The sequence below is a fragment of the Pelmatolapia mariae genome, linkage group LG12, assembly GCF_036321145.2.
Source record: "Pelmatolapia mariae isolate MD_Pm_ZW linkage group LG12, Pm_UMD_F_2, whole genome shotgun sequence".
NCBI lineage: Eukaryota > Metazoa > Chordata > Actinopteri > Cichliformes > Cichlidae > Pelmatolapia > Pelmatolapia mariae.
The window spans coordinates 36,687,981-36,759,501 of record NC_086237.1 but is presented as its reverse complement, the minus strand read 5'-3'; the positions used below and the strand labels follow the sequence as shown (position 1 = coordinate 36,759,501).

General features: G+C 40.7%; 7 protein-coding genes across 7 annotated transcripts in view; 5 read left to right on the top strand and 2 right to left on the bottom strand.

Annotated features, from left to right (window-relative positions):
* Positions 1–7,496: 7,496 nt before the first annotated feature.
* Positions 7,497–8,918, bottom strand: LOC134638362 (zinc-binding protein A33-like). Its single transcript, XM_063488869.1, has one exon. It carries the CDS (start codon positions 8,916–8,918, stop codon positions 7,497–7,499), a length of 1,422 nt encoding a protein of 473 aa, XP_063344939.1.
* A 2,964-nt stretch (positions 8,919–11,882) lies between these two features.
* On the top strand, positions 11,883–13,058 carry LOC135933692 (nuclear factor 7, brain-like). The gene has a single exon (XM_065471817.1). It carries the CDS (start codon positions 11,883–11,885, stop codon positions 13,056–13,058), a length of 1,176 nt encoding a protein of 391 aa, XP_065327889.1.
* Positions 13,059–23,685: 10,627 nt separating this feature from the next.
* LOC135933691 (E3 ubiquitin-protein ligase TRIM35-like) lies at positions 23,686–36,941 on the top strand. Its single transcript, XM_065471816.1, has 5 exons — positions 23,686–23,691; positions 24,036–24,205; positions 24,253–24,331; positions 35,895–36,623; positions 36,735–36,941. Exons 1-5 carry the CDS (start codon positions 23,686–23,688, stop codon positions 36,939–36,941), a joined length of 1,191 nt encoding a protein of 396 aa, XP_065327888.1.
* Positions 36,942–42,342: 5,401 nt separating this feature from the next.
* LOC134639101 (nuclear factor 7, brain-like) lies at positions 42,343–44,045 on the top strand. Its single transcript, XM_063490148.1, has one exon. It carries the CDS (start codon positions 42,443–42,445, stop codon positions 43,862–43,864), a length of 1,422 nt encoding a protein of 473 aa, XP_063346218.1. The 5' UTR covers positions 42,343–42,442; the 3' UTR covers positions 43,865–44,045.
* Positions 44,046–50,509: 6,464 nt separating this feature from the next.
* Positions 50,510–52,287, top strand: LOC134639020 (nuclear factor 7, brain-like). The gene has a single exon (XM_063490024.1). It carries the CDS (start codon positions 50,618–50,620, stop codon positions 52,034–52,036), a length of 1,419 nt encoding a protein of 472 aa, XP_063346094.1. The 5' UTR covers positions 50,510–50,617; the 3' UTR covers positions 52,037–52,287.
* Positions 52,288–55,528: 3,241 nt separating this feature from the next.
* Positions 55,529–59,565, bottom strand: LOC134639075 (uncharacterized). Its single transcript, XM_063490113.1, has 6 exons — positions 59,493–59,565; positions 58,375–58,431; positions 57,366–57,603; positions 57,076–57,243; positions 56,749–56,844; positions 55,529–56,300 (listed from the first exon to the last, which is right to left on the bottom strand). Exons 3-6 carry the CDS (start codon positions 57,465–57,467, stop codon positions 56,058–56,060), a joined length of 609 nt encoding a protein of 202 aa, XP_063346183.1. The 5' UTR covers positions 57,468–57,603; positions 58,375–58,431; positions 59,493–59,565; the 3' UTR covers positions 55,529–56,057.
* A 10,222-nt stretch (positions 59,566–69,787) lies between these two features.
* LOC134639082 (nuclear factor 7, ovary-like) overlaps positions 69,788–71,521 on the top strand; it is a 2,111-nt gene continuing 377 nt past the window's right edge. The window contains exon 1 of the mRNA XM_063490120.1: positions 69,788–71,521. This exon is cut by the window's right edge and continues 377 nt beyond it. Within this exon, the coding sequence (XP_063346190.1) occupies positions 69,885–71,306 (1,422 nt within the window). The 5' untranslated portion in view covers positions 69,788–69,884 and the 3' untranslated portion in view covers positions 71,307–71,521.

Sequence of the window (71,521 nt, the reverse complement as noted above, 5' to 3'; positions counted from 1 at the left end):
AAGTCTCTTGGAGCAATATCCCAAATCCAACAGGAAGTCAGCGATTTTAAAATGAATGTGTAATTTTGGCGACATTTTCCCTTCTTTTCAGGCCCCGTTCTTTGACGAACTCCTCCAAGGGATTTCATCATATTGACCCAATCTCCAGTGTGTGGAATCTAAAGACCTTTGTGATGTTAAATTGCGAAGCTTTTTACGTTCAGGGAAACGGGGTGGTCATGGCGGCACGTGGAGTTTCAATCACTCGCCAAAAAGCAGTAATCTGCTGTCACTCAAAAACACAATGTTCAATCTTTCCCAAAGGTCGCAGGTGTGATGAGACCAGAGCTCGGAAATGTTTGTTATGCCATTTGTCATTAATGGTTAGAGCGCCACCTAGTGGTACGACTATAATCATGACTGAATGAGATGAAATGTTAGCTGGTGGTTAAATGCATGAATTTCATCAATGTGACATCAGATCGGACGTGCTTGTTTTAGGTGTTGGGCGTGGCTCGACGCGCTGGGGGTGCGAGGGCCCTCATAACGCTGCTTGCAGCTTTAATTATTATTATTATTATTATTCAGGCAAAACAAGGGCCTTTTTGAGGGCCTGAACATGCTCAAAAACTCATGAAATTTTGCACACATGCCAGGTCTGGTGAAAAATTTTGTATTTTATTGGTTTTACACATGAGCACTTGGAAATGGCTCTGTAGCGCCACCTATGTGTTGTTAAATGCAGCCCTATGAACACATCGTTGGAGCTACATATATGAAATTTGGCACACATGTGTATCATGCCAAGACGAACAAAAAAGCCTGTGGGCCCATTGATGCAAACCCAACAGGAAGTCTGCCATTTTGGATTGAAGGTGACATTTTGGCTCTAATTTTGCCATTTCCATGCCTCGAACTTTTTCGAACTCCTCCTTGGGATTTGGTTGTATAAGCTTCATATTTGGTCAGTGTCAACTACACACCTGGGCCATGTTAAATTGCGGAGCTTTTGAGTTTTCGCGATACGGTGAGGCCGTGGCGCCACGGCGAATTTCGATGACTCGCCATGAAAATCTTAATGCTTCTCATTCTGTCATACATGGTCCGACGTGGACCAAAGAGCACACATATGATAAGGCTCCACCCCTGAACATATTTCAACTGCCACATTTGACCTCAGGGACAGCGCCACCTAGTGGGAAGAGGAAATGTCATGTTTTACACTTTGGTGTACAGTATTGTGATCGGTGACATCTGCAGCCTCAAATTTCTCCAGGAAAGCCTTAAGGAGTTGGTCTTGGGTTACAGTGAAAACTGTGAGTTTTCGCGAAAGGGGGTAACCCCAACAGCATGGCGAACATTGATGTCTCGCCATGAAGAAACAAATTAGTGTAACTCAATGAAATCCAATCTGATCAGAACCAGACTTTACAGGCATGATGTCAGACCCGCCCTGAACAGATTGATGTGCCCATTGTCAGGAATACGTAGAGCGCCACCTAGTGGCCCAGGAAATGTCATGTCTTTCATTTTGTTGTACTGATTTTCACAGGTTCATCGTGGCCACCTGAAAAGCGGTGAATATCACCATCAGTCCCTCGTGATGCTTCAGTGAGAAAATTGTGACTTTAAACTGAACGGCGCACCCTGGTGGTAACCCAGTTCACCATGGCCATTGAAGTGGCTTTTGAGGGGCTTGGAAAGTGTGAAAAGTCTTAAAATTTGCCGCACACCTCCAATGTGATGAGGGCTTTGTTGTTTTGTGATCACTTTCCTTGAATAGCGCAAAATGGCTCCAGAGCGCCCCCTACAAAATTTCAAAACAACAGCCCCTGCTCTGTGTTTTATCTATGAGTCTGAAACCTGGTGAGCTTATGGGAGATGTCAAGATGTACAAAAAAGTCTCTTGGAGCAATATCCCAAATCCAACAGGAAGTCAGCCATTTTAAAATGAATGTGTAATTTTGTCGACATTTTCACCTCTTTTCAGGCACCGTTCTTTGACGAACTCCTCCAAGGGATTTCATCACATTGGCGCGATCTCCTGTGTGTGGAATCTAAAGACCTTTGTGATGTTAAATTGCGAAGCTTTTTACGTTCAGGGAAACGGGGTGGTCATGGCGGTACATGGAGTTTCAATCACTCGCCAAAAAGCAGTAATCTGCTGTCAGTCAAAAACACAATGTCCAATCTCTCCCAAAGGTCGCAAGCGTGATGAGACTCGAGCTCGGAAATGTTTGTTATGCCATTTGTCAGTAATGGTTAGAGTGCCACCTAGTGGGATGACTATAATAATGGTTGAATGAGATGAAATTTTAGCTGGTGGTTAAATGCATGAATTCCATCAATGTGACATCAGATCGGAAGCGCTGGTTTTAGGTGTTGGGCTTGGCTCGACGTGCTGGGGTGCGAGGGCCCTCATATCGCTGCTTGCAGGTTTAATTATTATTATTAGGGCCCGAGCACCGAGAGTGCGAAGGCCCTATTGTATCTGCTCCGTTTCTTCTTCTTCTTCTTCTTCTTATTATTATTATTATTATTATTATTATTATTATTATTCAGGCAAAACAAGGGCCTTTTTGAGGGCCTAAACATGCTCAAAAACTCATGAAATTTTGCACACATGCCAGGTCTGGTGAAAAATTTTGTATTTTAATGGTTTTACACATGAGCACTGGGAAATGGCTTTGTAGCGCCACCTATGTGTTGTTAAATGCAGCCCTACGAACACATCGTTGGAGCTACATGTATGAAATTTGGCACACATGTGTATCATGCCAAGACGAACAAAAAAGTCTGTGGGCCCATTGACGCAAACCCAACAGGAAGTCCGCAATTTAGAGGTGAAGGTGACATTTTGACTCTAATTTTGCCATTTCCATGCCTCGAACTTTTTCGAACTCCTCCTTGGGATTTGGTCGTATAAGCTTCATATTTGGTCAGTGTCAACTACACACCTGGGCCATGTTAAATTGCGGAGCTTTTGAGTTTTCGCGATACGGTGAGGCCGTGGCGCCACGGCGAATTTCGATGACTCGCCATGAAAATCTTAATGCTTCTCATTCTGTCATACATGGTCCGACGTGGACCAAAGAGCACACATATGATAAGGCTCCACCCCTGAACATATTTCAACTGCCACATTTGACCTCAGGGACAGCGCCACCTAGTGGGAAGAGGAAATGTCATGTTTTACACTTTGGGGTACAGTATTGTGATCGGTGACATCTGCAGCCTCAAATTTCTCCAGGAAAGCCTTAAGGAGTTGGTCTTGGGTTACAGTGAAAACTGTGAGTTTTCGCGAAAGGGGGTAACCCCAGCAGCATGGCGAACATTGATGTCTCGCCATGAAGAAACAAATTAGTGTAACTCAATGAAATCCAATCTGATCAGAACCAGACTTTACAGGCATGATGTCAGACCCGCCCTGAACAGATTGATGTGCCCATTGTCAGGAATACGTAGAGCGCCACCTAGTGGCCCAGGAAATGTCATGTCTTTCATTTTGTTGTACTGATTTTCACAGGTTCATCGTGGCCACCTGAAAAGCGGTGAATATCACCATCAGTCCCTCGTGATGCTTCAGTGAGAAAATTGTGACTTTAAACTGAACGGCGCACCCTGGTGGCAACGCAGTTCACCATGAACAATGAAGTGGCTTTTGAGGGGCTTGGAAAGTTTAAAAAGTCCTGAAATTTGGCGTACACCTCCAATGTGATGAGGGCTTTCAGGTTCTCTCATCACGTTCATTGAATAGCGCAAAATGGCTCCACAGCGCCCCCTACAATATTTCAAAACATCAGCCCTCGCTCTGTGTTTCATCTATGAGTCTGAAACCTGGTAAGCTTATGGAAGATATCAAGATGTACAAAAAAGTCTCTTGGAGCAATATCCCAAATCCAACAGGAAGTCAGCCATTTTAAAATTAATGTGTAATTTTGGCGACATTTTTACCTCTTTTAAGGCACCGTTCTTTGACGAACTCCTCCAAGGGATTTCATCATATTGCCGCAATCTCCAGTGTGTGGAATCTAAAGACCTTTGTGATGTTAAATTGCGAAGCTTTTTACGTTCAGGGAAACGGGGTGGTCATGGCGGCACGTGGAGTTTCAATCACTCGCCAAAAAGCAGTAATCTGCTATCACTCAAAAACACAATGTCCAATCTCTCCCAAAGGTCGCAGGCGTGATGAGACTCGAGCTCGGAAATGTTTGTTATGCCATTTGTCAGTAATGGTTAGAGCGCGACCTAGTGGGACGACTATAATAATGGTTGAATTAGATGAAATGTTAGCTGGTGGTTAAATGCATGAATTCCATCAATGTGACATCAGATCGGACGCACTGGTTTTAGGTGTTGGGCTTGGCTCGACGTGCTGGGGTGCGAGGGCCCTCATATCGCTGCTTGCAGCTTTAATTATTATTATTATTATTACGGCAAATGAATCGGCCTTTTGAGGGCCTAAACATGCTCAAAAACTCATGAAATTTTGCACACGCGTCAGGTCTGGTGAAAATTTACGTATTTTAATGTCCGTAGACATGTCCAGGGAAAATTGGCTCAGTAGCGCCACCTAGAAAAATGAAAAACGCGAGCCCCCGAGATGGGTATGACCTACATGTATGAAAGTTGGCACACATATCTAACGTTAGGAGACGCACAAAAAAGTCTATTATGGCCATGTCCTAAACCCAACAGGAAGTCCGCCATTTGGAAGTGAACGTGACATTTTGGCTCTAATTTTGCCATTTCCATGCCTCGAACTTTTTCGAACTCCTCCTTGGGATTTGGTCGTATAAGCTTCATCTTTGGTCAGTGTCAACTACACACCTGGGCCATGTTAAATTGCGGAGCTTTTGAGTTTTCACGATACTGTGAGGCCGTGGCGCCACGGCGAATTCCGATGACTCGCCATGAAAATCTTAGTGCCTCTCATTCTGTCATACATTGTCCGATCTGGACCAAAGAGCACACATATGATAAGGCTCCAGCGTTGAACAAATTTCAACTGCTATATTTGACACCAAGGAGAGCGCCACCTAGTGGGAACAGGAAATGTCATGTTTTACACTTTGGGGTACAGTATTGTGATGGGTGACATCTGCAGCCTCAAATTTCTCCAGGAAAGCCTTAAGGAGTTGGTCTTGGGTTACAGTGAAAACTGTGACTTTTCGCGAAAGGGTGTGACCCCAGCAGCATGGCGAACAATGATGTCTCGCCATGAAGAAACAAATTAGTATAACTCAATGAAATCCAGTCTGATCAGTACCAGCCTTTACAGGCATGATGTCAGACCCGCTCTGAACAGATTGATGTGCCTATTGTCAGGAATACCTAGAGCGCCACCTAGTGGCAACAGAAATGTCATGTCTTATATTTTGTTGCACTGATTTTCACAGGTTCATCGTGGCCACTTCAAAAGCGGTGAATATCACCATCAGTCCCTCTTGATGCTTCAGTGAGAAAATTGTGACTTTAAACTGAACGGCGCACCCTGGTGGCAACGCGGTTCACCATGAACAATGAAGTGGCTTTTGAGGGGCTTGGAAAGTTTAAAATGTCGTGAAATTTGACGCACCCCTCCAATGTGATGAGCGCGTTCTTGTTATTTTACCATTTTCATTGAATAGCGCAAAATGGCTCCACAGCGCCCCCTACAAAATTTCAAAACAACAGCCCCTGCTCTGTGTTTTATGTATGAGTCTGAAACCTGGTAAGCTTATGGGAGATATCAAGATGTACAAAAAAGTCTCTTGGAGCAATATCCCAAATCCAACAGGAAGTCAGCCATTTTGAAATTAATGTCTAATTTTGGCGACATTTTCCCCTCTTTTCAGGCCTCATACTTTGACGAACTCCTCCAAGGGGTTTCATTAGATTTACGCGATCTCCAGTGCGTGGAATCCAAAGACCTTTGTGATGTTAAATTGCGAAGCTTTTTACGTTCAGGGAAAAGGGGTGGTCATGGCGGCACGTGGAGTTTCAATCGCTCGCCAAAAAGCAGTAATCTGCTGTCACTCAAAAACACAATGTCCAATCTCTCCCAAAGGTCGCAGGCGTGATGAGACTCGACCTCGGAAATGTTTGTTATGCCATTTGCCATTAATGGTTAGAGCGCCACCTAGTGGGACGACTATAATAATGGTTGAATTAGATGAAATGTTAGCTGGTGGTTAAATGCATGAATTCCATCAATGTGACATCAGATCGGACGCACTGGTTTTAAGTGTTGGGCTTGGCTCGACGTGCTGGGGTGCGAGGGCCCTCATATCGCTGCTTGCAGCTTTAATTTATATAATGTATTTCCCACTTTGATGCACTAAACACCAGATTCAGTTTTTTGGTAAAGCAGAACACTCCTGCTTCCTGTCAACTGATGCTTTAATTAAATCCACAATGAAAGAGTTTCCATGTTAAATAAATCTGAACTAAATACAACTAATGACTGAATGTGTCTGAAATGCTGATTTTCAGTCAAACATTACAACAACAGGGTCACCTAATTTGATTTATTTCACTTCATAGAAACATTTTGTGATGCTCAATAATCGAATAGACCAGTTAAAGAATAACATTGAAAAACTTTATTAGAGGTAGAATCCTTTGTGATTCACTGAAACACTGAGACTCTGAAAGTGACATTTAAAATTCAAAATTTAAAACCTGATTATAAAACATCAGAAGATCCAAAAATCTCTCAAAGTATAAGTGACATCTGCTGCTAATTAAAGTAAAAATAAAAAAAAAACATGAGAAAGAACATTTTCAATCAGATCAATCTAGTGTAGTTACACTGATATCTGACTGAAATGAAGATCCTGCTGAAGTAAACATGTTATAATTTTATCTGTTTAAACATCTGTAACCTGCTGATGTGATACAGTTTCATAACTTTTATGTAATTTCTTAATATTTAAAGAACTTTAAAGCTCACACATGTTACAATAAAATGTTATTTAACGGAAAGCAAGATGCTGATAATCAGGAAAATTTAGATCTTTTAGTTGTAAAGTTGGTCTTGCTGATGTGACACAAGTTTAATCATTAATCCTTCTTGAAGTGTCACAGCTTTACTGAACACACTAACATCTTTCAGTATCCTGCTCCGTTTGCACACTATGTGTACGCTTATTTAAATAACTGTACAGTACTCTGCTCTGGTAACTATTGTCCATGATGTAAATATGTAAAAATTGTGCTTCTGTTCTGTGTCCTGTTCTGTTTGTATATGTGTGTTTTTGCTGCTGATACAACCAAATTTCCCCTTGTGGGACAATTAAAGGATTATTCTATTCTATTCTATTCTAACTTTGGGAAGCAAATAAATAAGCATCATTCACATTTTGACACGATCAAACTATTTGTATGAACAACATTGCATGCATTTAAAAGGAACAAGAATATGAAAAGCAAAAATTTTCATACAGAAGGCAAATTAGGCATTGGTGACTTGCAAGATTTCTATATGAAAAAGTTGCTTTTCCATATAGAAACAAACATTTTAACACCCTTCACAATCAAATCTCAGTCTGACAGATTTTGATATCAGAAGTTTTGGCGTCTCCTGCCTTTCCAACACTGAAATATGGGAAGAGTTTCTCAGTGAAGGTGTCTCTGTGAGTGTAGATGTGAGTCATGTCTTCAGGGTCATAGAAGGACACCTCCCCCCTGTCATAGTCCAGCTGGACTCTGATCCTCTGGAGACTCTTCTTCACTGTCACAGTTTGACCAGCACCATCAATGTATTTTCCATTTTTATGCAATAAACACCAGGTTCCATATTTTGGTGAAACAAAAAGCTCTCCTTTCTTGTCAACTGACTCTTTACTTAACCCCACATTCCAGGTCGGATGGTTTCCCACCTCCACCTCCCAGCTGTGTTTCCCGGACCTGAAACCCTCGGAGCCAAGAATATTAGCATATTTTGTGTTTCTCTCTGGATTATCAGGAAGCTGCTGCCATGTGTCTCCATGTCTCACACTGGTCAGATCATCAGACAGATAGAGATAGGGGTTTGCAGTGTTTGGGTCCAGAATGACAGGACTGAAGTGGACCTTCTCCTTCATCTTCTCCCACACTCTGAAGGACAGGTTGCCCAGGTGTTTGGCCACATCTATCAGTGCTCCTGAGACCAGCTGTGGATCTGACACTGAGCTCTGGGCTCTGGCTCTGCTCTGAGTGTCTTTATAACTGCTGAGGAATGGCACGCTGTGTTTCTGCAGCTCTTCTTCAACAGCAGAGATGCTGTCTGACAGAGAGGAGATCTGCTCCTCAATCATCTTCATCTCTCTGCTGATAGTCCTCCCCTTCTGCTCCTCTTCCTCCCTCAGAACTGCCAGTCTGGACTCCTCTTCCTCTTTCAGGAACTGGTGGAGCTTGTTGAACTCTGCTCTGATCTGCCTCTCTGTGGACAACAGCTGCTTCTTGGAGTACTGAATCACTTCATTGTATGTTTTCACCAATTGTTTGTATTTGTTCCTCTTGTCCTGCAGAGACTTTAAGTCAGATTTTAGATGTTTCTTTAGGACACTGACTGCTTCTTCTACAGGAACCACTTTGTGACTCTGCTGGTGAGGAAAGTCACACACAGGACACACAGCTCTCTGCTCGTCCACACAGAACAGTTTTGGCTCTTCTTCATGTTTTCTGCACACCACTGTTAATTTTTTCTCTTGCTTTTCTGTCTCAGTAAGTCCAGATTTTCTTCTTACCTCAAAGGAATCAGCCAGTTCCTTCAGAGCAAAGTTCACTCTAGGATCTCCTTTAGAGGATTTTCTTTTACAAATGGGACAGTTTGTGTTTTTTGCTTGTTCCCAGAATTGTTGCAGGCAGTTTAAACAGAAGTTGTGGTTGCAGATCAGAGTTACAGGATCTTTGAAAGTCTCTGAACACACATGGCAGCTCAGGTAGCTTTCAAGAAATGTGTCTTTCTCAGACATTTTCTCTGTTTTCAAATTTCTCTTCAAGAAAAAGAAAACTCACCAAATTGTATTTCTTTCAGCTTCTCCCTTTCAGTCCTCCAAGTAAAAGTTATAGTACTCCATTCCTGTGTCTCAGCTTCAGCAATGTTCAGTGAGATTCATAATCTGCAGTGAATTTCATCTACGTCTTTCACTAGTTAAATTTTAATTCCTAACACTCTGCTATTTACTTTTATAACCTTTAGTCATTATAGGATGTCACCTGAAACCCGTATAGTGTTACCTTTAGACTTTGAAGTTTATGGTAGACTATAATGTGATGACCTGATCAGTGTGAGAACTGTAGAAAATGTCCTTTTTCATGGTAAATGGACTTTTTCTTATATAGCGCTTATCTACTCTTCTGAGCACTCAAAGCGCTTTACACAACTTGTGCATTCACCCATTCACACCCATTCGCACAAGCACATTGTTCTAAGTGCTTTCTAAGTGGATGCATCGGAGAGCAATCTGGGGTTAGTATCTTGCTCAAGGATATTTGACATAGTGGAAGCCAGGAATCGAACCACCAACCTTCCAATCAGTAGATGACCTGCGCTACTGCCTGAGCTACAGCTACCCTACTCACAGAGTAGAAAGAAACAGTTGGAGATACTAATACAGAAAACCTGATAACATTATTAATGTTAATAGTATATTTAGTATTTTATCATCATTGATGACAGCTTTATGTGTTATAATACACTTTAATGCTCAGTGAAGTTTAGTTTTTTTTCTAAAATTATTTTTATATCATAACACATTTGTATTTATCTACACGAAATCTGCTCCTACACAAGCTGATTTTTCTTCTCTTTCTTTTCATTGGACTTTGCTTTACAGCTTTTAATATCCAGCTCATTTACATTTGACTGTCACACGATGCAATGTCATACTCACAAACTCTTTCTTCAGGCAAAGTTACTCAAATTCCAGGATCTGGTTATTTACAATACATCCATAATCTTATACAAAGCTTTTAATAAACATCTACCTGCAAATTTACAAACTATATTTGAAATTCGAGATGGGGTTTATAATGTGAGAGGCTTCAGAGAATTCAAATTACCCAGAACTCGAACAACTCGTAAAGGTTTTTGTGTGTCTGTATGTGGTGTGAAAATCTGGAACAGTCTGAGTTTACAACTGAAACAATGTAAAAATATTCATAGATTTAAATTCCTCTACAAACAGTTGGTCTGGTCACAGTATACTCAATGATGGTTTTAGTGTGCTCTGTAATGTCTGTTCTCTTACCATTGCTGGTATGGATTCCAAAAAAAAAAAAAAAAAAGTGTGTGCGTATGTATGTACATATATGTACATGTGTGTGTAGATATATATGTATGTATGTATATGTATGTGTGTTTGTTACTATGTAATTGCCTGTTACCTGTGGTAACGCAATTTATAATTAATATATTCTGTATTCAGTTATGAAGGTTCTATTTGCTGTTTGCGAGCTGCCGTTGAGATGCTTGCATGTGCCCGGGGCTGTTAATGGGTTTGTTTGGTTTGCAACGATGGGCGTAGCTGCGGGAAGTTTATTGTTTTTTGTTGATGAGTGAGTATAGGGGTGGGATTTAATAAGTTTTCTTCGTCCCACTCCTTTTCAGGCAAATTTTGTTTTTTGTTTTGTGCACTTTATGTTCAATATATGTATTTTTTGTTGTGCCTGAAATGAACAAATAAAATAAAAAATAATAAACACTAAAGTTCCTATGAACTTTCAAATAGTTGTTTGTGCTGTTAATTTACTCAGCAGTACTTTTGCAAACGATCAACAAATCCATTATTTAATATGAGTTATTGGTTTTAACCAGACATAGATGATATATAATCTACTGTAGGTAGGCATTTTTTTAACAAAGGCAGTGCATCTTAATTGTGCTTGAAGAGCTAAAAAACTTAATTAAGGCTTTCATGAATATATCCAAACTACTCATATAGAGTTTATGTATCTAAAATATTACCTTAAACATAGTTTTTTTAAAAAGAAGAAAAAAAACTTTTAGAAAGAACAAGTAAAAATGTAGGTTTTGAACAAACTGAGCACTTGGAGCAGATTTAATTTAAAATACTTTTCTTTACATACAAAGCCCTAAATGATCAGGTCTCATGTCTTACAGACCTTTTTAGTGTTTGAAAACTATGAGGAAGTTCCTTGTTTATCACAATTCACCATGTAGCATAAAAAGTGAAAGTAAAAGCATGACAAGAAAGTGGTGTAATTAAAAAAAAAAAAGTATATATTTTTTACATATATTTCCAAAACACGATTAAGTCATGTTGGACCAGACTACTTTTGGAAAATACAAATACTTTGATCTTAGATGATACTGTTAAACAATAAGACTGGACTTAATTGAGCATTATGATGTAATACAATCATACAACTATCATTAACGATGATCGAATGGAGGCTTCCCACTAATCACTTGCTAATCGCATTTTAATCTACCATAAACTTTTAATTCAGTCTAAAGGTGGCATTATACAGGTTTCAGGTCACAGCCCATTCTGTATAAAAGTTATAAAAGTAAATAGGTCGATGTTAGCTGTTAAAAATTAACCAGGGGATGATCTGGATGAAATTTAGTGCAGATTGTGAATCATCTCATTACAGCAGGTCAGAACTCAAACATAACTGATCTTACTCGGAGGACTGAGAGGGACAAGTTGCAAGAAACCAAATCTGGTGAGTTTTTTATGAGAATTTTAAGAACAAAGAAAATGGCTGGGAAACACACTTTTATCAAAAGCCACCTGAGTTGCTATGTGTGTTCAGAGACTTTCAGAGATCCTGTAACTCTGACCTGCAACCACAGCTTCTGTTCAAGCTGCCTGAAGACATTCTGGGAAAAAACAAAGAAGAGAAATTGTCCACTTTGTAAAAGAAAAGGTTCTAAAAAATGTCCTGAAGTAAACTTCCCTCTGAAGGAGATGGCTGAATCATTCGCTGAGAGACAAAAAGCTTGGACTGTATGTGGTAAACATCAAAAAGAGTCCGAACTGTTCTGTGTGGATGAAGACAGAGCTGTGTGTCCTGTCTGTGATTTTCCTCACCAGCAGAGTCACAGATTGATTCCTGTACATGCTGCCGTTTATGTTCTGAAGGAGCAGCTGAAATCTGAAATCAAGTCTCTGCAGGACAAGAGGAACAAATATAAACAAGTAGAGGAAACATACAATGAAGTGAGGGAACACATGAAGAAGCAGCTGTTGTCCACAGAGAGGCAGATCAGAGCAGAGTTCAACAAGCTCCACCAGATCCTGAAAGAGGAAGAGGAGTCCAGACTGGCAGCTCTGAGGGAGGAAGAGGAGCAGAAGGGGAAGACTATCAGCAGAGAGATGAAGATGATTGAGGAGCAGATCTCCTCTCTGTCAGACAGCATCTCTGCTGTTGAAGAAGAGCTGCAACAACACGGCGTGCCATTCCTCAGCAGTTATAAAGACACTCAGAGCAGAGCCAGAGCCCAGAGCTCAGTGTCAGATCCACAGCTGGTCTCAGGAGCACTGATAGATGTGGCCAAACACCTGGGCAACCTGTCCTTCAGAGTGTGGGAGAAGATGAAGGAGAAGGTCCACTTCAGTCCTGTCATTCTGGACCCAAACACTGCAAACCGCTGGCTCTATCTGTCTGATGAGCTGACCAGTGTGAGACGTGGAGACACAAAGCAGCAGCTTCCTGATAATCCAGAGAGATATATTAAGCACACCAATGTCCTGGGTTCTGAGGGCTTCAGGTCCGGGAAACACAGCTGGGAGGTGGAGGTGGGAGACCATCCTCGTTGGAATGTGGGTTTGGTTAAAGAGTCAGATGACAGGAAGGGAGAGCATTCTGATTCACCAAAATATGGAATCTTCTGTTTAAGAAATCGCAGTGGAAAATACACTAATGGTGTTGGTGAAACTGTGACAGTGAGGAAGAGTCTCCAGAGGATCAGAGTCCACCTGGACTATGACAGGGGGGAGGTGTCCTTCTATGACTCTGAAGACATGACTCACATCTACAGTCACAGAGACACTTTCACTGAGAAACTTTTCCCATATTTCAGTATCGGAAACAATGAAGATACTAATACCTTTGATATCAGTGTCTGCCAGACTAAGATTTAATTGTAAAGTGATTATTTTCTAACACTCTAAAAACAACCAAAAATCATCACCACATAAAATTTTGTTGTTTTGGATTTAGTAGTAAAGTATTTTATTTATTTTTAAATGTTTTGGTTGATAGTTTTAATAAAATACAAAATATTCATGTGTAGAATCGACCTAACTATTGATGTCGATATAGCAAATGACCTTGTAATTGTGTAACAACTCAATTACAATTACATTTATTCAGTTGTATTAATAAAACCTATTTTTGAAGAGTGTATTATCCACTCTTCAAAAATAATTCTGTGGGAACTGTTTAATAATATCAGACACAATTAATTATTTGTAAGTGTGAGAAAATTGAGGACTGTTTTTTTTTCTTTTATTGTTTTTTTGTTTGTTTGTTTATAATTCTGATATTTGCTTGAAAGCAACAGCAGAGTCAACTTTTTATGAATTATTTTACTTTGTGTTGTTGCTTTCTTGACACTCATAGCAATTAAAATAGAAATCAAAGCAACCTTTTCATATGGAAATGGTTTTAAAGACTCAATAAGATTCATCTTTATTGTCTTTCTCTATTATTTTTAATTTTTTTCGTGACGTCTAGATTATTTGTCATGGTGTTCCTTTATATACTCTGACCAAAAAAATGATGTTGATCTTTTAGGTTTAAAATATTTGTTAATAAAGTAAGCTTTCTGTGTGGTCCTCTAGTGGTCAGTACATACAGCACTTCAGTTCCAAAGCAGATGGTGACAGACCTTCAACAATGGGCAACAGAATTTAGATTTAATCACAGTTAATCTTGGTAGTGTTGCAAACAGACTGTAAGTGCCAATTTGACTCCATTTTAATCCTTTGCTTTAAGACAGAAGATCAAAAAATGGAGACTGTGTACAGTAAGAAGAGCCTCAGTTGTTTTGTGTGAAGAGAGTGTTGTCTGCATTTTTAAAAAAAATAAATAAAGCCATAGGATTGGGATGTTCTTTTTATGCTTTATTTGAAAGTGTTCTACTTTATATACAAAGATGCAGTCTGTTCATTTCAACAAATCAGTGGCTCATAAATGAGCACACATAATGAGGAAGTGTAAAAGAGCCCGTCCCTGTCATGATTACACCTTTACTGAACCCAAGGAGCAAACTAAGGCAGCAAAGTAAATAATCCAAGTATTTATTTATAAGGCGCAGGATCAACAAGAGGGAAATGCATTATAGAGCTAGGTGAGGTGAGAGGTCAGGGAGGGTTTGTAAAAAGGAAACAGCGTTAGCTCTGGTTAACATAGGAGTCTGAGGCTATACTGATTATGGTGTCTGGGTGACCTTATCTTACTTGAGATCCAGAGTGCAGAAGTAAAGAGAAGATACATCAAAGGCAGGGTGGATTCCAGAACTGAAACGAGACGCACAGTGGGAAGTGGGCAGGCAGGTGTGTTTTCAGAAGGTACAGAGTTTCACGGGAGTGAGAAAGACAGAGGAGACCTCCTGATGGATAATGGTTTGCAGGTTACAAAAAACAAAACAATATTTTTGTCAACTTACAGAAATTGGTTGATAATGACCACAAGTGCAGCCATACAGCTTTTTGACGTAGTTAATTTTTCTTTTTCTCTCAGATCTGTGAAATACAATATTAAAATTTTTGTCAAAATTATACAGTTAATGGGACTCAGAAAGGTCAGAAGTGTCTTAGATTAATTTCTGAAGTGTACACTATGTAATGTTGGCTTCTCACCCTATCTCTAACGGTGCGTTCACACTGAACGCGATAGAAGCGACCAAAAAGCGCCACACGCCCCTAGCTTGTCGCTTGCACATTCACACCTCAAAGCGTGTCCAAAGCGAACTGGTCGTGCTGCAATTTTCACGCGCGTGAAGCGGAAATGTGGGAGGAAGTAGTGCCAGACGGTATGTTTGCAAGATGGCAGCTGTCGATCTAGCGTTTGAAGAGAGAGTCTCCCTTCTCTATTTACTGTGGATAGCAGAGCAGCGGCGTAAAGGTGGTCCTCGCCGTACCTGGGTCCATCAGGTCCTCCAGAGGCGTGAGCAGTTTGGTGAGTTTCACCACTTGCTCCAGGAGCTGCGTCTCGATGACGGCCGCTTTCAGCGGTACCACCGTCTGTCCCTCGCCCAGTTTGAGGAGCTGCTGTCCCGTGTCGGACCAAGCATCGCCTGCCTAAACACCAACTACAGGCGCTCAATCCCAACTGCAGAGCACCTGTCCATCTGTCTGCAGTTAGTAAAAGTTTATAATATGTGAGCGGTGCGGCACATGCTGTGGTGGAGCCATCAGGCCTGGGTGTCCAGGTGAGGAAGCTGTTCATGGCTCACTTCTCGACAGAGAGAGCGGGGTCTTTTCAGTCACAACGGCTCTTTTAAGAGCCACCCACAAACCTCTTAAGAGCTTTCCTGTCTAAATAGTTTAACCTCTTTATAATGTTTATTCTTTTTATTCCTGTCTCTGTATAGAAAACAGCTGGTGTCATGTAGCTCTGGGTGATTAGCCACGGTTTTTATCAGTATCCATGTCCTGCTGATGCTGTGACTCCATTCACTCAGTCACAGCATCACTGACACCCGTCACCTGATTGGTTGTCGTGGCGCAACTTGATGCTGGAGTTCAGATTTTTCCAACTTGAGCGGCAGATGCAATAAGCGCGAATGCACAAAATGCACCACATAAAATGCAGCGCGTATTTTACTTCGCGCTTCAAACGCATCAGTCGCGCTAATTGTTCATGCGAATCAGGCAGAAAAGCGTTTTTGTGACGCCAATTTGCTTCTGAAGTTTCACAGGACCCCCAGTCGCGCTTCATCGCGCTCCCTCCATTGACTTTACATGTAAACCTGAAGCTCTGGTCGCTTCTATCGCGTTCGGTGTGTATGCACCGTAAGGGAGAGGCCAACCACCCTTCGGAGGAAGCCCATCCATCCATCTTCTTCCGCTTTATCCGGGGCCGGGTCGCGGGGGCAGCAGCCTAAGCAGAGAAGCCCAGACCTCTCTCTCCCCAGCCACCTCCTCCAGCTTATCCGGGGGAACAACAAGGCGTTCCCAGGCCAGCCGAGAGATATAATCTCTCCAGCATGTCCTGGGTCTGCCCCGGGGCCTCCTCCCAGTGGGACATGCCCAGAACACCTCACCCAGGAGGCGCCCAGGAGGCATCCTTGTCAGATGCCCGAACCACCTCAGCTGGCTCCTTTCGATGTGGAGGAGCAGCGGCTCTACTCTGAGCCCCTCCCGGATGGCTGAACTTCTCACCTTATCTCTAAGGGAGAGGCCAGCCACCCTTCGGAGGAAGCTCATTTCCGCCGCTTGTATCCGTGATCTCGTTCTCTGCGTTCCATGGTGTTCTGTTCCTCTGTCTGCGTCTCTCTGCCCCGCACCCCGTTTCTTATGTTCTCAGGTTTGTCATTTAGTTTTCCCAGTTTAGGTTTTTCCAGTCATTTGTCATTCCTCACTGCCTGTTCCGTCATTACTTGTAAATAAACGTCACTTGCATTATCAGTCAACTGCCTGCATTTTGGGTCCTTTTCCTTCCAACACCACACGGCTCGCCTCGACAGCCGTGACAGTACGAACCGGCCACTATGGACCCAGCGGCATTCAACCCATCCGAGGAGCTCCGAGAGGATGGAGGATGTGTGGCCTGCACCACCGGATGTGGAGTTACCTGGCCCGTTGGAGCTGACTTCGAGCAGGAAGCGACGACTGCGCTGCCGGCGCGTCACCCCACAGCCGGATGTTGGGACTTCAGATATGCCGGCTGTGGTGAGTGGAAAAGACGCTTTTTCTGTTTCCTCGGACTTAGTGACAGTTTATTCAGGGGCCGTTTTCTGTGCAGCCAATGAGGATAATGGTGTTTTCCCTGGCTCACCTACAATGGCTGATAATAAGAATGTGATTTCTGAGACCTTAGCCGCCCTGCCTGAAGCTCAGTTAGCCGCCCGGCCTGAAGCTTAGTTAGCCGTCCGGCCTCAAGATCAGTTAGCCGCCCGGCCTCAAGCTTAGTTAGCCGCCCGGCCTCAAGCTCAGTCTCCAACTCCACCACCGTTGTCATTTCAACCTTTACTTCAGTTGCCCTCAGTTCAGCCTCCTGTTCAGCAGCCACTCGCCCTGTGTCCTGTGTCACCTGCTCCTCCAGTACAACAAGCTAAATCAATTCAATCCGAAGGGAATTGTTTTTCATCCGTCCATTCTAAGCAGAGAGACAAACCAATAAATAATGTAATCGTTCCTCAAAAGCTGGCCCGTTTTGAGACAGTTACTCTCTCCAGGGCCTCCCCAGAGTCTGAGTTTCAACCCACAGTCGATTCTGGACCCCTGGAGGCTAAGAAGTCAGCCGAGGACTTAGAGCTGGGCGATAAAACGATAACGATATTTATTGCGAAATAACTTCTTCTCGATAGAAAAATGAAACTATTGCGATAGACCTCATCTCTCTCTCTTCCTCTCTTAAAAAAAACAAAACAAAAAACCAACCAATCCAAATTAAGTAGCGCAGAGCCGAACCACGTCACGTGACTTGTTACGTACAGCACAAGTGCCAAGCCGCACGTGCGTATTTGTTTGGAAGCAGCCGACCGGGTAATGGAGAAAATGAGTGTGCCAACTACAGAAACATCAACCGAGAGCTTGGGTGACCAGGTTACCGAAGGGAAAACAGATGACAGTTCGAATGCCGAAGAGATTGTCGAAAAGAAGGGCCAGAAAAGTTCCGTAGTGTGGAGGTATTTCGGATATTTGAAGTCTGATAAAAAACAAGGTAGCGCGCACTGTAAATTGTGCCGAAAGCATGTCCCCACAAAGTCTGGAAATACAACAAACCTTTTTCATCACCTGAAGCAGTGCCACCCACTGGAGCACGCTCAATCTCTGACTGAAAGCGCTAATTTATCATCGAAAACAACCAGGGGAATCCCTGCGAAGCAGCAACAGTCAATTGAGTCGGCTTTCTCCAGCGTTTTACCATATGACAAAAAAGCCAAGAGACATAGCGACATAACAAATGCCATAGCTTACTGTCTTGCTAAAGACATGCTACCAATAAACACGGTCGAAAATGAAGGATTCAAGCAGCTAATTATGGTAATGGATCCTCGTTACCAACTCCCTGGACGTAAACATTTCTCTCAGACAGCGTTTCCAAAGCTATATAGTGAGTGCCGTGAGGCTGTTGAGAAGGAGCTACAAACTGTGTCGTTCTTCACTACTACATCCGACATGTGGTCAAGTCGCACGTCAGAACCTTACCTTAGCCTTACTGTCCACTATATCGACCAAGACTGGAATCTGAAAAGCAAATGTCTTCAAACTGCCTACCTTCCCGACGACCATACGGGTGAAGTAATTGCATTAGGACTGTCAGAAGCGCTTGCATCCTGGGGACTGAGTGAAGACAAACAAGCCTGCATCACAACCGATAGTGGGACAAATATAGTGAAGGCCACATCCCTGAACAACTGGACCCGGCTGCAGTGCTTCGGACATCGACTTCACTCAGCTATCGGTAAGTTGGGGAGCAGAATAAAATTAAAAATGCCCCTTTAATTGTGTTTTTGAGCCCATGTAAATATATTAAAAGCTAGAGATCTAAATCACTTCCATTGTTATTGTTAAAAAATAAACATCAGAAAGAATATTCTTCATGTCAGCCTATTTATTTGAGGTAATAGTTGCTGTTGGCTTGCATAATAGGCAAATATTCAGTCACTCCTCAGTGTAAATCAAGTTGACAAAATATGCCAAATAAAATTTAGAATTTTTGGGTTCTATCAGGATCCCAATTGGCTAATAAAGAACCTCAGCTCTTTTTACTATAAAGAACATTAAATCATGATTCCACCCAATGGGGCAATTCAAGACAAAAAGAACAAGTGATGAAAATAGCAAATATAACAATGATGTTGATAACACCAGCCTCTGTCACGTTTTTAAATATAAGAAAAAGAATTTTGATCAGTCTGTCAGCTTTAGAAAAGTACAATCAAAAAAGTACAATCATAGCAAGTAAGTGGGTTTTCAGGGCTGTGAATTTTATTTGTGACTGAAAAAAAAATCAAAGATCTTAAATTAATTTCTGAGGTTAATATGTGCTATTATTTACCTTTTTATCCACAGAAAAAGCCGGCAAAGACAAGAGGGTGGAGCGAGCTGTGGCCATGTGTAAGAGAGTGGTGGCCGCCTTCAGTTTCTCTTGGAAGAAGAAAAGGGAATTGGCTGCTGCTCAGGAGGAGCTTCACCTACCCCAGCACAAGTTAGTGACAGAGTCACCCACCAGGTGGGGCTCACGCCAAAAAATGGTTGGGAGGGTTCTGGAGCAACATAAAGCTATCTCTCAGGTCATCAGTGCAGATAAGAAGAACAGGCACTTGGTTCCCTCCTGGCAAGATCTAGATGTTCTGGAGTCTGTGCATGTGGCCCTGAACCCACTACTGGAATTCACAGATTCACTTTCTGGAGAGTGTTACGTGAGTGTGTCCTACCTCAAGCCGATGCTTCACCTTTTCAGAACACAGATTCTGAAACCATCTGAGGATGAAACACAACTTACAAAAGACCTTAAGATGACAGTCATGGCATACCTTGATGAAAAGTACAATGACCAGATTACAAATGAACTGCTTGATGTTGCAACCCTGGTAGATCTGCGCTTCAAAGTACAATACATTAATGCAGAACATGTTGATGCCATCAAAATGAGAGCAATGTGTCTGAGATGTTGGGGCAAATTGAGCACCCGTCCACTTCAGCAGGAACGGAGGAAACAGAAGATGGTGGAGCTGCTGCAGTAGTACCAACCCAGAAGAAACAGAGAAAGTCACTGGGCAGTTTCTTTAAGAAATCCCACCCCACCAGCACAGGGCTCACTGAGAAAGAGACAGTTGAAAAGGAGCTTGAAAAGTACTTGCTGGCACCTGATGCAGACAGTGAAATGGACCCACTTGAGTGGTGGAAAATCAACCACAGAAGCTTCCCAAGAGTTAGCTGCCTGGCAAAGCGCTACCTGTGCATCCCTGCAACCAGCAGCCCCTCTGAGAGGGTATTTAGTACAGGGGGTAATATTGTGACTTGCCACAGGGCCGCTTTAAAGCCTGAAGCAGTGGATAGACTTGTCTTCCTGTCCCACAACCTGTAGGCTTTTGTCAGACTAAAGCTTTTTATATATATATACATATATATAGTTGCACCAAGAATTTAATGTTCTGTTAGCATCTTTATTTTAAAACTGTTTGAAAAGCTAAGTTAATTTCCTTTTAGTTCTCAGTTTATTTGATATTGACATCTGCCCTGTTGTTGTGAAGTTATTATGGGAAATAAATATTTAAATCAAAACAAGCTGCTGATTATTTCACATTTTACTTGTGAGCAACAGCACATTTAAATCTACAAATATAGTTATTTGGCTTATATCGTGATATATATCGTCATCGCCTGAAATGAAAAAAACATATCGTGATATGAAAAAATCTTATATCGCCCAGCTCTACGAGGACTGCACCCTACTGTTGTTTCCTGACCCAAACCAATGTGCTGCTCAACGCCAGTCAGCATCAACCCTGCCAGAAGACCGCGCACCTGCTGGTTCTGTTTTGTCCCTGCCAGAGGTCTGCGCACCTGCTGGTTCTGTTTTGTCCCTGCCAGAGGCCCGCGTGCCTGCTGGTTCGGTTCTGTGTCTGCCAGAGGCTACCGTGCCTGCTGGTCCTGTGCGTGTCTCTGTTGGAGGTTCCGAGGGCCCGTTCAGCAGTCTGCCTCGGCTGGAGGGTCCGAGGGGCCCGTTCAGCCATCATCAGCGCCTGCAGCCTTCGCTGGGGGGTCCGAGGAGCCCATCCAGCCATCACCAGTGCCTGCAGCCTTTGCTGGAGGGTCCGAGGAGCCTGTCCAGCCATCACCAGCGCCTGCAGCCTTCGCTGGGGGGTCCGAGGAGCCCGTCCAGCCATCACCAGCGCCTGCAGCCTTCGCTTGGGGGTCCGAGGAGCCCGTCCAGCCATCACCAGCGCCTGCAGCCTTTGCTGGGGGGTCCGAGGAGCCCGTCCAGCCATCACCAGCGCCTGCAGTTTTCGCTGGGGGGTCCGAGGAGTCCGTCCAGCCATCACCGTCGCCTGCAGCCTTAACTGGGGGGTCCGAGGAGCCCGTCCAGCCATCACCGTCACCTGCAGCGCCACCACCTGCGGCTTCTACACCGTTGCCTATTGTTTCTACATCCTCATCTGACCCAGCCTCCGTGTCTTCATCCTTGCCTGCAGCAGCAGCTTCACTCTCGCCTGCAGCCGCAGCTTCACCCACGCCTGCAGTGTCAGCATCGACATCATCCACGCCTGCAGCGTCAGCATTGGCATCATCCACGCCTGCAGCAGCAGCTTCATCCACGCCTGCAGCAGCAGCTTCATCCACACCTACAGCAGCAGCTTCATCCACGCCTGCAGTAGCAGCTTCATCCACACCTACAGCAGCACTTCATCCACACCTACAGCAGCAGCTTCATCACCTTCGCCTGCAGCAGCTTCATCATCCTCGCCTGGTCCAGCAGCAGCCTCCTCTGCATCTGCTTCAGCTTCGCCTGGTCAAGCCTCCGCATCTGCATCAGCTTCGCCTGGTCCAGCCTCCGCATCAGCTTCAGCATCGCCTGGTCCAGCCTCCGCATCAGCATCAGCTTCGCCTGCAGCAGCCTCATCAGCCTCGTCTGCAGCAGCCTCATCATCCTCGTCTGCAGCAGCTTCAGCTTCGCCTGGTCCAGCCTCTGCTTCAGCTTCGCCTGGTTCAGCCTCTGCAGCAGCTTCAGCCTCGCCTGGTCCAGCCTCTGCAGCAGCCTCTGCCTCGTATGGCCCAGCCTCTGCTTCAGCCTCTGCCTCGTCTGGTCCAGCCTCTGCCTCGTCTGGTCCAGCCTCTGCCTCACCTGGTGCTGCGGGGGCCACGCTGCCTTCAGTTCCCCAACTGACGCCTCAACATCATCGGTCATCTGCCAGGCCGCTTGTTGGGCATCGTCGCCACTGTGGACGACCTCCTGAACTCTGCTGCCCTCCGCGTGGCCGGCCTCTGGACCTGCTCTGTCCCACCACTGCCTTCCATGTGGCCGGCCTCCGGACCTGCTCTGTCGCCGCCACTGCCTTCCGCGTGGCTGGCCTCCGGATCTGCTCTGTCGCCGCCACTGTGTTCCGCGTGGCCGGCCTCCAGATCTCCTTCGACTGCATCGCTGCCACTGTCTTCTGCGTGGTTGGCCTCCGGAGATGAACTGTTCTGGACAGCTGTGCTGCCATCCTCTGGGTCGGCCTCCCGAGCTGTTTTGGATCTGCTCCTTGTGCTTCGGTTTTTTTTGGTTGTTTTTGGACTCGGTTTTCTGTATTCATTTATGTCAGAAGTGATAGCAGAGCTGTATGTTTTAATTTGTTTCCGAAATCTCTCAGTCAGGACCTGCTATATTGTATTTAGATGGAAGCTAGCGAGCTAACTCCCTGCCAACTTCTTCTAATATCTTCATAAATTCAGTTTTCATGGATGCCAGCATGTTAAAGTTCATTGTTGCACCTGGTAGAGCAGCCATACTGACCATTTTATTACAGATGAAGGAATTTAGACAGTTTTTCAACTCTCAGTGATGCCACAGTGATCGTTTGACTTAGGGGCCTGCAGCGGAGTTTGGGCCCAGACAAGGTTAATGGCGTCAGACTTAAAGACCGGATTGCTGGCTATGCGGACCAAGCTCTTGCAACGGTTGTATAAGGACTGAATGGCCCGTAGTAATGGGCCATTCACCCCATACTCCCTGAGCACCCCCAAAGGACCCCCCAAGGGACACGGTCGAATGCCTTCTTCAAGTCCACAAAACACATGTAGACTGGTTCGGCAAACTCCCATGCGCCCTCAAGTATCCTCGAGAGGATAAAGAGCTGATCCAGTGTTCCACGACCAGGACAAAAACTGCATTGTTCCTCCTGTATCCGAGGTTCGACTAACGGATGGACTCTCGTTTCCAGCACCCTGGCATAGACTTTCCCAGGGAGTTGGAATACACCCTCTGGTCCTCTTTCTTAAAGATGGGGACCACCAATCTGCCAGTCCAGGGGTATTGCCCCTGATCTCCACGCAACATTGTAGAGACGTGTCAACCAAGAAAGCCCTACAACATCCAGAGCCTTCAGGAACTCGGGGCGGACCTTGTCCACCCCACGGGCTTTGCCACCAAAGAGTTGTTTAACTGCCTCAGTGACCTCGCCCCCAGAGATTTGCGGGTCATCCCTTTTGTCCCCAGACTCTGCTTCCGCCACAGAAGACGTGCCAGTGGGATTGAGGAGGTCCTCGAAGTATTCCTTCCACCGCCTGACAATTTTCTCAGTCGAAGTCAGCAGCACTCCACCCGCACTATGCACAGTGCAGGTAGAACACCGCTTTCCCCTCCTGAGTTGCCTAACGGTTTGCCAGAATCTCTCTCTTCGAAAGTCTTTTTCCATGGCCTCTCCTAACTCCTCCCACACCCGAGTTTTTGCTTCAGCCACGGCCCTCGCCGCATTCCGCTTGGCCTGTCGGTACCTATCAGCTGCCTCCGGAGTCCCACAGGCTAACCAAGCCCGGTAGGACTCCTTCTTCAGCTTGGTGACAGGCACCAACTACCTTGCAGCCACAGCTCAGTGCAGCGGCTTCGGCAATGGAGGTGCAGACCTGTGGCCTAGAGTGTCCTGTTGCCACATGCACTTATGGACACTCTTATGTTCGAACATGGTGTTCGTTATGGCCAAACTGTGGTTTGCATAGAAGCCCAATAACAAAACACCACTTGGGTTCAGATCTGGGAGGCTGTTCCACCCAATCACGCCCTTCCAGGTCTTGCTGTCGTTGCCCACGTGAGCATTGAAGTCTCCCAGTAGGACAACAGAGTCCCCAGGGGGAGCACCCTTTCAGTGCCCCACCCAGTGACTCCAAGAAGGCTGGGTACTCTGAACTGCCGCTCGGCACATAAGCACAGACGACGGTCAGGACTTGTTCCCTGACCCAAAGGTGAAGGGAACAAACCCTCTCGTCCACTGGGAGATTCTGGGAGAGCAAGCCGAGGGGATACCAAGATACCCACCCAAGCCCGCTGCCTCTCACCAGGGGCAACGTCAGACTGAGACAGAGTCCAGCCCCTCTCCAGGAGGCTGGTTCCAGAGCCCAGGCCATGCGTTGAGGTGAGCCGGACTATATCTAGCTGGTACCTCTCAACCTCACGCACTAGCTCAGGCTCCTTCCCCACCAGAGAGGTGACATTCCATGTCCCAATTGCCAATCTTGGCGGAGGTCCTAATTACCGGGAGGTAATTACCGGGAGGTAATTAGTTATAGTGTTTAACTACAGGCACACCCTATGTGACGGTTCTCTGTCCTTATTTAGTGAGGATGTTTTACATCCTGCTCTTTATGTCCTATATATGCTTTCTTCATGGGTGATAAGTATCTGAACTAGCGGGCCTGCTGAAGCGCAGACCCTACAGTGGTAGACAAACAGAAGAAGATGGCCAAGTGATAAATATATTATTATTATATTATGAGCTCCAGTAGATTTTCTTAATGGAAAAACTGTGATCAGCTAACTTGTTGCTCTTTGTTGATTAACACAACTGAATTCATTAATACATAAGACAATGTTTCACAGTTATCTCAGCTGAGTTCCATTTCCTAGTATAATGATTGAATTCAGTGAATGAATCTAAGCATCATCAGCTGAAATGTAAATTAATCTCCGCTACACTTGATGTAACCCAACACTGACCATAAGAACCACAGCCACTGTGTATCGGTTTATCTTGCATGTCAGTTTATCTTGCACATAACTACTCAGTGCTCTCTTTGCAGGACATTTCACAATATGAAATTAAATAATCAATCAAAATTATGTTTGTTGAGCTGAAGTAGAAACGTTATGTCATGAAGAAATGTTACTCCCTTTATTTGCATTCGTCTTCTGTAGCGCTAGCTAGATGGTGACTACAACATGTAGACAACTTCACTTGTTCTGGTCAACTTTAACCCCTGACTATAAACGCTATAAATGATACAGTTGAAACTAAAGTAGCAAGCCTGTACAAATAATTTGTTACTTCCCACCTCTGCACTAGAATTTTCACATAGTACAATGAAGTACAAATGCTTCATTATGAAGAATGAACACAAAGTTCCAACAGTAAACAAACTTGGAGGAAACTTTGCAAGGATGTTTTCCTTTGCTTGGGTGAGTTGTCTGTCAGACAAAATTTTCACCCACTTATTCACATCCTCGGTGTGGCATGTGGTAGAACTTGACCTAAGCGGCTAAAGAAGGGCAGGAGACAGATGCTGTCCAGTGTAGCGAGTGATTTAGTCACCATTTTTGTGACCAAACAATATTTACAAAAATAAATAAGAAACTAAACTCCATAGTTAACTCAGTTCAAATAAACATAACTGAACTTAAATCAACGGAAATTAAGGTCACATGCACACAGCTACACTGACCTGGTCCCTTTCTCTTCAAAAACCCGCGTTCTTCTGCTTAAATAGTTCAATTAACCAAACAATCTCAGCCTGGACTATTCCATTAGGTAGGTAAGGCAAACATTTCTATACTCAAATGTATTCTTCTACTCTTTCCTAGCAATAAAAACTCTGCGGTGTAATCAATACATATCACAACACTAAATCGATTTCTCTACAAACACTTTAAAATCAGCTTTATTAAATTACAAGGATTCTCCCCCTTCTTCACCTGGTCTCTTCATGTGACCTCAGAGTAACCCAGAAGCTATAAATACAGGGAAAATACAGTGAAACTACATTTCCCCCTTTTGTTCCTGCATGGAAGACAGGTTGGTAAGGTGAGTTCAAACTAAACCAATTAACAGTTGCAATAAATAACATGTTAACTTAACAAACTTGTCAGAATTGATTTAAACCAAGATGTTATGTTACATAATCTGTAAAAGTGCAAAACATAAACAAACCCGGGATAGTACATGTTTGCCTTCTACAGAATACATATGAGATATTGCTAAATCAAAACAAGAATGTTAACTAAGAATATCTGTCTTTTAACTCTGGACAAAAGGTGTTCTCATGGCATCCTTCTCTCTTCTGGTCTGTGATAGGTTTCTAGCTTGAACCTATTCGCTGGAACGTTGAAGGCAATGTAATTACACAGCAAGCAAGACACGAAGTAGGCAAGTTCTTTATGTTTCACGTGCACGGGAGAGAACTGGACAGGCGCCGTTCCTTCGCTTGACCCCGGTTGCTCTCGTCCGCTCCCCGTAGCACTGCTCTTTTATTGTGGTTACATGAATATGCATAGGTTCATTAACATATAACAGCTTACATAGGTGTACATGTGAACAAAGAATAGCCTGTGTGTGTGTGTGTGTGTGTGTGTGTGTGTGTGTGTGTGTGTGTGTGTGTGTGTGTGTGTGTGTGTGTGTGAAATGTGACTCCTCAAAGCTGGTGCCAGGAGTCTAGCGCTCCATCTAAACAAAAGGCTCTTAGACTCAAACAGATATACGTGTGTTTGCTATACCATATATCAGCAAGAGAAGATACGACCTCTCATAGGAGGTGTGTGATCTATACCAGAACACTCTGAGGAGGAGTGAACGCACTCCCCTCTTCATGCTACACAGAGTTGTTACAGACCTCCTAGGATGAGACATTCTTTCAATCTACAAATGATTATATACTTCTAAGCATATATGAGTAAATATTTCTAAGCATAAATGACAATCAACAATACAAAACCTAACATTCCCCCCTTTTTGGCTGTTATGCTAGAAAAGTACCCAGTTATGAATACCTCACGTCTGACAGTGTCAATGCAACCATTTTTATACTCAGCATATGTCAATCACTCTAAATTACTGTAACGCACACAGTTTGACAAATGTATTAGAAGTTATCCAATTTTTCATTGATCTCATTCAATGGTAAACTGCATCCTACAAGTGAACAAATGAATTGTTAATGGTCAAAAGAGAAATTAACATTTTCAAAACACTCCAGCTTGGTGGTGCTCCTCTGCAAGACATGTAAATCACACGTCTCTCTACAGGGTGGTTTTGTAGCGCGTCATAAATGTCTCTTCCAGTTGTTTCCATCACTGTCCATAGGACCAGAGTCCAAATGTATGTAGAATAGACATTCAAACACACCAGTTGAGTTTGTTGTTTGTCAACGTGGGTCTCAGCTATCTTGAAAGCTGCAGACCTCTTCAGCACTCTAGTTTTATGGCCTCTGCCAACCCCCATCACCTCACTTCAGGCCTCTGTCCTGTGGGGGATATTTACGACTCCTCCATTGTCCATTCTCTCTGCAGGAAAAAATCCTCTATGGAAAAGATGCTGGATCCAGTTATCTTACTGCTGTTATGATCCCAGCAGTCTTCAGTGTGCCATAGTATGCACAGTATAGTGACACAGCATTAGGTGATGTTCATAGGAAACTGCTGTCATCACCACCATCGCTTCTGGTTCCTGTGCTTTTCACAGAATCATGATGCCATCCTCGAACTCCCCCTGCGCTGTCGATTGGAGCTTGGCACGCTCCCCTCATCCTTCAGGTGCCCGTCTGTCGTCCACAATCTCCTCTGTTGGTCTCTGGAAAGCCCCCTTGGCACAGCTCTCATTCCAACGCAGCTTCGTGGTCCTTGCTGTGGCTCCAAAGTCTGATCTCATGATGGGCCCCAAACAGCTCGACCTTTGACCTCAACCACTTCCTTGGCTGTCAGCTATGCCTGGAATGGGTTCGCTTCTCACTGGGCCTCAGAAGATTTCTCAGGAGGTTCCTTTCAGCAATACCCTGGACTGCTGCACCTGTATTTCCTTGCTAGGAGGAAAAAACTTCTATCTGGAAAGCATGTCAATCATCATCAAACCACATTCTTTAGTTCAGTGAGCTCCATCTATGGACCATCAAAGCCTCGTCTGAACATGGATACACCACTTGCATAGGTTTAATACCTGTAAATGAACTGTTAATCACACAAAAATCATAAAAACATAGTTTAGAAAACATAAAAAAAGATAGTTTCATGTAACTCTGTAATTCTGGACCCCTCCTCTTGACGCATGGACACTCCCATGAGTCAACTCATCAAACCTAGATTCCTGTCTGAAATAAAAAGTTAGCTAGATCATGTCCCAGGCAACATCAGGGTGTCTCCCCCTCTGGAGCAGCACCACCCCGGACCTATAATACTGCAATAAAAGATGTTAGTGTGTTTTGCATATTAGGTTTGCTTAAAACCCCGCTCCGCCAGGAGCCTGCATACACACCATCATGGCCTGGAAAACAAGATCTAGAAGTAAAATCAACCTTCACACTTATAAACAATTGTATAATAAGAGTAATAAAGCACTCAGCATCAACAGGACAAGTATCATGTGCAGGTTTTCTCAAATCAGTAAACTGCAATTATTGGCATAATTCGCCTCAGACATGGATCATCCCATGTACTCAGTTAACATTAATGTAATAGGTGACTTCCCTTAAGCAAAGTCACTCCACTTAGCTATCACTAGGAGCTCAGTAGTGGCCAGCTAATGAGCCCCATATTAAACTACTCCATAAACACTGCATCTCTCATTTGCTTTCTCATGTTACTTGTCCGTCTCTGCTGAACCCTCTACATGCACACTTAGAAAAAACAAACATTAGCAACACACATGGACAATCCTGGAGGTCAGGCACAAATTGACAGGCTCCAGAGGTGCTATAAAAGGACCATAAAGTTAGCCATCCATATCTGTGGAAACAAGTGACACTAGTTTCAACACAGGAAATGTTTCACATGTTATTCACATCGTCAAAATAACCTTCACATTTTCCCAACAACACAGTGTAACTGCATCACCAACTCATAACCTGCAAACACAGTTTTCTTCACACATAAACCCAGAAATCCTGTAGTAGAAAAACATCAACCAGCTATCCTGGTATAAATCACATGATCAAATCACATGAAGAACTATAATGCTGTAGAAATGTTAGCGCTGCGCAGGTGTATACACACTTTCTCACAGTTACCTCTGTGAGCAACACAAGGTAGTGAATAACACCCTTGGTAGATGCAAACACAGAAAGTGGCATTTAAAAGGCTAAATCATCATGCAACCTCGGATGGTGCTATCATCTTCCTGCTCCTGTAAAAAGAAACACACATAGATTCATCTGCACCTTTGTCAGGTGGGGGTTAACTTCGCACAGTGATGTTAAATCAGTCAGTCAGTTTTATTTCTCTTACTCATTTGTCATTCACTCATTCATGCATTCATTCATTCTTTGCTAAAAGTGGAACCCATCGACGCATTCAGTTTCCACACATAGCAAAATGACGTCATTTTAAAAAGAAAGGAATTTAGACTGGATTTTCTCGTTGAATCCTTTTGGACAGGAACTTATTTTCTAATTGTCCCAGATAAGTTTCTCCTGAGCCCATTTTAATGTGGAGAAACTCACTTGCAACAATTTTCTCGACGTGTCGTATAGCGCTTTTGTTCTAATCGTGCAGATCTGCTCAAATAGAGATCATCAAACAAAACTTTCAGTGCACTGTGAAAGTATCAAAAAATAAAAAGGCCTCGTTCAGTCATGACACACGCTCCTCATCTCAGGAGGGTAAATCATACCATTAGCAAGATTTATCAAACCATCATACTAATTGGCAGGCTCAACTTCACAACAAAAGAAAAATCATCAGCTAGATTAATTCCAAACCAACCATCAGCCGCACAACACACAACATAAGCCTAATGTCTTATTAGCTATGAATTTAATCTGTACCTTTTTACTCATTTAGGCCACAGATTTTATTTAGTTTTCCTTTTTCCCCTTCATCATAAAACATGTGACATGTTGTCATGCATTTCACAAAAGAAGTGTGTTCTTATGTATTCAGAGTAAGGTACCTGGGTGCAGGATTCATTCACACATCACAACAGGAAACTCAGTGTTTTAGAGTCTCCACTCCAATAAACTCCAACACATCTCATTCACTCGTGCTAGAATTCAATCACCTTTCCTTAATCTAAGAACGATCAATAAATTTGCATATCAGCTATTAACCCACTAAGTTGACAGGACAACAGAAATGCATGTTCAAAATATTATCACAACAATAGAATTTCCCTCATACAGTAAAATATTTTGTGCTGCATCAATCAAGCAGAAAGCATCTCCCAATTTACTATATTAACTACTAAATTTATTGTCTGATCACTGGTTGGTCAAACCAAAATCTTTTTCCCACAAAAATTAAACTGTTGTCCTGCAACCTAGAGAGTTAACTGTCAGCATTGGATAAATTCAGTATTTAATAACAAGTCTCTGTTAAATTTACACTATTTTAGCACTGATGAGAGATAACAAGCTGATTTTCATTGCATATGTGTTTGTGTTATTAGGCAGGTTTAATCAATGTGTCTGGAGCTGCATCTCCAGCAGGGCATGTTCTTAAAGCTGCCTTTCCTACACACTTCTCTGCTATTAATTGATCATTTTTAACTAACGTGCTATGAGTCCACTGATCTTTGCATCACACGAGGTGACTTGGACAAGATGATAAACAGACTCACATGCTCAAGATGCTGCCTAATCTTCATGAGCTCTCTTGTGTTTGTGTTAGTAGGGTTAATGCATGTTCTGCTTGTGTGTGTGATTTTGTCTATGTTTCTTTTTGCAGTGTTTCAGACTCTTTCACAGTTTTCCAACGTAAGCAGTCAGTTTATTTTCCCCAGGTTTGCTAACCCAAAATTTTGATTTCCCACATTAAACAACAGCATTCCTCTGTGTTCTCACCTACTGCTCCCACTCTGTTGTCCTCTCCCACTTCAACAGTCCAACAGCCGGCAGTTCTTCTTCAGCTTTGTCCTGTGTCCCACTGTCTCTTCTTGCCATTTTCTCCAAAGGTGGCAAATGTCAACTTCCAACAGTCTCCTCAAACGTTCTTTTCACAAGCACAGTGAAGTTGCAGCTTGCTGGAAACACAGTGCCATCCATCCAGTAAGTCAGGATGATGGGTTTGCTCTTCTTCTCCGATGCTGTTTGTCCACACTGCTGCTGCTTGCTGGGTCTCCTTGCTCAGGACTTTGCTACTGTCTCTTTATCTGCCACGTTATTGCTCTTTGGAACTGCATTCCTTGTCTTCAGGGAGGAGTGAGAGCTCGTTTGTGAGGTTGAGGGACACATGGAGCTGTAAATAAGTTAGCCAGAAACCTGGCCTGAATGTTTCCAATTATCTTAAACTATAACTTTATTCCGACTGCTGCATGTGGAAAACTGATCCAGGTCTGCTTTTCATCTGAAAGTGACAAAACTAAGACATTTTCCATTATTATCATCACTGCTTAACCGACACACAGAATTCTCTCTCTGTATTTTGAACTCGTCTTCCTTAAAAGCAGAAATGAGATTGTAGTTGTTTCTTGGCTGATAGACACAAAACCCTTTTCCTATAATCATTTTTCATCTATAATGTAGATTCTGTCTCTTTTTACTCTTTTTTTTCCCTTTACACTAGCTGGTGACCTGCAGAATCACCGCTCTCACAATTGGAGACAATTACTTTTACACAACGCACACACACACTGCGACATCAGGCACATTCACACTCACTCTTTTCATCTGCACAAATGAATCATATGGCTGATGATATGTGCCATGATGATCCATAAGTATGATCACAAGTTTATTTAATTATTTTTCAACCCAACAAAGCAAATACACAAGAACATGATGCTGATGCTATGAACACTCTACACACGAGTCAAGATGCAGGAATACTGCTGCGCATCTGAAAGAAGAAGCTGAACTCACGGATACGCTACATACACGAGTTATCATAGTTCTCTTCCCCTTTCTTTGATGAGTTCTCAGCCAGCTCCCGATCTGATAATGTGTAGCTTGCTCATCAGCTCAGAAGAGACAGCAACACAACCTCACACAGTGGTTGCGTGCTTTGCCCACAGTGGCAAAGACTTACATTTTCATATTCAATTCAGCTTCTCCATTTATGTAGTTTTCAACTGCTTCATATAGGGTGCAGCATATTAGTTGTTGTCATAGGTGTGCTCTATATGTCAACAATGGCTCATAATAAGACGATAGTCTTTCAAACAGGTCAAGTGCCCCTATGCACGTCATTAATTTAAATATTTACCTGTTTTACTTCATCTCATATGTCATTGTACTGTATTTGAGCAACCTTAAGCTTAATGCAGATTACTGTTAACAACTGGATAAATTAATGGTCTGGAGCACAGGCTGTTGTTGATCAGGGCAATCTAAAGAATCTAAACATTTTGTGTCAGCAAGGGGTGGGGGAAAGCCATTCACCAGAGCATATCTTAACTGCTGCTGATGTGGGCTGGCCTTCTCCACACGCTCTTCAAGGCTGCTGTTTTCCTGAAAACTTCTAACATTTGACATTCTCCCGCGACCAGTTTACGCCCATGACAGTTATGAGAATATAAATACCTCGCACTGTTGGGAGTAAATTCTTGCAAAAATGTGTCGTCTCCCTGTGAGGCAGTCTTACTTGCTCGGGAACCCATGATAACAACAACCGTGTCACAGACCATGCCTGCTCCGCAGCATTCACACAACAACACAAAATAGGCCTACTCCGGACTCACACCGGACCACTCGGGACACCAACCCCGTTCCGGGACCCTAACCCCGTTCTGGGACACTAACCCCGTTCTGGGACACTAGCCCAGTCGCGCGATAAAGCCCAATGAAGGGACGCTCGGGACACAAACCCAGGGCGATTTTCAAAACCGGACACTCACCAGACGCTTGGGCGATTTTACCAAAACCTCTCTTTCGGGACCCTAACCCAGTTGTGGGACACTAACCCAATCTTTCGCAATTATAGAGTCACTCTTTCAACTTACTCGGCGTTGCTTAGCGTGTAATATCAGCCTCGGATCCCGCCGATCGTCATTCGTCGAGGAGAGAAAACGGACAGCTAATCCACCAATCCGATGACAAATTCTCACGTCTCGTTGACGTCAGGGTTCTCTCCTCGGTGAATGCCGACTCCAGGGATCCGGCGTCGAAGGACCAATTAATGATAGGTTTCTAGCTTGAACCTATTCGCTGGAACGTTGAAGGCAATGTAATTACACAGCAAGCAAGACACGAAGTAGGCAAGTTCTTTATGTTTCACGTGCACGGGAGAGAACTGGACAGGCGCCGTTCCTTCGCTTGACCCCGGTTGCTCTCGTCCGCTCCCCGTAGCACTGCTCTTTTATTGTGGTTACATGAATATGCATAGGTTCATTAACATATAACAGCTTACATAGGTGTACATGTGAACAAAGAATAGCCTGTGTGTGTGTGTGTGTGTGTGTGTGTGTGTGTGTGTGTGTGTGTGTGTGTGTGTGTGTGTGTGTGTGAAATGTGACTCCTCAAAGCTGGTGCCAGGAGTCTAGCGCTCCATCTAAACAAAAGGCTCTTAGACTCAAACAGATATACGTGTGTTTGCTATACCATATATCAGCAAGAGAAGATACGACCTCTCATAGGAGGTGTGTGATCTATACCAGAACACTCTGAGGAGGAGTGAACGCACTCCCCTCTTCATGCTACACAGAGTTGTTACAGACCTCCTAGGATGAGACATTCTTTCAATCTACAAATGATTATATACTTCTAAGCATATATGAGTAAATATTTCTAAGCATAAATGACAATCAACAATACAAAACCTAACAGTCTGTATTATGCTGGTGTTTCCAACATACAACAAGTAAGTCAAACTTCCTTTTTATACCTGGTCTTAGACATTTTATGGTGTGCTAGACTAGCGCTCTCTGTGAATTGAAACACCTTTTCATGATTATTCTCATCTAAGTGTCTCTCGGATCTGCTCCTCTTTAGATTTTAGCACAAATCTAAAGTGACGAAACATTTCTCCAACTGAAAACGCAACGTCCAGATGAACAGAATGAACTTTGTGGGATTTCCTTACCTGGATGACTGAGCATGCATCAAGTGTAACTTGATGCATGCTCAAGTTACACTTGATGTAACCAGTTACAACCAAGTGTAACTGGTTACTTTTGAAAACTGAACCTAATCTCAAATTCTTCAGTTGGGATAATGTCTCACAATGAGTTCTTTTACAGGGCCAAGTCTTTCATGACATTGCATCTGAAGAAAAGGATCTGAATGTTTATTTTCGCTTATATGCCTGATTGTCCTGATTGAAACAATAGAATTGTTGATATTTTGCAGGACGTTAACCTAATGAATGAAATAAAAACTGTATGAGGACGCTCCATGTTTATGACAATGCACCATGCAGCACTAAAAGGTACATGAGCTGGACAATAAAAGCAGTCAAGTAAAGTCCAAAGAGAAGAAAGAGGGGTAATAAAAAAATAAGGAAAAGATATTTCTGAAGCATGATTAGATCATGATGGACCAGATTGCTTTTGGAAAATGAATACCTTAAGCTTAAATGATCTAAAAAATAATGTTAAACAATAGAAACAAACTTCATTAAGCATTACAATATAAGACAATCATGCATCTGTCATTAATGATAATAAAATTAGTAAATATTATATTACAATGAACTATTTTATCAGTTTCTGTTTTACTCTGTGGCAAAGGAAGCTTTTCACAATTCTCCACTCCTCGTTTTTTAGTCTACCATAAACTTTCAATTGAATTCAATTTTATTTATATAGCACCAAATCACAACAACACTTGCCCCAAGATGCTTTATGTTGTAAGGTAAACCCTACAGTGATAAAAAGAGAAATAGCCCCAACAGTCCTATGACCCCGTATGAGCAAGCACTTTGGTGACAGTGGGAAGAAAAAACTCCCTTTCAACAGGAAGAAACCTCCAGCAGAATCGGACTCATCCTCCACAACTGGTTGGACTGAGGGGAAGAAGACATGACAAAGACATGCTGTGGAGCCATAGATTAATAATAACTAAAAATTACATGCAGAGAGAACTATTGCAGTGTAACTACGGGAGGATTCTGGGTCACCTGATCCAGCCCTAACTATAACCTTTATCAAAAAGGAAAGTTTTAAGCCTATTTTTAAAAGGAGAGATAGTGTCTGTCTCCCAAATCCAAACTGGAAGCTGGTTCCACAAAAAAGGGGCCTGAAAACTGAAGGCTCTGCCTCCCATTCTGCTTTTAAATACTCTTTAAATACTCTAGGTATGACTGTGCAATGACAATAAAGAGTTAACTTAACCACAAGTAAGCCCACAGTCTGAAAGCTGAAGGCTTACTTGTCAGTCTGAAGGTAACATTATACAGGTTTCAGGTGACATCCCATTCTGTATAAAAGTTATAAAAGCAAATAGTAAAGTGTTGGGAATTTAAAAATTAACCAGGAAAAGATCTGGATGAAACTGCAGATTATGAATATTACATTGCTTAAACCAGGACACCATTACAGGAGGTGAGAACTCAACTGATCTTATTTGGAGGACTGAGAGGGACAATCTGAAAGAAATAACATTTAGTGAGTTTTTCTTTAAATTTTGAGAAGAGCAAAAATGGCTGAGGAACCAACTTTTATCAAAAGCCACCTGAGTTGTCATCTGTGTTCAGAGACCTTCAAAGATCCTGTAACTCTGACCGGCAACCACAGCTTCTGTTCAAGCTGCCTGAAGACATTCTGGGAACAAAAGAAAAATAAAAACTGTCCACGTTGTAAAAGACAAAATTCAAAAAAGTATCCTGAAATTAACTTTCCTCTGAAGGAGATGGCTGATTAGTTTGCTGAGAGACAGAAAGCGTGGACTGTATGCAGTAAACATCAAAAGGAGCCCCAACTGTTCTGTGTGGATGAAGAAAAACCTCTGTGTCCTGTCTGTGATTTTCCTCACCAGCAGAGTCACAAAGTGGTTCCTGTAGAAGAAGCAGTCAGTGACCTGAAGGAGCAGCTGAAATCTGACTTAAAGTCTCTGCAGGACAAGAGGAACAAATACAAACAAGTGGAGGAAACATACAATGAAATGAGGGAACACATGAAGAAGCAGCTGTTGTTCACAGAGAGGCAGATCAGAGCAGAGTTCAACAAGCTCCACCAGATCCTGAAAGAGGAAGAGGAGTCCAGACTGGCAGCTCTGAGGGAGGAAGAGGAGCAGAAGGGGAGGACTATCAGCAGAGAGATGAAGATGATTGAGGAGCAGATCTCCTCTCTGTCAGACAGCATCTGTGCTGTTGAAGAAGAGCTGCAGAAACACTGCGTGCCATTCCTCAGCAGTTACAAAGACACTCAGAGCAGAGCCAGAGCCCAGAGCTCAGTGTCAGATCCACAGCTGGTCTCAGGAGCACTGATAGATGTGGCCAAACACCTGGGCAACCTGTCCTTCAGAGTGTGGGAGAAGATGAAGGAGAAGGTCCACTTCAGTCCTGTCATTCTGGACCCAAACACTGCACACCCCCGTCTCTATCTGTCTGATGATCTGACCAGTGTGAGACGTGGAGACACAAAGCAGCAGCTTCCTGATAATCCAGAGAGAAACACTTATTCTGCCACTGTTTTTGGCTCTGAGGGCTTCAGCTCAGGGAAACACAGCTGGGTGGTGGAGATGGGAGACCATCCTGAGTGGAATGTGGGTTTAGTTAAATAGTCAGTTGACAAAAATGAGTCATCTGTTTCACCAACATATGGATTCTGGTGTTTATTGCACCGTAGTGGAAAATACACTAATGGTGTTGGTCAGACTGTGACAGTGAAGAAGAGTCTCCAGAGGATCAGAGTCCAGCTGGACTATGACAGGGGGGAGGTGTCCTTCTATGACCCTGAAGACATGACTCACATCTACACTCACAGAGACACTTTCACTGAGAAACTCTTCCCATATTTCAGTGTTGGAGAGGCAGGAGACGCCAAAACCTCTGATATCAGAATCTGTCAGACTGAGATTTGATTGTAAAGTGATTTTTTTTATTTTAACTGTTTTTTCAGTACAGCAGCAGGTTAATTTTAGGGAAATTATTAATCACACTGTCTAACTTCATTATCAGGTTTTATTTCATTTTGTTGATCTAGTGGAACTATTAGCAATTCATTGAAACCAAAGCAACGTTTTCATGTGAAAATCTTGTGACCCACTCGAGTTTCTGTAAGAAACTTTTACATTTTTTTCTTGTTTCTTTTAAATTAATATTTTCAGAATATTTCTCATGTTGTTCATGTAAATATTTTTGATAGTTTTAAAATCTGAATGATGATGATTTCTTTGCTTTTCAAAGTTGTTGAGTGTGAACAGCAAACTGTGACACTTCTTAAAAGAAGGATTAATGATTAAACATCAGCAAGAGTCAACTTTACAACTACAAGATTTTAATTTCCTGATTATCAGCATCTTGTTTTCAGTTAAATAACATTTGAAAGTAACACGTCTTCTTTAAAGTTTTCCAAATTCAAAGAAATGACTTCTAAGTTCTGACGCTGTCTCATCAGTGTAACTACACTTGATTGATTTAATTAAAAATGTTATTTCTTGTGTTGTTTTTAATCTTAATCAGAAGCTGACATCTCTCACAGTTTGAAAGATTTCTGGATCTTCTCATGTTTCATAATTAGGTTTTAATTTGATTTTCAAACTTCACTCTCAGTCTCAGTGTTTCAATGAATCACCTTTGATTTGTACTTCAATGTTATTCTTTAACTGCTCTCTTTGATTATTGAGATCACAAAATGTTTCTGTGAAGTGAAATAAATCAAATTCAGTGATTAAATGAATTCAGATTCATTTAACATGGAAACTCACTTTGATTGTTGTGTTTACATTTAACTGACTCCTTAGAATAAAATATTATTTGCTTCTATTAGTTTGTAAATATCCTTGTTGTGCTGAAGCTGTTTTATTGAAACAATCAGCAGATTTTATAAAATCAAGAATTTATTTTAAGCAGCTACATTTTAAATCTTTTTTTCAGACCAACATTCACATTTAACCCCAGACAGAAATCAAATGTAATCATTGATAAACTTTACATTCTCACAGCTAATCTGTATGTTTACAAACTCAGAAAATAGTTTGTATGAACAAAGCTGCAGAGATTTCAGATGAAGGTCCAGCTTTATAATAGTGGTGTTTTATTTGTATATTATATTTACGCACAAGATGGAGACAAAGTTCATATTTTGTTCTCTAGTAAAAATGTTTACACTGTAAACATTTACACTTATCCCATTTTTAAATGTAAATCATTAAATGTTAGAAATGACTTCACTTAACAGATAAACAGAACACTAAGACTGAGCCAAGATCATCTGTAAATATTTTAAATAAACAAATAAAATGTCTAATCACACTTTCACTTCAGGTCAGTGTCAGTCTGATCAGCTCAAATCCAGAATCCTGCTGCGATAAAGCAAATTGTCTCTTTAGGATCAAATCAAACCAATTCTGCAGATGTGGTCGCTGTAGTGTCTGTAAGTTTGAGTCTTGTGTGTCTGCAACACCACACATTCAGAGGGAGAGAGGGCAGTACAGGCCTCGACCAACACCCACAAAGCTCTCCTGCGGGGAAAGAATCTGGCCAAAACTCCACTGGTTAAAATGTCTCTGCTCTCTGGTGTCACTGTAGTGCAGAGGCTTCAGAACTAGAATCCTCTGGTTTAAAGATTTCTTCAACATTAAATAATCCAGTGACAGTTGTCTGTATTTCCACCGCTGCACGCAAACAATAACTGTTAACAATGAATTCAGCAAATTTTATTTTTCAAATTATAAACAAATACAGTTTAAAACAGCATTTCTGTCGCTGCCACAGTGTAACTCACATTAGGACCCCGTCCTCGTTTGGGCTGTTAAAAGTCAATTTACTCACGTGAGCAGGATTTCTCTCTGAGAGCAGGGAGCTGCCCACCAGATCGTGAAACTGTCACAGCACGTGTAAAGGAGACACTGCTCTGGTCTGTGATCTCTGGTCTCCCACTCAGAGACACAGGTTCCTGAGTGTCTAGCATTCCTACATCTATGGGGGGCGCTGAGAACACTCTTCGTGTGAGAGAAAATCTCCTCACGCAAATATGTAGAGCCAAATACTGTCAATAATGCAATGTTCTTAAGACTTGTCAGGTAGTCGAGCTTTTTAGTTCAATCAGCTGCATTTCGATGTCTTCTGTGTCCAGCCAGTTAAAGAGAGACACATCCAGCTGCTCATTAAAGCTTTCTGACTTGATCAGAAAAGAAAACATTGGTCCATACACCTGAAAGTCCTGAAAAGGCAGAGTGATTTCTGTCTTGAGTCTTCGGATGTATCCGTGTATTTCCGTGGTGCTGATGCTGCGCTGAGTGGGCAGCACCTGAAGCATGAAGCGCCTCTGTCAGTGCGCCCCAGGGTGGCTGTGGCTACAATGTAGCTTGCCATCACCAGTGTGTGAATGTGTGTGTGAATGGGTGGATGACTGGATGTGTAAAGCGCTTTGGGGTCCTTAGGGACTAGTAAAGCGCTATACAAATACACTATTTTTACCATTTGAAGTGTTGGAGTGTGGACGTTTCAACATTGCTTGAAAAAACTGCCAGCTAGTAACGTCTCTCACCGGTAGGCAAAGTGATTTTTAGCTAATTACAAGTTGAATCTGGTAGTTGGGGTGTGTTAGCTAAGATACTGTCATTAAGAAGCGCACAACTAATGTGTCTACTCGAGCTAATTTGCGATGTGCACCGCTGGCCTGGCCGTAGATATTTATTTTTAATGCACGTTTCAGATTAATTCATTGCGTGTCGTGCCATCAGTGCCAGCTGTGGTTAGAGTGCCCAGGGTTGCCAACCCCTGATCTATTGCTTTCCTCACATCAAGAAGCTGTCAATCAAAATCAATACAGCTCTTCCTGCATCTGGAGCTTGTGAAAGACTGTGTGAGACTCCTGTTCACTGCTGAACAGTTACAGCTTCACAGCAAGAACCTTGAGAGCAAACTGCTCCTGAAGCTCAACCATGACCTTCCTGTGAGAAATAGAGTGAAGAAATAGTGCATTTTTGATAAATATGCAGATATTGATGCACACCCATACAACTTCTGGTAAAGTGAGCTACCTTGTATGTACATATGTTGAAGTTGCCTCGTTCTAACGTTTTTTTCTGAGGCTGCTGTGCCATTTGGAGTAAAAGTGAATATAATGTATACAGCACATCTTGTCACTGGAAATGGTTTGCACTGTTCATATATTTATATTATTTATTGTAGTTATTGGTTAAAAAGCTTTATGTTGTGAAAAACTGAAATCTGGAAATTCGAATTCTTGTGCCTTATTTTGTTAATGTTTTTACATATTCTATTTGAAAATACTAAAATTTGTATATTCATTTATTTATTTATTTTTGTTTGTATGATAGCATTTTTTTAAGGTGAAAAATAAATCAGACATTACAACCAGTTACTCAGTACTTGATTAGTCTTTTCACCAACTACTTTACTCTTACTTGAGTAATTTTTTGGACGACTACTTTTCACTTTTACTTCTCTGTAGACTGGTGCCTAATAAACAAGCGAATAGTGCAGAAAACAGATTTTTCATGGGAAACTGGTCTCTTAGTTACTGAGAAAGAGAATTCAGTTCAATTCATTTTTTATATAGTGTCAAATCACAAAAACGGTCACCTCAAGGACGTTTTTGGGAGTCCGTACAACTCTAACCAAGTATAACACCATAGTTATTGTCTTAATTCACATGTCATGGTCTGAATAAAGCTCGTGTTTTGTGTGGATAGTTATGCTACAATCATGGCCAATAATCGGTATACCATACACACGTTGCTCCACGTTACGTACAATATTTTATTTGGTGAAAGTAATGAGGTTAGGATTGTAAAAAAACAAACAAAAAAAAACAACTGAATATTTCATTAATTCGGTTTATACAACCTGATTGGATCCCTTCATCCTGATGACTGCTGCTGTGGATAATGGACCCAAACCATCCTCTGCATCTCCTACTGGACCTGCAGATAAACACTTCCTTCAACAACTGTTTCAGCTTCACTGACACAAAGATACAGAAAATCTACACCTCACACCACAATCCCTGTACTCAGTTTAGACATAAGATCCTTATTGTGTCATATTATGTATTGATTTATTGAACACTTCACTCTTTGTATTTTTTCTTTCATTGGCTTCATTTAATGCATTTATAAGAGCTCTACAATGTTTTTGTTTTGTCTTTTTAATTATTTTTCAAAAAAGTGGATGTGATTGACAGCTTCGAGGCAGTAATACCTTAAACATGACTTTAACCAGAATCTGATTTGTGACATGTGACAGTAAATTCTTCTGTGTTGTCACAGTTCAGTGTCATATTATGTCATATCAACAAGTTTATATCAGTTTGTTTATTTTTTGATTATTAGCATTTCTGGTCTGTTCACTGTGATTTTTCTATTTATTTTTCATTATTATTTCGGTGACATCTCTAACACTGGTCAGCTCATCACATTTCAGTTCATGACAAACTTGAAAGTTGGAGTCTAAAGGTCTAAAATCTTATGCAGGTTTGAGGCCACAGACCAGGTAGTAAAAGCAGATATTGTGTTTGGTGGTTATTAATTATCTAGAACACCATGACAACATGTGAGCTCTCTAAAAGAACTTTGCTTTGTTAAAGGACTGTAAGGTTCAAGCTGTAAAGATGTGACATTTGATGAGTGTAGAAACTTTCCTGAACTGTAACGTGTTCAGAGACATTCAGAGATCCTGTGTCCCTGAACTACTTACAGGATGTAGTCAGTTTACAGTAATACAGTAATCTTTGATTGAATCTGGTCAAAGGAAATTAACTTCACTGGTATACATTTAGTTTATAACAAGCATATTGTATTATTTGAAAAAAATAAACTTTTGATTTCATGTATTTCAGCTGCATTTTACTCAGAATTATTGCTTCGTGTTTACGAGGGTCACGAATTTTTCTTTGTTTTGAGAGCAGAGGTCTGGCAGGTTGACAATCTAAACCCTGTGATGAATCCAAATTTAGGTCTTTGGCTGCAACAAAAAATTTAGTTAAAGCTGCAGATAAAAACTCTGAGAACATGCTGACGTTTTCTACCTGAACTTCTGAAACACCACAGCTTCACCTCCTTTGTGTCATTTTTATGTTCTGTTTAGGTTTCGTTTTTTTAAAAGGAGAAGTCAAGATTTTCTACATTTTTCACTTTGGTGTCGTTTTAAGGAGCACAAACTGAAAACTATCTGAATGACACAGACAGCGCCCTCTGACGGACACAAGTGTTATGTGCGTGTTTCAGTTTAACACGTGATTCATGAAAATGAAAGTAAATTCCGACACTTTTGAACTGAGTTGAGACGCCATTACAGGGAGTCAGATCTCTGCTGAAAAACACACGTTTGGAGGATTTTAATCAGAAAGTTCAAGAGACACTAATTTGGTGAGTTAATAATATTTAAAGATCAAATGGCTGACAAACTCGGACTTGTTGAAAATTACCTGAGCTGCCATGTGTGTTCAGAGACTTTCAGAGATCCTGTGTCTCTGAGCTGCAACCACAGCTTCTGTTCAAGCTGCCTGCAGAAATTCTGGGAACAAACTAAAAACAAAAACTGTCCCATTTGTAAAAGAAAATATTCAAAAGATTTTTATCCTGTGAACTTTACACTGAAAGAACTTGCTGATTCATTTTCTGGAAGAAAGAAATCTGGATCATCTGAGACAGAAAAAGGAGAGAAGAAATTAACAGTAGTGTGCAGTAAACATGAGGAAGTGCCTAAACTGTTCTGTGTGGACGAGCAGAGAGCTGTGTGTCCTGTGTGTGACTTTTCTCTCCACCAGAGTCACAAAGTGGTTCCTGTAGAAGAAGCAGTCAGTGACCTGAAGGAGCAGCTGAAATCTGACTTAAAGTCTCTGCAGGACAAGAGGAACAAATACAAACAAGTGGAGGAAACATACAATGAAGTGATTCAACACTCCAAGAAGCAGCTGTTGTCCACAGAGAGGCAGATCAGAGCAGAGTTCAACAAGCTCCAGCAGTTCCTGAAAGAGGAAGAGGAGTCCAGACTGGCAGCTCTGAGGGAGGAAGAGGAGCAGAAGGGGAGGACTATGAGCAGAGAGATGAAGATGATTGAGGAGCAGATCTCCTCTCTGTCAGACAGCATCTGTGCTGTTGAAGAAGAGCTGCAGAAACACTGCGTGCCATTCCTCAGCAGTTACAAAGACACTCAGAGCAGAGCCAGAGCCCAGAGCTCAGTGTCAGATCCACAGCTGGTCTCAGGAGCACTGATAGATGTGGCCAAACACCTGGGCAACCTGTCCTTCAGAGTGTGGGAGAAGATGAAGGAGAAGGTCCACTTCAGTCCTGTCATTCTGGACCCAAATACTGCAAACCGCTGGCTCTATCTGTCTGATGATCTGACCAGTGTGAGGAATGAAGACACAAAGCAGCAGCTCCCTGATAATCCAGAGAGAAACACTAAATATGCCGATGTTTTTGGCTCTGAGGGCTTCAGCTCAGGGAAACACAGCTGGGAGGTGGAGATGGGAGACCATCCTTGGTGGAATGTGGGTTTAGTTAAAGAGTCAGTTGACAGGAAGGGAGAGCGCTTTGTTTCACCTAAATATGGAATTTGGTGTTTAAAGCATAAAAGTGGAAAATACACTAATGGTGTTGGTCAGACTGTGACAGTGAAGAAGAGTCTCCAGAGGATCAGAGTCCAGCTGGACTATGACAGGGGGGAGGTGTCCTTCTATGACCCTGAAGACATGACTCACATCTACACTCACAGAGACACTTTCACTGAGAAACTCTTCCCACATTTCAGTATTGGAGAGGCAGGAGATGCCAAAACCTCTGATATCAGAATCTGTCAAACTGAGATTTGATTGTAAAGTGATTTTTTTATTTTAACTGTTTTTTCAGTTCAGCAGCAGGTTAATTTTAGGGAAATTATTAATCACACTGTCTAACTTCATTATCAGGTTTTATTTCATTTTGTTGATCTAGTGGAACTATTAGCAATTCAATGAAACCAAAGCAACTTTTTCATGTGAAAATCTTGTGACCCACTCGAGTTTCTGTCAGAAACTTTTACATTTTTTTCTTGTTTCTTTTAAATTAATATTTTCAGAATATTTCTCATGTTGTTCATGTAAATATTTTTGATAGTTTTAAAATCTGAATGATGATTATTTCTTTGCTTTTCAAAGTTGTTGAGTGTGAACAGCAAACTGTGACACTTCTTAAAAGAAGGATTAATGATTAAACATCAGCAAGAGTCAACTTTACAACTACAAGATTTTAATTTCCTGATTATCAGCATCTTGTTTTCAGTTAAATAACATTTGAAAGTAACACGTCTTCTTTAAAGTTTCCCAAATTCAAAGAAATGACTTCTAAGTTCTGACGCCGTCTCATCAGTGTAACTACACTTGATTGATTTCATTAAAAATGTTATTTCTTGTGTTGTTTTTAATCTTAATCAGAAGCTGACATCTCTCACAGTTTGAAAGATTTCTGGATCTTCTCATGTTTCATAATTAGGTTTTAATTTGATTTTCAAACTTCACTCTCAGTCTCAGTGTTTCAATGAATCACCTTTGATTTGTACTTCAATGTTATTCTTTAACTGCTCTCTTTGATTATTGAGATCACAAAATGTTTCTGTGAAGTGAAATAAATCAAATTCAGTGATTAAATGAATTCAGATTCATTTAACATGGAAACTCACTTTGATTGTTGTGTTTACATTTAACTGACTCCTTAGAATAAAATATTATTTGCTTCTATTAGTTTGTAAATATTCTTGTTGTGCTGAAGCTGTTTTATTGAAACAATCAGCAGATTTTATAAAATCAAGAATTTATTTTAAGCAGCTACATTTTAAATCTTTTTTTCAGACCAACATTCACATTTAACCCCAGACAGAAATCAAATGTAATCATTGATAAACTTTACATTCTCACAGCTAATCTGTATGTTTACAAACTCAGAAAATAGTTTGTATGAACAAAGCTGCAGAGATTTCAGATGAAGGTCCAGCTTTATAATAGTGATGTTTTATTTGTATATTATATTTACACACAAGATGGAGACAAAGTTCATATTTTCTTCTCTAGTAAAAATGTTTACACTGTAAACATTTACACTTATCCCATTTTTAAATGTAAATCATTAAATGTTAGAAATGACTTCACTTAACAGATAAACAGAACACTAAGACTGAGCCAAGTTCATCTGTAAATATTTTAAATAAACAAATAAAATGTCTAATCACACTTTCACCTCAGGTCAGTGTCAGTCTGATCAGCTCAAATCCAGAATCCTGCTGCGATAAAGCAAATTGTCTCTTTAGGATCAAATCAAACCAATTCTGCAGATGTGGTCGCTGTAGTGTCTGTAAGTTTGAGTCTTGTGTGTCATCAGCAACACCACACATTCAGAGGGGAGAGAGGGCAGTACAGGCCTCGACCAACACCCACAAAGCTCTCCTGCGGGGAAAGAATCTGGCCAAATCTCCACTGGTTAAAATGTCTCTGCTCTCTGGTGTCACTGTAGTGCAGAGGCTTCAGAACTAGAATCCTCTGGTTTAAAGATTTCTTCAACATTAAATAATCCAGTGACAGTTGTCTGTATTTCCACCGCTGCACACAAACAATAACTGTTAACAATGAATTCAGCAAACTTTATTTTTCAAATTGTAAACAAATACAGTTTAAAACAGCATTTCTGTCGCTGCCACAGTGTAACTCACATTAGGACCCCGTCCTCGTTTGGGCTGTTAAAAGTCAATTTACTCGCGTGAGCAAGATTTCTCTCCGAGCGCAGGGAGCTGCCCGCCAGAGCGTGAAACTGTCACAGTGCGTGTAAAGGAGACACTGCTCTACAAAAAGGTCATAACCACACAAAAGTAGCACCAACACATAACCTAGTGTTTTAACAATTGTCGCTCTGTTGCATCTGTCCAGCCTCCACCCACAAACACTGTTCTGTAACTGATTCGATTCCAATTCAATTCAGTTTTGACTCAGTCAGAAATATAATTATGATCACTTATCAGTATAGCCATATTTTTATATATGTGTATAAGAACAAAGTTGACACGTATGAGACTTTATCAGAGGTGTGTAAGCATCACAGCAGATGCCTTTGTGTCAAAGTACACAAGGATAAAACACAGAAAAAAATATAAAGGAGATTTTCCTGACCTGGCTTTTTATAACAGAAAACCGCCTTAAAATATTCTGCAGTAGATCAAAAACAGAAGAAAACCATGAATCAACATATGAACATTACCTGATGCTGCTGAAGTGAAGCAGAGCAAAGTCACAGAGGTTTTATTAGAGATTCTTGTCAGGGGTCATTTTTGAAAAAACAAAAGCACTGAACACAAATTTAGACTTTAGTGTAATAAACAAACAAATAATGCATGCAGAAAATAGAGATTTTTGATGATAAATCAGTCTTGAAGCACACAGAGAGAGAGAGACAGAGAGAGCTTCTTCTTCTTTATATTGTTTATTGGCAGTTGGCAAACAGCAAAACTGTGCATTACTACCACAAACTGTAGAGAGAAAGCTGTGCAGAAAGTGGGATTTTTATCCTGGTGGGAGCAAAACAGCTAAAGTAAGACGGAAATTCATGACAATTTTTTTAAATGCGAAATGTAGTTTTGATCTTCTTTTGCTGCTGGTTCAGTGAATTTTGGTTAGAGAGGCAAGGCAAGGCAAGTTTATTTATATAGCACAATTCAACAACAAGGTGATTCAAAGTGCTTTACAGAGACATTAAAAACAAAAACAAATAAAAAGCATGATTTAAAATTGATTAAGACAAGCAAACAAACAAACAAACAAACAAACAAAACAGTATATAAAATCAAAAATCAAAACAGTAGATAAAATCAGAACAGTAGCTAAAGTCAGTAGTTAAAATGTAAGTTTTGAAATTTAAGCTTAAAAGTGTGGATTTGGTGACGAGAGTGAGAGTGACGAAACCTGCAGCTGCAGAATCTGTGAGGTGTCGGCTTTCAGCTCCTGACAGCATGTCCACTTACAGATGAAAGATCCACACTTTGTGTTTAAATCTTTTTGCGGATCCGTTCACCTGCTGTTATTTCCTGTTTTAGCTGTTTGCTGTGTTGAAATAGTTTTGTGAGCTTTAAGCTGAGATTCTGGTGTGCCGGGCAAATTACATTTCTTTTAAAAATCAATTCAGGATTTAATGAATCGATGTTGTTTTATTCAGACTAAACTGATTTGAGTCAGGAAATACTTTTTTTTTTTTTTTAAACCCACCTTAAGATCACACACAGAAACAGAGAGAGAGAGTCAGAAGCAGGTCCAACCGGCTAGGCAGCTGCCCTTTTGTAATGATCCCTGGCAAGTGATTGACCTACTGTGCACAGATCAGCCAATAGACACATACCAATTAACTTTAAATGGGCCAATAGATACAGGCTTTACACTTGAAAGACAAGAGAAACAGAGGAATAACAGTGCCACTTGTGGTGGCATGTAACAATTATACCTCAGACTGCATGTTTGAGGTATAATTTTAATCTCCAAAAAATGTATGAATTTAATACAAATATGTGGGGATAGAAACAAAGCATCAATCCTATCATGGTAGACTTGATCCCATAGCAATACCAGAGTTGGTATCGATACTATCAATAGTTGGATCGATCTGCCCACCTCTACTGATTGCATTGTTCCTCAATAAGTAAGATACCAAACACTTCACATTCTTGGTCTCATTTTTATGCTATATTAAGATAAAGTAAAACATGAGAAGTCAAAATGTTTTACTTGTTTTCGTTTTGAGGGCAACTACTCACACAAATAATATGAGTATCTGAAGACAAATAACATATTGTAGATATCAAGTGGAGGTGGAAAAAAGGCTGAAGAGAACCTACACAAACATGGAAAGTCCACACAGAAAGGCCCAGCCCAGGTGGTGGAGATGAACTTGGGACCTTCTTGCTGTGAGGTAACACTGCTAACCACCACTCCACCGTGCTGCCTCTTGAATAGAGTGAATGAAAATTAAACTAAATTTCTACACTGTTGAGCTGAGCTGAGACATGTTTATTTTGACAGATCTGTGCTGAAAAACACACATTTGGAGAATTTGTTTTGTTTTTTTAATCCATTGATTGTCCAACATTTAGCTTTTGCCATATCTTTACATTAAAGAAGGTTGTGGTCAGGAACATTAGTTAATATTCACTAAATGCAGACTGTATATTTTTAATATTAACAATAACATGATAAGGTGGACTTCACCAGCAATGAAAGCACAGAGAGGACGAGTATTTTGTACTATTAAATGAACTTTTACTATTGTTTTAATAGTAAAAGTTCATTAAGTGGACACCTGCTTTTTAGGTGGTCAGACACACTCTGTATTGAAACACTGAGGAGTCTGAGGCTATCATGTGGGTAATCTGTTGGTTTCTGGGTCACTATTTCTGTAATGTATGTCTTTTTATTGTCTTTTAACAAGAGAGTGGAGAGCCGGAGGCAGAAGCTTCAGAGAGGAGGAGACTGCAGCTGCAATGGTGGGAATCATCATCGAAATTAGTAAAATTTAGAAACTTGTATTTATCTAAAATTTGACAATGGTTGTATGACAAAAGTTTTTTGTCTAATATTTTCAATGCTCTTTTGTAGCATAACTTCGATTGGCCCAATAGCAACAAGACTGGTAAAGGACCAACTTGTAATACAGTATTCAATATGAGCCAGTATCATAGAGTGCAGGAATGTAATCACTGCTTTGTCCATTAATGATGTGCGGCTATGTCTAAAGTTCCGTATATTAACATTTACAGTTCTCACTACATTTTAAACGTGTTTTTTTAAAGGGTAATTTTGAGTCTAGCAGTACTCCCAAATACTTAAATCCTCAACATTAATTAGTTTTTGTGCACCCAAGCGAACTTTAACTGCAGCCACAGTAGTTTTAGGTTTACTAAAAAATGTTGATACAGTCTTTTTAACATTGAGGCACAAGCATGAGTCATTCAGTCATTTTGTAAATCATGTAATGCCAATGAAAGCTGATGGGCTGCATCATCAGCAGTTTAGGCTTCTGTAAAAATTACAGTATAAGTCTCCTAATGCTAATTCAAATTAACACAGTTTACTTACACCCCACTACACAAGGTACCCAGTACTAGCATCAGCCTATTTAATCAAGTATTTATTGCTGCCATTTAGTGATCTCTCCAGAATTAAACAATTGTGGTTTTTAATATGTTTTTATTAATCATAAGCTAATGCACTGTTTCATAAATTCATCTATATGAAGAATATTCAAATATCATCATTGGCCTAATACTGTTATATGTGACTTTGTGCAGTTATTGTGCAGCCTAACAACAACAGCCTAACTCTGGTTTCTCACACAGACTCTGTCTGACTTCATCAGTCACAGAAAAGTCTTAAGAGCGCTGCTGCTTCTTTAAATGAATGATCAAAATACTTGTTAAATGTATTTTGTGACTAGACACCTGCTAGACCTCACACCATTAGAGAGACCCTGTACGTGAAATTGGCTGCTTTAACACAGTAATTTCCCAACTTCTGGAATAAATAAAGTATTTGTTGTCTTGTCATGGATTCATTTAATGCATTTATAAAAGCTCTATGGTGTTCTGTTCCATAAAAAAGTGGATGTGATTGACAACTTCAAGGCAGTAATACCTTAAACATGACTTTGACCAGAATCTGATTTGTGACATGTGACTGTGAATTCGTCTGTGTTGTCACAGTTTAATGTCATATCAACAAGTTTATATCAGTTTGTTTATTTTTTCATTATCAGCATTTCTGGTTTCTCAGTGTCCACTCATCACATTTCAGCTCATGACAAACTTGAAAGTTGGAGTCTAAAGGTCTAAAATCTTATGCAGGTTTGAGGCCACAGCAGGTAGTAAAAGCAGATATTGTGTTTGGTGATTATTAATGTATAAATGTATTCACTGGTATACATTTAGTTTATAACAAACATATTTTAATGATGTATTATTTGAGAAAATAAACCTTTGATTTTATATATTTCAGCTGCATTTTATTCTAAATTATTGCTTCATGCTCATGAGGGTCAAGAAATGTTGTTCTTTTTGTTTTGAGTGTGAGAGCAGAGGTCTGGCAGGTTTGCAATTTAAACCCTGTGATCAATCCAAAATTCTGTCTTTGGCTGCAACGACAACTTTAGTTCAAACTGCAGATAAGAAAACGCTGACTTGTGCTACTTGAACTTCTGAAACACCACAGCTTCACCTTCTTTGTGTCATTTTTATGTTCTGTTTAGCTTCTCTTTTCTTTTTTTAAACAAAGTGGAGAGGTCAAGATTTTCTACATTTTTGCTTTTGTGTCATTTTATGGAGCACAAACTGAAAAGATATCTGAATGACACAGACAGCGCCCTCTGACGGACATAAATGTTATGTGCGTGTTTCAGTTTAACACGTGATTCATGAAAATGAAAGTAAATTCCGACACTTTTGAACTGAGCTGAAACGCCATTACAGGGAGTCAGATCTCTGCTGAAAAACACACGTTTGGAGGATTTTAATCAGAAAGTTCAAGAGACACTAATTTGGTGAGTTAAAAATACTTAAAGATCAAATGGCTGAGAGAGCTCTTTTTCAAAATTTCCTGAGCTGCCATGTGTGTTCAGAGACTTTCAGAGATCCTGTGTCTCTGAGCTGCAACCACAACTTCTGTTCAAGCTGCCTGCAGAAATTCTGGGAACAAAATAAAAACAAAAACTGTCCCATTTGTAAGAGAAAATCTTCAAAGGATCGTCCAGGTGTGAACTTTACACTGAAGGAACTTGCTGATTCTTTTTCTGGAAGACATAAATCTGGATCATCTGAGACAGAAAAAGGAGAGAAGAAATTAACAGTGGTGTGCAGTAAACATGAGGAAGTGCCTAAACTGTTCTGTGTCGACGAGCAGAGAGCTGTGTGTCCTGTGTGTGACTTTTCTCTCCACCAGAGTCACAAAGTGGTTCCTGTAGAAGAAGCAGTCAGTGACCTGAAGGAGCAGCTGAAATCTGACTTAAAGTCTCTGCAGGACAAGAGGAACAAATACAAACAAGTGGAGGAAACATACAATGAAATGATTCAACACATGAAGAAGCAGCTGTTGTCCACAGAGAGGCAGATCAGAGCAGAGTTCAACAAGCTCCAGCAGTTCCTGAAAGAGGAAGAGGAGTCCAGACTGGCAGCTCTGAGGGAGGAAGAGGAGCAGAAGGGGAGGACTATGAGCAGAGAGATGAAGATGATTGAGGAGCAGATCTCCTCTCTGTCAGACAGCATCTGTGCTGTTGAAGAAGAGCTGCAGAAACACAGCGTGCCATTCCTCAGCAGTTACAAAGACACTCAGAGCAGAGCCAGAGCCCAGAGCTCAGTGTCAGATCCACAGCTGGTCTCAGGAGCACTGATAGATGTGGCCAAACACCTGGGCAACCTGTCCTTCAGAGTGTGGGAGAAGATGAAGGAGAAGGTCCACTTCAGTCCTGTCATTCTGGACCCAAACACTGCAAACCCCTCTCTCTATCTGTCTGATGATCTGACCAGTGTGAGGAATGAAGACACAAAGCAGCAGCTCCCTGATAATCCAGAGAGAAACACTAAATATGCCGATGTTTTTGGCTCTGAGGGCTTCAGCTCAGGGAAACACAGCTGGGAGGTGGAGATGGGAGACCATCCTGGCTGGAATGTGGGTTTAGTTAAAGAGTCAGTTGACAGGAAGGGAGAGCTTTTTGTTTCACCAAAATATGGAATCTGGTGTTTATGGCATACAAGTGGAAAATACACTAATGGTGTTGGTCAGACTGTGACAGTGAAGAAGAGTCTCCAGAGGATCAGAGTCCAGCTGGACTATGACAGGGGGGAGGTGTCCTTCTATGACCCTGAAGACATGACTCACATCTACACTCACAGAGACACTTTCACTGAGAAACTCTTCCCATATTTCAGTATTGGAAATGCAGGAGATGCCAAAACCTCTGATATCAAAATCTGTCAGACTGAGATTTGATTGTAAAGTGATTCTTTATTTTAACTGTTTTTTCAGTACAGCAGCAGGTTAATTTTAGGGAAATTATTAATCACACTGTCTAACTTCATTATCAGGTTTTATTTCATTTTGTTGATCTAGTGGAACTATTAGCAATTCAATGAAACCAAAGCAACTTTTTCATGTGAAAATCTTGTGACCCACTCGAGTTTCTGTAAGAAACTTTTACATTTTTTTCTTCTTTCTTTTAAATTAATATTTTCAGAATATTTCTCATGTTGTTCATGTAAATATTTTTGATAGTTTTAAAATCTGAATGATGATGATTTCTTTGCTTTTCAAAGTTGTTGAGTGTGAACAGCAAACTGTGACACTTCTTAAAAGAAGGATTAATGATTAAACATCAGCAAGAGTCAACTTTACAACTACAAAATTTAAATTTCCTGATTATCAGCTTCTTGTTTTCAGTTAAATAACATTTGAAAGTAACACGTCTTCTTTAAAGTTTCCCAAATTCAAAGAAATGACTTCTAAGTTCTGACGCTGTCTCATCAGTTTAACTACACTTGATTGATTTAATTAAAAATGTTATTTCTTGTGTTGTTTTTAACCTTAATCAGAAGCTGACATCTCTCACAGTTTGAAAGATTTCTTTTTTTAGAGTTGGGAGTTCGCCTTGTAATCGGAAGGTTGTCGGTTCGAGCCCCGGCTTGGACAGTCTCGGTCGTTGTGTCCTTGGGCAAGACACTTCACCCGTTGCCTACTGGTGGTGGTCAGAGGGACCGGTGGCGCCAGTGTCCAGCAGCCTCGCCTCTGTCAGTGCGCCCCAGGGTGGCTGTGGCTACAACGTAGCTTGCCATCACCAGTGTGTGAATGTGTGCGTGAATGGGTGGATGACTGGATATGTAAAGCGCTTTGGGTCTTTAGGGACTAGTAAAGTGCTATACAAATACAGGCCATTTACCATTTACCTTTGATTTGTACTTCAATCTTATTCTTTAACTGCTCTCTTTGATTATTGAGATCACAAAATGTTTCTGTGAAGTGAAATAAATAAATTCAGTGATTCTGTTGTTGTTGTGTTTGACAGTAAATCAGCTTTTCAGACACAGTCATTAGTTCAGATTCATTTAACATGGAAACTCACTTTGATTGTTGTGTTTACATTTAACTGACTCCTTAGAATAACATATTATTTGCTTCTATTAGTTTGTAAATATTCTTCTTGTGCTGAAGCTGTTTTATTGAAACAATCAGCTGATTTTATAAAATCAATTATTTATTTTAAGCAGCTACATTTTAAATCTTTTTTCAGACCAACATTCACATTTAACCCCAGACAGAAATCAAATGTAATCATTGATAAACTTTACATTCTCACAGCTAATCTGTATGTTTACAAACTCAGAAAATAGTTTGTATGAACAAAGCTGCAGAGATTTCAGATGAAGGTCCAGCTTTATAATAGTGTTTTTTTTGTATATTATATTTACACACAAGATGGAGACAAAGTTCATATTTTCTTCTCTAGTAAAAATGTTTACACTGTAACCATTTACACTTATCCTATTTTTAAATGTAAATCATTAAATGTTAGAAATGACTTCACTTAACAGATAAACAGAACACTAAGACTGAGCCAAGTTCATCTGTAAATATTTTAAATAAACAAATAAAATGTCTAATCACACTTTCACTTCAGGTCAGTGTCAGTCTGATCAGCTCAAATCCAGAATCCTGCTGCGATAAAGCAAATTGTCTTTTTATGATCCAATCAAACCAATTCTGCAGATGTGGTCGCTGTAGTGTCTGTAAGTTTGAGTCTTGTGTGTCTGCAACACCACACATTCAGAGGGGAGAGAGGGCAGTAGAGGCCTCGACCAACACCCAGAAAGCTCTCCTGCGGGGAAAGAATCTGGCCAAAACTCCACTGGTTAAAATGTCTCTGCTCTCTGGTGTCACTGTAGTGCAGAGGCTTCAGAACTAGAATCCTCTGGTTTAAAGATTTCCTCAACATTAAATAATCCAGTGACAGTTGTCTGTATTTCCACCGCTGCACGCAAACAATAACTGTTAACAATGAATTCAGCAAACTTTATTTTTCAAATTGTAAACAAATACAGTTTAAAACAGCATTTCTGTCGCTGCCACAGTGTAACTCACATTAGGACCCCGTCCTCGTTTGGGCTGTTAAAAGTCAATTTACTCGCGTGAGCAGGATTTCTCTCCAAGCGCAGGGAGCTGCCCACCAGAGCGTGAAACTGTCACAGTGCGTGTAAAGGAGACACTGCTCTACAAAAAGGTCATAACCACACAAAAGTGGCATCAACGCATAACCTAGTGTTTTAACAATTGTCGCTCTGTTGCATCTGTCCAGCATCCACCCACAAACACTGTTCTGTAACTGATTCGATTCCAATTCAATTCAGTTTTGACTCAGAAATATAATTATGATCATTTATCAGTATATCCATATTTTTATATATGTGTATAAGAACAAAGTTGACACGTATGAGACTTTATCAGAGGTGTGTAAGTATCACAGCAGATGCCTTTGTGTCAAAGTACACAAGGATAAAACATAGAAAAAAATATAAAGGAGATTTTCCTGACCTGGCTTTTTATAACAGATAACCGCCTTAAAAATATTCTGCAGTAGATCAAAAACAGAAGAAAACCATGAATCAACATATGAACATTACCTGATGCTGCTGAAGTGAAGCAGAGCAAAGTCACAGAGGTTTTATTAGAGATTCTTGTCAGGGGTCATTTTTGAAAAAACAAAAGCACTGAACACAAATTTAGACTTTAGTGTAATAAACAAACAAATAATGATTTTTGATGATAAATCAGTCTTGAAGCACAGAGAGAGAGAGAGAGAGAGAGAGAGAGAGAGAGAGAGAGAGAGAGAGAGAGAGAGAGAGAGAGAGCGTTTCTACTTCTTTAGATTGTTTATTGGCGGTTGGCAAACAGTAAAATTGTGCATTATCACCACAAACTGTAGAGAGAAAGCTGTGCAGAAAGTGTGATTTTTATCCTGGTGGGAGCAAAACAGCTAAAGTAAGACGGAAATTCATGACATTTTTTTAAATGCGAACCATAGTGTTGATCTTCTTTTGCTGCTGGTTCAGTGAATTTTGGTCAGAGAGTGACGAAACCTGCAGCTGCAGAATCTGTGCACTGTAAACCCGAATAAGTTACCAGAACTCAAAAAATTTGAGGCAATCGATTGCCTCAATTTTTTTGAGTTGATCAACTTAAAAGTCAAATTTTTCCAGAACATAAAAGTTTGGATTACATGGTACTTGTATCTTTTAAGAATGGTCAACTCAAATATGTGCAGTTAATATGACTTACAGTTTCAAGTTTACAAATTCAAAGGAATAAGTTCACAGAACTTATAAAAAATAAGTACACAACCACAACATTTTATGTTAACAAAACTCAAATGTTTATTAGTTTGTGTTGTCATTATTTTAAGTACATGCTAGTCAAATATGTTGACTACAAGATACTTAAAAACATGTGACCCAAAACTTAAAATTTTTGAGGCAATTGATTGCCTCAATTAAAATGAGTATCGGTAACTCAACATGCAAAAGTCATAAACATCTGCCATTGAACAGTATCTTGCCTGCTTCCTTTTATCACATTATGTTGAAATTAAATACATTTTTTTAATTAAATAAATTAAAAATAATTTACAGAAACATTTATAAATTAAAATAAGTAGACCAAAAATTGTTTAGTCAGGAAAACTGTCAGAGTGATAAAAAATAATACCAAATAATAATAAATAATATCAAAATGTGCTTTTGGCTCTCTGGCTAATATCTGAATAAGGCAACAGGGCAGCAATTTGAGTGAATTACAATGCTATTTGTTTTGAGGCATTATTTAGATAAAAGGAGAGAACTTTGAACTAGCCTTTTATAATGCTTTACCCTTCATCCTTCTTTCAGATGAGTTCCTACATAACCAAGTCATTCTTGAGGGTCTGTAACCTGGGTGACAGTTTACCCCTTTCTAGACCAAGTAAAATCTATTGAGTAAATTCTAAAGTGTTGGTCAGGGCTTTGGGGTAGCTGAGGTGAAGTGCATAGATCAGTCCAAACATTACCAGGAAGGCTTCACCAAATCTGGGGAGACTGACCACGGCATCACTTTCAATGACGACAGAGGTTTTCACAGGTTGGTAGTGAACTGGACTTGTCGTGTCATGGTCACTGATGACAGTGAAGAGGGCCACTTCAACACCATCAAGCTCCAACTCATCAGATTCGTCCTGAATGAATGAAAAAGAGATACTAATCACAATCTAACCCAAGAAATGCAACAGACGACATATAATTTCTCATTTTACCAACTCCCGTTGAGATCCAATACCTCTTTTACAAGGGAGACCTGGGTCTCACTGTAAGAGGTGAAAAACAGAAGATCCATGTTCTGCACACATAAATCAGCTAATTCACCAGAGAATCAAGTGGTGTGAGATAGACTGAAACTAAGCTAAAGGAAATACACAGGAAAATGTTTTACTAAACATCTTATCACTTTCAACAAAACACCAATTCAGTTCATTCGTAGTGAGGAGACAGAAAAGACCATACATGGAAACCGTATGGGTAGACTAAACAAAGGTAAGTCCAAACAGTGCATCAAAATACATGTTTGTACTTTGATGCACTGTTTATATACACAGTAGTATCTGTTAGATACTTAAGGACACTCACAGTGCAGGTTCTGAAAAATCCAGAGACATCCTCACACAGATAGACAGGAAGGGCGTGGAGAATGGTAGTGCGCTTGGTGTGGATATCATGGATGTCCTATTGCCAGATAAAAACAGAATTGTATATACTGGTGAGTTTACTGAACAACAACAACAGTCAAATCAGAACATATGTCCACAAATAACCTGTTCACATCTTTAATACAGTCAGACAAATAGCAAACACAAAGTGGACTAATAGCAAAATTCAAAAAGCCCATTTAAATCATTGAACCTGTCCAATGTTCCACTGGTTCAACCTATGAAATGTGTAACAATCTATTATTACCTGTTCATCGTGAATTCTTAGAATTTCAGCCAGGGCATCTGCTGTCTTCCCAGTTTTTGATGCCTTCTGTCTGAATAAGGTCATCAGTCGAGGATGATGGCGGCCAAGTTCAGCATAGAATGTATTGGGCAGGTTCTGATTTGTAATCCGCTGAAACTCTGCATACAACTACAGCAGAAGGACAATACAGTTCAATTTGAAGAATCTTGCACACCTTTATAAAGCAGCAAAAAGCTGCCACATGAGTAAGAATTACAATTTTCATTTTAAAGAGAGCTGATCCATATTACCTCAGACTCCATTTTTAGAGCAGGCCAGGGGTCCAAGAGCTCCTTCACTGGTGGGCAGGACATCACTATGGTTTGTCTGCGCAGGGGAAATGTGGTCTCCATCAACTTTCTAATGAGGGGCAGGTTCTTCTCAGCCTTCTTGACTTCTTCAACAATTGCTTGCCTCAACTGGTCAAGGCCTGAAGGATCCTTTCCTTGAGGAAAGTTTGGTAGGAAGTTGACTTCTGCTCGCTTGGGTCTGTTAATGTTGGAATGTGAAGGTTCATTATCAGGATTACTTCTACTTCTTTTTCCAGCATTAACAGTGACCTCCTGACATCCAGCCCGTCTCATCTTGGTCCTATAATTGCCCATCATTTGTGCTATACCTACAATTCTTATATGGACATGTCACTGTTTCATGATTTTTCAAATGCTTTCTGAGATGACTGAAAAGGCCTGTTTCAGAAAAGGGTTGCTGAAATGTGCATAAAGGGCATTTAAATAACACAGTCCTCTGACTCTGCTCTGCACAACTGCTAAGTTGTGCTGTATGATATCTTGACAAATGAGTACTCAGTGCATTAAGTGTCTGAAATGTACAAATGAGGCATGGAAGAGGGCTGATTCAGGAATAGTGGCTGTGCTGCAGCCTGTAGTGTCTAAATAACTGTATTCTGGAGGTGAAGGAAGCTGCGCACAACTTACACTGCCAGATCATATAGGAAACAAAACAGAACTCCTTATACTTACAACTTCATATAACAGTTAAGTTATATTAATAAGTGATAAATAATAACAATAAGTGAATTACTATTAGCTCACAAAAACATGGTCATGGACTACAGCTAACACTGCTTTAAAATGGCAACCTGTTTTCCTCAAAACAATTTGTTTTATATAAGAATCTATAGGTGGAAAATAGCATAAGTAAAGTTGGTTTAGTAGTTAGTTTAACATATTTTTAAGACAACTCGAGAGAGAGCGAGAGAGGTGATTGGTAGAAGAATTCACAAACAAAATAAATTACCTGGTATCTTTATCACATCCCCAGTTCTCTTCCTTGACTCTGTCTTAATTCTTGAAGCTGGAACAGAGAGGTCCAAAGGCATAAACTGATGAACAATTAAAAAGCATCCAAACGTGACAAATTATAAATACTTCCATTTATAATTTTTCCCTGTTAATGATCTTTTCATTTAATCCCCAAAGTGTGAATGCATCTCTAGTCAAGATACTAAAGCCATCGAGCAAATATTACAATACTGAAGAAAAGCAGCAGCACTTGAAGTTTAACGGCATGGTTAAATAAACAACAACGCCATTTCTACAAACTAAAGCCTCACTGATGAGAGGTTCCCCCAAACATGTTATTTGAAATTATTTAATGTGCATACACAGTTAATGTCAAAAATGTCACTGCTTCTCTCTCCGAACGAGTCCGGTTGTTTTGATTGACAGGTTTGTTTTTTAGGACCTTAGTGATCCAAGAGTGCCAATTGGTTGGCAGAAGTTGATTGACAAGTGATTCCACTAATTAGGCAAAGTGAGAGGAGACGATGCGTGCGCCGTGCTCTTTCATTGGCCCTCTAACTCTGGCTTGTGAACAACGTGGCCCGTCAGAGCATAAGGATGAGTTTCCCGATCATTCTACGGCGTAAAGTGACTGATATATATAAAAAACACCTATCGAGACCCTCGCTCAAACGCCTAATACACCTGCACCACTTATTCGCACATATAGTTTAAAATATAGCTTTTCGAACAAGAAAACGGCTTGAAAGCACTCTCACTGCAGACAGGTATCTCCGCTGTGTAACTGCAGGGACAACGGGCTTGTTTGGACCCAACTATTCTGAGTCATGAGAGGGGGTTTCAAAATTTAGAGAGATTAAAACACTTTGTTTCAGACTAGGTGATCGGGCGCCACCTCTAGAACAAGTAGTATCTAACTTTTTAAACAGCCTGCGACCCTCATTACAACAACTTAATGCTAGCTCTGCAAGCGCAAAGTTTCCTTCGGGGAGAGCAGCAAAGCACATAAAAAACACGGACCCGACATTTCTGCTATTCTTTTCGTCACGCACCCATAATACAACTAAATATTCGTATTTTAACAATAAACTAATATCAACATTGAAAACTTACTGTGAGTCCAGTGATGCTAGTTGCTGCCGTTAGGTCCAACTTTCTCCAGTCATCTGTGTTGCCTCTTTCTTCTTCTTCTTCTTACATTTGTATTGGCGGTTGGCAAACAACTGAAAGGTGCATTACCGCCACCAACTGGTATGGAGTATGGTCTGGAACAACGCTCAAAAAAAAACCCCTCAAATCCTGCCAAACAGGTTCCCCTCTTTTAAAAACAGAAATAAGGCCTGATAACTCTTGCTTCCCGATTCCTTTTGCAACAAATCAACAAGATCCAGTTTGATTTTTAGGTTACTGAGATTGTGAATCAATTGCCTCCTCTCAACCTGATACCTCTGACACTGCAACATGACATGTTCTACAGTTTCCTCTACCCCACAGTAATCACATTTTCCAGTACTATGTTTCCCTATCAAGAATAATGTGTCATTCAAGCCAGTATGTCCAAATCTCAGTCTGGATATGATCACCTCCTCCCTCCTAGTCCGTCCTGCGTTTCTCATTCCTCCCACCCTCCTCTGAATCTTATACAACCATCGTCCCTTCCTTTCCTCCTCCCACTGCTTTTGCCATCTTGCTCTCATAACTTGCCTTACCATACTCCTTATCTCTGCTTGGCCAACACTAACAGCCATGTCAACCGCCCCATGCCTTACGGCCTCCTTTGCAACTCTATCTGCCTGTTCATTTGCCCACACTCCACAGTGCGCTGGAACCCATAAAAACACGACTGCAAGTCCCATCATGTGCAGCCGGAAAAGTGTCTGCTGAATTTCCCCCAAAACATCTGCCCTACTGTCTGAGTGACAATGCTGTAGACTGACCAATGATGAACTCGAATCTGAACAAATGACAGCATGTAATGGCCTCACGTCCTCCACCCACTGAACAGCTAATAATATTGCAATCATTTCCCCAGTGTATACAGAAAGCCCATCACTAATCCTATTACCCATATCCACCGAAAACTCTGGGACCACAACTGCAACACCGGTTTGTCCGGTTGAGTTCTTTGAGGCGTCTGTATATATTTGAACATAACTATAATATTGGTCAATGTAAGCCTGTACCGCATGAGCGTTCAACGTAAATGCCTTACCCTCATTCTTCTTGTTCAACAATGTTAAGTCTACGACAGCATCAGGAAGTAGCCATGGAGGCACTGCTGGTAACGGCACTCTGCGACTAATGGTCAACTGATCCAGATTAAATTCTGTTGCATGTCTCCCCACAGTCCATCCAAAACTCTTCGTTTCCCTTTTTTCTTTCTCCCAGCAAGGTTTAAGTACTTCATGCGTTGGGTGATCCTGCCCGTGGCCCTGTAAATTACCCCAATAATTAAGTGTGAGCTGCTCCCTTCTCAGTCCTAATGGCATCTCTCCCATCTCCACCTGTAAAGCTGCTGTTGGAGTTGTTTTAAACGCACCCGTGTAAATTCGTAGTGCCTGATACTGAATATGGTCTAACTTTACCAGAGTTGTGGCTGCTGCCGAGTTATATGCTACACACCCATAATCCAACAGTGATCTGACCAACCCAGGGTATATGGCCCTCAAAGACTTCCTATCCGCTCCCCAGTCCCTCCCAACTAAACACCTCAATACATTCAACACTTTCTTACATTTGTCCACCACCTTCTGAATATGTACAGCCCATGTTAACCTTTCATCAAACCACAATCCAAGAAACTTAAATTTACTCACCCTTTCTAATTCGTGATCATACAACTTAAGCTTGACGTCCTTACCAACCCTCTTCCTTGTAAAAAATCACCTTGGTTTTATCAACTGAAAATTTAAAACCCCACTTATAAGACCACTCTTCAACTCTTCTAATTGTCCCCTGCAGTTTCTTCACAACATACTCTATATTTTTCCCTCTCTTCCATATGGCTCCATCATCAGCAAAAAGTGAACATCCCACCCCTGCCTCTAAATCATTAAACACATCATCTACCATCAAAGAAAATAACAAAGGGCTCACTATGCTCCCTTGGGGTGTACCATTTTCTACCAAAAACCTTTCAGAAAAAACCTTCCCAATCCTCACTTGAATATGACGCCCCCTTAAAAAGTCCTTTATCCACCCGAACATCCTCCCCCTAATACCCAATTTACAGAGTTTAATCAGTAGGCCATCTCTCCACAGCATATCATAGGCCTTTTCAATATCAAAAAACACCGCAACTACACTCTCACTGTTCGTCTGCGCTTTTCTAACTTCATGTTCCAAACATAAAACCGGATCCATAGTATTCCTCCCCCTTCTAAACCCACTTTGATATTTAGAGATAAATCCTCTAGTTGCCAAATAGTACGTCAATCTTTCAGTGATCATACGCTCCATCACTTTACAAACATGCGATGTTAACGCTATAGGTCTAAAGTTCCCTGGATTCGTGACATCCTTTCCAGGTTTCTGTATGGGTACCACCACAGCTTCCTTCCAGCTTTGCGGCAGTTTCCCACCCTCCCAAACTCTGTTATATAACCCTAACAAAAGATCTTTAGCTGACTCACTGAGTTGGTTTAACATGGTATAGCATACCTGATCTTTCCCCGGTGCTGATAATTTAGATTTCCGTAGTACTCGATGTAGTTCTGTCTTTGTAAAAAGGATATTTAATGAATCATCCATATCCCCTACCAGGTCCATTAAGTCTCTATTCACTGCAATTGTCACGTCCCTTCCTCGTCGCCCTTCCTCACTAACATTGCCTGAACTGTGGACTTAAACAAAAGTCTTCACCAACACATTTGCTTTTTCCTCATCTGTTACAGCTATGATGTCTCCATCCCTCAGGACTGGATAATCACACTCCCTTTTCATACCATTCATCCTTCTAATCATTGACCAAATGTTCTGTATTCTTGTCTCCCTCCCCACTGAATTACAAAACCCCCTCCAGAAGTCCCTCTTTGCACTTTTAATGGTTCTTTTTACCTTAGCCTGCAATCTTTTATATTCAATGAAATTCTGAAAACTGTGATTGGCCTTTAAGGTCTTAAACGCCCTATTACGATATTTAATCACTTTATCACACTCCTGTGTCCACCATGGCACAATCTTTTTCTCCCCTCTACCGTCTTTCCTCTTCAGCACCCTGCTGGCCGCCTCTAAAACTGCCTTACAAATAAAATAATTTAACTCATCCACCCCCACATTCACATCAATCTTTTGCAATTCTTGATCACTAACTAATCTAAATTTATCCCAATCAGCATCCCTAAAACACCACTGCTTCACCCCCCTTACGTCTCGTTTTGCTATACTGAACCCAAACACCGTCATAATAGGAAAATGGTCACTGCCTACAGTTGTCTCTTTCAGTACCCGCCATGAACAAATACTTGCCAGCGAATCTGACACCAATGTAAGGTCAATTGCTGATTCCGTACCTGTTCTAACATCCACTCTCGTGCCACTTCCATCATTCAAACACACAAAATCCTTCATCTCCATCACTTCCTCAATCACTGCACCATTCCGATCATTACCACTACCCCATAATGTGCTGTGTGCATTAAAATCCCCACACCAAATTACTTTTCCCTTTAAATATGTGTCAAGTTCATCCACCGATATCAGTTTATTAGTTGGATTGTAGTAATTAATCACTCTGAAACTTCCAGTCCCTCCCCAGACTTCAAGCACAATATATTCCAACTGTGTACCCAAAGCTACAACTCTAGATTGAATCCCCTGTGCCACAAATATTGCACACCCTCCTCCATTACCCTCCTGTCTATCTCTGCGAACACTACTATAACCTTTAATAACAAAATCTAAAGTAGGTTTGAGCCATGTCTCCTGAATACAGATTATGTCTGGTTTATTTTGGCACTGTTCGACAAATCCTTTAAATTCTTGTCCATTTGCAAGCAGACTTCTGGCGGTGTTGCCTCTTTGGTGCTGTTTCCCGCCCATATACCTTTACTTCTTCTGTGTTTCGTATTTTTTTTGAAAATAGCAGTAAACGATCAGTGTATAATGCTCATTAGCGCCACCTTCCGCTTCGGAGGGTGAATCAGAGATTAACTCGGAATAAAAATTGATTCCTGCAGCTGCTTAACACTTACGGAAAAAATAATATATATATATATATAGGATACATTGATAAGACAATGAATATTAAAATAAATACATTTAGTCTTCCACTAATGCATTTAAGACAATTTGATTTTACTTATTTGGTGAAACACTTTGAGATTTTATTGTATTTTAGCATGTGCTAAATAAATTAACTTTATTATTAAATCCTACCTACTTGAAACAACAAAAATAACAGGACTTTCTTATATGTCCTAACTTAACTGTGTTACGTTGTGCTTAAGTTATGATTTTAAGTGATGCTTACTTAATATAGAAATAGTTCATTTCAATCAAAAATTATTAGTTTCATTTACTCAAAAAGAAGAACATGTTACACGAACTTGACATATTTAAGTTAACAGAACTTTTTAAAGACTTTGAGTATACACTACTTAATCTATTTAATTACTTTGAACATTTGGGTTTACAGTGTGAGGTGTCGGCTTTCAGCTCTTAACAGCATGTCCACGTACGTGACATCGGATGAAAGATCCACACTTTGTGTTTAAATCTTTTTGCGGATCCGTTCACCTGCTGTTATTTCCTGTTTTAGCTGTTTGCTGTGTTGAAATAGTTTTGTGAGCTTTAAGCTGAGATTCTGGTGTGCCGGGCAAAGTACATTTCTTTTAAAAATCAATTCAGGATTTAATGAATCGATGTTGTTTTATTCAAACTAAATTGATTTGAGTCAGGAAATACTTCTTTTTTTTTTTATTAAACCCACCTTAAGATCACACACAGAAACAGAGAGAGAGTCAGAAGCAGGTCCAACCGGCTAGGCAGCTGCCCTTTTGTAATGATCCCTGGCAAGTGATTGACCTACTGTGCACAGATCAGCCAATAGACACATACCAATTAACTTTAAATGGGCCAATAGATACAGGCTTTACACTTGAAAGACAAGAGAAACAGAGGAATAACAGTGCCACTTGTGGTGGCATGTAACAATTATACCTCAGACTGCATGTTTGAGGTATAATTTTAATCTCCAAAAAATGTATGAATTTAATACAAATATGTGGGGATAGAAACAAAGCATCAATCCTACCATGGTAGACTTGATCCCATAGCAATACCAGAGTTGGTATCGATACTATCAATAGTTGGATCGATCTGCCCACCTCTACTGATTGCATTGTTCCTCAATAAGTAAGATACCAAACACTTCACATTCTTGGTCTCATTTTTATGCTATATTAAGATAAAGTAAGACATGAGAAGTCAAAATGTTTTACTTGTTTTCCTTTTTTGTTTTTGTTTTGAGGGCAACTACTCACACAAATAATATGTGTATCTGAACGACAGCCTAGCAGCACCATCTGGTGAAGACAAATAACATATTGTAGATATCAAGTGGAGGTGGAAAAAAGGCCGGAGAGAACCCACACAAACATGAAAAGTCCACACAGAAAGGCCCAGCCCAGGTGGCTGTGAGGCAACACTGCTAACCACCACTCCACCGTGCTGCCTCTTGACTAGAGTGAATGAAAATTAAACTAAATTTCTACACTGTTGAGCTGAGCTGAGACGTGTTTATTTTGACAGATCTGTGCTGAAAAACACACATTTGGAGAATTTGTTTTGTTTTTTTAATCCATTGATTGTCCAACATTTAGCTTTTTGCCATATCTTTACATCAAAGAAGGTTGTGGTCAGGAACATTAGTTAATATTCACTAAATGCAGACTGTATATTTGTAATATTAACAATAACATAATAAGGTGAACTTCAATGAAAGCACAGAGAGGACGAGTATTTTGTACTATTAAATGAACTTTTACTATTGTTTTAATAGTAAAAGTTCAGTAAGTGGACACCTGCTTTTTAGGTGGTCAGACACACTCTGTATTGAAACACTGAGGAGTCTGAGGCTATCATGTGGGTAATCTGTTGGTTTCTGGCTCACTATTTTTGTCATGTATGACTTTTTATTGTCTTTTAACAAGAGAGTTGAGAGCAGGAGGTAGAAGCTTCAGAAAGGAGGAGACTGCAGCTGCAATAGTGGGAATCATCACTATAACATCATAGTTTGTGAATGAGCTCTCCAAAACCACTTTCAATCCTGCCTTGTGTAAAAGTTCAGGTTTGCTCAATGTATAAAGTGATGTTATTCATTTAGACACAGGTCACTGTTACATTAAGGTTCTTCATGAGTTCATTCACACGTTCTCATAAACCCGATTAAGAAATGAGCAACATCATGCATTTCTATTTGCAGAATTTGTCAGTACATGAAGTGGTGCATGATGCTTCTGATTTAATTTTGTTAGCTTGGCAGCTAAATTTTGATAGTTAATTTCATAATTACAACAGGCAAACTTTAAACTGAGTCATATAAACTACAGTCTGCAGTGAGGTGTCACTGCCGTTTGCTGTTAACTCATCCTTGATCCTGCTTCTACTTCCTGTGTAATACGTTTCCAAAAGACACAAACTATTCAATTCAATTCAGTTCAGTTCAATTGTATTTATAGCGCCAAATCACAACAAAAGTTGCCTCAAGGCGCTTTATATTGTACAGTAGATACAGAGAAAAACCCAACAATCACATGACCCCCTATGAGCAAGCACTCGGTGACAGTGGGAAGAAACCTCCGGCAGAACCAGGCTCAGGGAGGGGCGGGGTCATCAGCTGCGACCGGTTGGGGTGAGAGAAGGAAAACAGGATAAAGACATGCTGTGGAAGAGAGACAGAGATTAATAACAGATATGATTCAATGCAGAGAGGTCTATTAACACATAGTGAGTGAGAAAGGTGACTGGAAAGGAAAAACTCAGTGCATCATGGGAATCCCCGGCAGCCTACGTCTATTGCAGCATAACTAAGGGAGGATTCAGGGTCACCTGGTCCAGCCCTAACTATATGCTTCAGCAAAAAGAAAAGTTTGAAGCCTAATCTTGAAAGTAGAGATAGTGTCTCTCTCCTGAATCCAAACTAGAAGCTGGTTCCACAGAAGAGGGGCCTGAAAACTGAAGGCTCTCCCTCCCATTCTACTTTTAAATACTCTAGGAACAAAAGTAGGCCTGCAGAGTGAGAGCGAATTGCTCTAATAGGGTGATATGGTACTACAAGGTCATTAAGATAAGATGGGGCCTGATTATTTAAGACCTTGTATGTGAGGAGCAGGATTTTGAATTCAATTCTGGATTTAACAGGGAGCCAATGATGGGAAGCCAAAACAGGAGAAATATGCTCTCTCTTTCTAGTCCCTGTCAGGACTCTTGCTGCAGCATTTTGGATTAACTGAAGGCTTTTCAGTGAGTTTTTAGGACATCCTGATAATAGTGAGTCCAGCCTGGAAGTAATAAATGCATTAACTAGTTTTTCAGCGTCACTAAGAGACAGGATATTTCTAACTTTAGAGATGTTGCACAAGTGGAAGAAAGCAGTCTTACATATTTGTTTAATATGTGCGCTGAAGGACATGTCCTGGTCAAAAATGACTCCAAGGTTCCTCACAGCCTTACTGGAGGCCAAGGTAATTCCATCCAGAGTAAGAATCTGGTTAGATACCATATTTCTAAGATTTTCAGGGCCGAGTACAATAACCTCAGTTTTATCTGAATTAAGAAGCAGAAAGTTAGCGGCCATCCAGGTCTTTATGTCTTTAAGACATTCCTGCAGTTTACTATTTGGTGTGTGTTACCTGGCTTCATGGATAGATAGAGCTGCGTGTCATCTGCATAGCAGTGAAAATTAATGCTATGTCTTCTAATGATGCTGCCTAGAGGAAGCATGTATAATGTAAACAGAATTGGACTGCTGGGTCTAGAGATGGCTTTTTGAGTAAAGGTTTAGCTACAACCACCTTGAAGGCCTGTGGTACATAGCCGATTATTAGAGATAGGTTGATCATATTTAATATTGAAGCATTAATTAATGGCAGGACTTCTTTGAGCAGTTTTTTTTAGAAAATGGGGTCTAAAACATACTCTGAGGGTTTAGACAGTAATCAACACAGTAATCGTTTTTTTATTTTATTTATTTATTTATTTATTTATTTATTTTTTTGCACAGGGAGCGGTGCAGTTGCCTTGATGAGAGAATTCATAATTGCTGTTTGAATCCTGATTTGAATTGACAACCTGATTCGATTCCTCCATCCTAATGACTGCTGCTGTGGTGAACTGCTGTAGATAATGGACCCAGACCATCCTCTGCACCTCTTACTGGACCTGCAGATAAACACTTCCTTCAACAACAGTTTCAGCTTCAATGACACAAAGATACAGAAAATCTACACCTCACACTTAGCTGAGCTTATCACTTCTTTGTGTTTTCTGTTCCATTGGCTGATGGACTCATTGTGTCATGGAAATTTCTCTATTTTATGTATTGATCACGTGTACTAACAATACCACATTAGTAATATTAATATCACTTTTATGTCTCATGTGTTTTATGTTTTACACACACAGTGGGGCATTGCAAGTTAGTGAGACTCCTCTTTATCTCCAGAGATGAGGGGAGGTTTCAAGGATGGGGCTGAAGGTATAGATACTCATCAAGTGTTTGCAGTTTATTTAAAATTTCCACAGCAATTGTCAGATGACAGTACAGTATGTTTAAATGTGATATAATTCAGTAGAAAATCAGATTATTTTAATTTTGTATTGCATGGAAATAAAAAAGTATGGCCTTGTGTAACCTGATTTTTATTTATTTTTTAAACAGAATCTTATTTATGACATGTGACAGTAAATGTTTCTATGTTGTCAGTTTCAAGTATTTCTATTCCATTTTCATTCAGTAGAAAATCCCGACCCTTCACTTGGGAACCACAGAAGATGAACATTTCACAAACACGACTACAAAGGCACAGTCACACACTAACACTGAAACAAATAATAATTTTGTAATAATATCTTTGTGATTTAATTGTATTCATCATCCACCACTGAACATTCAAATGCAGCAGAAACACACAACTACCATTAATTTTCTATCATGTCATATTAAGTTATATCAACATGTTTATATCAATTTAATTCATTATAATTGCTAGGTTTTTTTTTTACATTTTGGCTTTTATGTTTTTGTATGATGCACAAACTGGAACACCATCTGAATGACACCAACAGTGTCCTCTGGTGGAAACAAATAATACATTCGTCTTTCAGTTTATCGCGTGACTGTGATCCAAAATAAATTCTGACACTGCTAAACTGAGCTGAGATGCCATTACATGTCATATTAAGTTATATCAGTTTGGTTGTTTGTTTGTTTGTTTGTTTGTTTAATTATTAGAATTTCTGATTTCTCAGTGTCTACTGTGATTCTTTTATTTATTTATTGGTATTTCTCACACTGGTCAGTTCATCACATTTCAGTTCATGACAAACTTGGAAGTCTAGAGGTCTAAACTCTTATGCAGGTTTGAGGCCACAGCCCAGGTAGTAAAAGCAGATATTGTGTTTGGTGATTATTAATTAAGTACACCATTACAAAAGGTGAGCTCTCTAAAATAACTTTGCTTTCTTGAAGGACTGTAAGGTACAAGCTGCAAAGACGTTACATTTGTTGAGTGTAGAAACTTTCCTGAACTGTAAAGTGTTCAGAGACATTCAGAGATCCTGTGTCCCTGAACTCAAACTACTTACAGGACGTACTCAGTTTACAGTAATACTAATGGAATCTGGTCAAATGAAATTTACTTTCTACTTTTTACTTTTTTTACTAGGGGGCAGGTGTCATAAGAATTTATTCTTTTTTCTGCTCCTTTTCATGCATGGAAACAGTGTTACTTTAATTGAAAGGAAGATTGTGTATGGAAAATTAATTATTGCTGTACCATGTGTGAAATAAATAAATAAACTTCACTAGTACTTATTTAGTTTATAATAAGCATGTTTTCCTTGATGATTAATTATTTGAATAAATAAACTTTTCATTATGTATAATTCAGTTGTAATTTACTCAAAATTATTTAATTTTTAGATGATTATTATCATAATACTTTTTCACAGTTTCCCCTTCTTTGTGTCGGTTTTATATTCTGTTTAGTTAAACAAAAAAACTTGGAAAGGTCACCAATTTTTACATTTTCGCTTTTGTGTTTTCTTATGGAACACGAACTGGGAACTATCTGAATGACTCTGACAGCGCCCTCTGTCGTTTACAAATATTATGTGGGTGTTTCAGTTTAACACGTGATCCATGAAAATGAAAGTAAATTCCGACACTTTTGAACTGAGACGCCATTACACGGAGTCAGATCTCTGCTGAAACGTTTGCAGGATTTTACTCAGAAAGTTCAAGAGACACTAATTTGGTGAGTTAAAAAAAATTTTAAACATCAAATGGCTGAGAAACTCGGACTTTTTGAAGATTACCTGAACTGCCATGTGTGTTCAGAGACTTTCAAAGATCCTGTGTCTCTGATCTGCAACCACAGCTTCTGTTCAAGCTGCCTGCAGAAATTCTGGGAACAAACTAAAAACACAAACTGTCCCATTTGTAAAAGAAAATCTTCAAAGGATCATCTTCATGTAAACTTTGCACTAAAAAAACTTGCTGATTCATTTGCTGGGAGACAGAAATATGGATCATCTGAGACAGAAAGAGGGGAGAAGAAATTAACAGTGGTGTGCAGCAAACATGAGGAAGTGCCAAAACTGTTCTGTGTGGACGAGCAGAGAGCTGTGTGTCCTGTGTGTGACTTTTCTCTCCACCAGAGTCACAAAGTGGTTCCTGTAGAAGAAGCAGTCAGTGACCTGAAGGAGCAGCTGAAATCTGACTTAAAGTCTCTGCAGGACAAGAGGAACAAATATAAACAATTGGAGAAAACATACAATGAAGTGATTCAACACTCCAAGAAACAGCTGTTGTCCACAGAGAGGAAGATCAGAGCAGAGTTCAACAAGCTCCAGCAGTTCCTGAAAGAGGAAGAGGAGTCCAGACTGGCAGCTCTGAGGGAGGAAGAGGAGCAGAAGGGGAGGACTATCAGCAGAGAGATGAAGATGATTGAGGAGCAGATCTCCTCTCTGTCAGACAGCATCTCTGCTGTTGAAGAAGAGCTGCAGAAACACAGCGTGCCATTCCTCAGCAGTTATAAAGACACTCAGAGCAGAGCCAGAGCCCAGAGCTCAGTGTCAGATCCACAGCTGGTCTCAGGAGCACTGATAGATGTGGCCAAACACCTGGGCAACCTGTCCTTCAGAGTGTGGGAGAAGATAAAGGAGAAGGTCCACTTCAGTCCTGTCATTCTGGACCCAAACACTGCAAACATCTATCTCTATCTGTCTGATGATCTGACCAGTGTGAGACAAGGAGACACAAAGCAGCAGCTTCCTGATAATCCAGAGAGATACACTAACTATTTCAATGTTCTGGGCTCTGACGGCTTCAGCTCAGGGAAACACAGCTGGGACGTGGAGGTGGGAGATCATCCTCACTGGCTTGTGGGTTTAGTTAAAGAGTCAGCTAACAGGAAGGAATCGAGTTTGTCTTCACCAGAATGTGGAATCTGGTGTTTAGCACATAAAAATGGAAGATACTACCATGGTGATGGTCAGACTGTGACAGTGAAGAAGAGTCTCCAGAGGATCAGAGTCCAGCTGGACTATGACAGAGGGGAGGTGTCCTTCTATGACCCTGAAGACATGACTCACATCTACACTTACACGGACACTTTCACTGAGAAACTCTTCCCATTTTTTTATATTGGAGAGGCGGGAGATGCCAAAACCTCTGATATGAAAATCTGTCAGACTGAGATTTGACTGTAAAGTGATTCTTTATTTTAACTGTTTTTTGTTTGAAGCAGGAGGCTTCATTTTAGGAAATTATTAATCAAACTGTCTAACTTCATTATCAAGTTGTATTTTATTTTGTTGAACTAATTGAAATATTAGCAATTGAATGAAACCAAATCAACTGTCATGGTCCTCAGTCTGCCGACTCAGTGTTTTGTGTTTCTTTATGCTTTTGTTTATTC

Bases quoted from the DNA above. Each gene is read 5' to 3' on its own strand.
- LOC134638362 (XM_063488869.1), bottom strand. From the start codon at position 8,918: ATGTCTGAGAAAGACACATTTCTTGAAAGCTACCTGAGCTGCCATGTG.
- LOC135933692 (XM_065471817.1), top strand. From the start codon at position 11,883: ATGGCTGAATCATTCGCTGAGAGACAAAAAGCTTGGACTGTATGTGGT.
- LOC135933691 (XM_065471816.1), top strand. The intron at 24,206-24,252 runs GTGAGCCGGACT...CTCACGCACTAG, and splicing joins AGCCCAGGCCATGCGTTGAG to CTCAGGCTCCTTCCCCACCA. The intron at 24,332-35,894 runs GTAATTACCGGG...TTTCCTCACCAG, and splicing joins GAGGTCCTAATTACCGGGAG to CAGAGTCACAAAGTGGTTCC.
- LOC134639101 (XM_063490148.1), top strand. From the start codon at position 42,443: ATGGCTGACAAACTCGGACTTGTTGAAAATTACCTGAGCTGCCATGTG.
- LOC134639020 (XM_063490024.1), top strand. From the start codon at position 50,618: ATGGCTGAGAGAGCTCTTTTTCAAAATTTCCTGAGCTGCCATGTGTGT.
- LOC134639075 (XM_063490113.1), bottom strand. From the start codon at position 57,467: ATGGAGACCACATTTCCCCTGCGCAGACAAACCATAGTGATGTCCTGC. The intron at 57,244-57,365 runs GTAATATGGATC...CTTCTGCTGTAG, and splicing joins CTCTAAAAATGGAGTCTGAG to TTGTATGCAGAGTTTCAGCG. The intron at 56,845-57,075 runs GTAATAATAGAT...ATCTGGCAATAG, and splicing joins TAAGAATTCACGATGAACAG to GACATCCATGATATCCACAC.